Source organism: Oryctolagus cuniculus, chromosome 5 (assembly GCF_051225735.1).
Source record: "Oryctolagus cuniculus isolate XC-2025 breed Fujian yellow rabbit chromosome 5, ASM5122573v1, whole genome shotgun sequence".
NCBI classification, from domain to species: domain Eukaryota; kingdom Metazoa; phylum Chordata; class Mammalia; order Lagomorpha; family Leporidae; genus Oryctolagus; species Oryctolagus cuniculus.
The window spans coordinates 153,501,576-153,562,523 of record NC_142871.1 but is presented as its reverse complement, the minus strand read 5'-3'; the positions used below and the strand labels follow the sequence as shown (position 1 = coordinate 153,562,523).

The following is a 60,948-nucleotide window of genomic DNA, read 5'->3' as shown; positions in this document are numbered from 1 at the left end:
GAGGGTAAAAGCTACAATTGGAGTTCAATAGTCTGCGCTGTTGCCGAGTGCACACGAAGTACCCGCGACCAGCTTTCCAGAGGCCCTAGTGAGGTCTGAGGTCGCCCTTGCAGCGCCCACGGAGCTGAGCCCGGAGCTCCGAGCGAAGCCGGGAGCAGCCCGCTGCGGGCCCGCCCGCGGACCCGGGGGCGGGGCAAGAGCGGAGCTGGGGGCGTGGTTGGGGACGGTGACGCCCCCCCGGCGCGGGCCTACCCTGGAGAACACTGGGTAATTTATGGGAACCCTGAGCACACAGCTATTTACACTCCCAAGTTATCCAACTCCCCACGGCCAGTCCCAAAACTACAAGCGCTTCAAGAATCACTAGGTTTATAGCTGACGTTCCGTTTCCCCAGTCAGCCTTACAGGTAAAAGCGGAGTGTCACCCGTTCAACAACCCAGTTCCACCTCTATCCACAACGGTGTCAGCTCTTCCCTGAGAGGGTGGGGGCTCTGAAAAGAGCCTTTGGGTTTGGTAGGGTTTCCGGTAGCAGCCGCCTCGCCAATCACTTGCCCTTGGCCTTGTGGTGGCTCTCGGTCTTCTTGGGCAGCAGCACGGCCTGGATGTTGGGCAGCACGCCGCCCTGCGCGATGGTGACGCGGCCCAGCAGCTTGTTGAGCTCCTCGTCGTTGCGGATGGCCAGCTGCAGGTGGCGCGGGATGATGCGCGTCTTCTTGTTGTCGCGCGCCGCGTTGCCCGCCAGCTCCAGGATCTCGGCCGTCAGGTACTCGAGCACGGCCGCCAGGTACACCGGGGCGCCGGCGCCCACGCGCTCGGCGTAGTTGCCCTTGCGCAGCAGGCGGTGCACGCGGCCCACGGGGAACTGCAGGCCCGCGCGAGACGAGCGAGACTTCGCTTTAGCGCGTGCTTTTCCTCCTTGCTTCCCACGGCCAGACATGGCTAGAGAGTAAAACGAAACAACCACACACAAGCAAAACCAAACTCACGTGTAAGGCGAGTCTGGAAACAGGCAACAACATGGCTGCTTTTATAGCCATTTCCTGGGTAGTAAATCCGGCCTCCTGATTGGCTAGCAGCGAGACTAGCCCAGAAGCCAATAGAAGAGCAACATTTGCATTCTTCATTTGCATAGCTCTGCCCCCGGGTGACAGCCCTACCATTCGTCTTCCAATGAGCGTAGACGCACGCTACATCCCTTATTAGCATAAATGCCCTATAAGTAGACGCTCTGTGCGCTTTGGTCTTATTGTGCTGCTTCCTGTTAACGATTGGAAAATGCCTGAACCCGCGAAGTCTGCGCCGGCCCCGAAGAAGGGCTCCAAGAAGGCGGTGACCAAGGCGCAGAAGAAGGATGGCAAGAAGCGCAAGCGCAGCCGCAAGGAGAGCTACTCGGTCTACGTGTACAAGGTGCTCAAGCAGGTGCACCCCGACACCGGCATCTCGTCCAAGGCCATGGGCATCATGAACTCGTTCGTCAACGACATCTTTGAGCGCATCGCCGGCGAGGCCTCGCGCCTGGCGCACTACAACAAGCGCTCGACCATCACGTCGCGCGAGATCCAGACGGCTGTGCGCCTGCTACTGCCCGGCGAGCTGGCCAAGCACGCCGTGTCCGAGGGCACCAAGGCCGTCACCAAGTACACCAGCTCCAAGTGAGCGCCCGGGTCGGCGCCGCAGCCCCTCACCCCAAAGGCTCTTTTCAGAGCCACCCACGCTTTCACAAACAGAGCTGTGGCAAAGAGCTAGCGTTGATCGTGTTGGAAGCGCCAAAGGTGGGGGAACTGAAGCTGTAAAAATACAGGACTGGAGATTGTAAATGTAAGTGGGCAATAATATTGAAGAACTACGCAGTTCAAATTAAAAGCTTATTTTTTTTTTTTGCTACTTTATTCTCCGTGTTTAGTCCTAGGCGTAGGTGGGTGACCTGCGTAGAGGGTTCGTGGGCGTTTGTGTCCGGGTTTCCAGGGTTGTCGGTCAGCTCCAGGTCCCGAGCTGTGGGGCCACGAGGCACACCGGTGAGTATAGGGGGAGCTGTTGAAAACAGGCACCGACTCCCGCTGCAGGCTTGGCCGCGGAAGGCATGGTTACAGGCTGGCAAATGGACAGCTGCTCCTCACGCGCTTGCATTGTGAGTTTTTACCGATAAAAGGTTTTTGAAGTGGACAGGAACACATTCAAGTTTAGGACACGTTTGCAACTCGAGCTTGCATTATTAAGTCTTTGGGAAGTGAAAGAAGGCTTATGTAATAAAAAGGTTCTGCAATTGTAGATAAAATACTCTCTGACTTCGGTTGCAAAATAACGCAAGGATCCTGCGGTGTAAGTGTGCCATATCCAGGAGTAAACAAGGGCCCGTCTGGCGTGCACTCAAGACGCTGCAGTCGCTGCCCGAGTCACCTGAGTTTGACGAAATGGCGCAGCGTTCAGCTGATTAAAGTGGAAGTGCGGTTTCCGTACTCGCGACTGCTTTGAGATTTCTACAATCCTTCACTTTTTTTTTTTCCCCCCTGTCCTGGGGCTGGTTGCCCAGTGAGTGGTTTCCAATCCAGACTAACCTGGTCAGTTTAACCAGAAACTGCAAACAAGTCTCACTGTTACAGGGCGACTGCACCTTTTTTCCTGGCATTCATATGTATGAATTTTTCTTGTCTCTTCTGGATGTATAAAAAATAATTGTATTGCTTGTTCTCTTCAGTATAGGTAAACAGTAGGCTAGGCACTTACTCTGACCATCTAATTCTGGAGATTCCACCAAGGTGTTTACCTGAGTTCAACAACATGAATCCATAGAAATGTGCGATCTGAATATGACCTTTGTCCAGCCGAGCCCTCTGGGTTGCCTGTTCACAGGTCCCGGGCTTTTCATGCTAACGTTTTATCTTGACCAAGTTTGTCACTTGTTCTGGTTCTCAATCTGAATGCACGTGGCTGACCTGGGTATATATTGGTAGCACCGGGGGTGGACTTTGAGTTATGGCTTTATAGTCACATTATTAAGTGATTTGTTTGGTGGCAAAGACAGAGCTCAGTTCAATTATGAGTCTTGGTGGGGTTGTATGTTTGGGGATTTTAGTATTCTCTGCATTTGAGGCTACAGTCACCAAGTTTTGTTATTTTCCTGGCCTTTGCCAGAACTTGTGCTTGGTATTTTGTGTTTGAATGCATTTCCACTCTCTTCCAAAACTTTTTTTTTCTCATGTTTCCTCCAAATAGTTGACAATATATTCAGAAAAAATACTTTGTGTGAAGGAAAATACAAAGCTAAAATGGCTGCTTTTAGTCAGTTTTTACTTTAACAAAGTATCAGGCCTGATAAGAGGTAGGACAAGAAGGAAACTGACCTGTGTCTCTTTATTGGCTATGCTAAAGCCTCTCAAGTTTTAAGATTTAAAAATTGCAAATCATTGTCCCTTCACAAGTTCTGAGAGAAGAGAGAAGAAATTGATCATTGTAAATTGGACTGAGTGAGAAAACCAGAGTGCTTCTAATACCCGTATACAACAAAGGTTCATTATGTTCTAAACCTTAATGAGTTTACTGTAAGGGATATGGCACTAGAAATTAGTTTCCTGCCATCTTTAGAAGTGGATCAGAGAGCCTGTTCTCAGTAATGATGGACCTCTAATCTTAATTACCTGCCTTTGCTTCTTTAACTCATCAACATTTGTAAAAGATATTTGTGGCTCTTTATTGAACATAATTACCTTTTCTAACTTTCTCAGTCATTCGAATATTTTCTGGGCCAGCATTGTGGCCTAGCAAGTCGAGCCACGACCTGCAGTGACTACATCATATACGGTCCCAGCTGTTCCACTTCCAATCCAGCTCCCTGCTAATGCGCCTGGGAAAGCAGCAGAAGATGGCCCAAGTGGTTGGGACCCTGCACTTACATGGGAGACCCGGATGAAGCTCCTGGCTCCTGGCTTTGGCCTGGGCCCAGCCTGGGCCATTGCAGCTATTTGGGGCCTCTGCCTCTCCTTCTCTGTAGCATTGACTTTCAAATACATAAATAAATCTTTTTTAAAATATTCTGTTTTGTGGTTAAAAATAATTTTGAGTAAATTGTCTGCCTCAGCAGAAATTTAATAAATTATAATGTAAACAAATGTTAATTGGCTATTACAGACTTTTTAAAAATATATGTATAAATAGCAAAAACTCCAATTTTTCTAATTTTTTATGTTTATTTATTTACTTGAAAGTCAGAGTTACAGAGAGAGGGACTTTCCATCCACTGGGACACTCCCCATGAGGTTGCAATAGCTGGGGCAGGGCCAGGCCTAAACCAGGAGCCAGGAACTTCTTCCAGGTCTCCTACATGGGTAGCAGGGACTCAAACACTTGAGTCATCTTCCTCTGCTTTTCTCGGGTCATTAGTAAGGAGCTGGATCGGAAGTGGAGCAGTGTCCATATGGAATGCTGGAGTTGCAGTCAGTGGCTTTACCTGCTATGCCACAATGCAGGATGCCAAAACTCCCATTTTTTAAAAAATTCAAATTTCTCCATGCTTGAAAGGTGATACTTATGTATTGGGCCATCTTCTACTGCCTTTTCAGGCCATAGTGGAGAGCTGGATGGGAAAAGGAGCAGCTGGGACTCGAACCAGAACCAGATGAGATGCCTGTATCAAAGGCAGTAGCTTAACCTACTGTGCCACAACACTGGCCCGACTGCAACCTTTTTAATGTTATTTTATTCCTATGATTCATGTTTGTACCTTTTACCTGTTCTAAATTCAATACCCAAATTCAAAACAATAAAACTTCATATGTCTTTGAAACACAAAAAATTACCTCCAGGCTTTTCTTGATCGTCATTGGTCAACCAACAATTTATTCCCACACCTAAAGAAATGAGGGATGTTAAAATAAGTATGCATATTTGGTATTTTAAAATATTTCCTGCAAAGTCATTGCTCGATCTGCTTTTTAATATAACTGTTAAATGCTGTTCCAATCTAAATGAAGCTTCCAGAGCCCTTTCTCACAAAGGTAAACCTCATGATTTTTTTTTTAATTTGTTTATTTGAAAGGCAGAGAACACTGACGGTCCTCTCCCCAAATGCCCACAAGGACGAAGGCTGCCTGGCCAGGACAACCAGGAACCAGGAACTCAATCCAGACCTCCTATAAAGGGACTTGAGCCATCACTGTTGCCACCCCGGGTTTGCATTCGGAGAAAGCTGGAGTCAGGAGCCACAGGCAGAGATCCAGTCCAGGCACTGGGTGATGCTGCCTTAACCATCAGGCCAAATACCTGCCCCTTCATCACCAACAACCGTCATCACATTAAATTTTTTTCACTCTGCTTTGTCTGATGTTCAGCACTAATTAGAATCTTGACATAATGTTACTTGGCCATGATTATCTAAATATTCCATCACCAGTAACAGTATAGTTAACATCTCAGAGATAGAAAAGGCCCCGTGGCACAGCAGGTAAAGCCGCTGTTGGGGACACCTATGTCCACATCACAGTGGACGCCTGATTTGCGTCCCAGCATCGGTGCTTCTGCTGTGTACGCTGGGGGGCAGCAAACGGGGTCTCAAATACCATGGTTGCTGCCACCCACACTAGAGACCCTTATAGATTCTAGATGCCTGGCTTTGGCCAGACCCAGCCTGGGTGCATTATGGGCATTTGGGTACTGAACCAGGGGACAGAAGGCATATCTCTTTCTCTCTCTCTAGCTCTTTCAAATAAATAAAAATAAAAGGAATAAACTCAGATGGTGAGAATGTGCCTTTGTTCTAGACTTAAGAGTTGACAGATAACGAGTGGACTTTAAAAAGTTCATGAAAATATACATTTAGTGTAAAACCATTGAAATCCATGTATAGTTTTTTCATAATATACATTTTCTCTGACCTTGTTGAAGGCCCCTTGTATACTTATAGTTCATATGCTTGGCTGCTGTTTATTATTTTAACTTGTTTGAAAACAAAGGGGATTTTTCTAATTTGTTAAGGTAGCTCAATAAATATTGGGGGAGAAAAAGGAGAATGATTGATGAGAAACAAAGGAAATTTCAGTAGGTAAAATCAATGTTGAAGAAAATGCCTCAACTGATATGTTCTCTGTGCTGATGCTGTGACGTACACAGTTAAGCCTCCGCTGGCAATGCTGGCATCCCACATAGGCACCGGTCTGAGTCCTGGCTGCTCCACTTCTGATCCAGCTCCCTGCTAATGTGCCTGGGAAGGCAGCAGAGGACGGCTCAAGTCCTTGGGTATTTGGGGAGTGAAAGAGCAGATGGAGTATCTCTCTCTCTCTCTCATTCCTTCTCTCTCTGTATCTCTGCCTTTCAAACAAATGGATCTTTTTTTTTAAAAGATTAATGTTCTCATCATCATGAATTCTGTAATGACTGTTGTCTAGTCTGATTTCTAAATTAGAAAAAATAAATCAATATAACCATCTCTCTGAATAAAAATGGACTACCTCAAACCTCTCATACTCTCGGTGTCTCCCAATCACCTCCAGACTTGATAATCATGTAAAAGAAAAATTAGTCCAATGTCAGGGACAAACTAGTTCAAGTTTTACAAAAATGATGATTAGCTCAAAGACTGACAAGTGATGAAATCTTCCCTTATTTAGAATTATTATAAAGTGAAAAACTTTAACGAAGGGGCAGTGGTTCACTCCAGGCCCTGATAACAATATTAACAGATCAATTTCATATAATAATTAGTTTCAAGATATATGAGTTTTGGGGCTGGCACTGTGGCACAGGAAGTAAAGAAAGCTGCCACCTCCGGTGCCAGCATCCCATATGGGTGCTGATTGAGTCCCGGCTGCTCCACTTCCAATTCACTCTCTGCTATGGCCTGGGAAAGCAGTGGAAGAGGACCCAAGGACCTGCACCCACCATTTAAAATTGCACTAGAAGACCTATTTCACAGCTTGTCTATTCTTTTGATCTGTTTTACTTGTGCACACATATTATCAATAGTTAACGTTAGCCCTTGCTTCTCTGGGAGGAGAGTGTTAGAGAGGATCATAGATAAGACGGGAGACTTTGGACGAGGGCTGGTTCTGAGATAAGGTTGGATTTCCTGGGAGGGAGGGGGAGGTACAGTGAGGCGAGACAGAGAAAGCCGAGGCCGTGAATGTAGAAGAAATGGTTTTTGGCTTTTTAGGGAGAGCTTTGGAAGAGAACTTGATCCAGAGACCGCCAGTGGATTTAGAAGGCTTAGTCATAGGAAATCTTCCATTGATCCGAACACTCACAGAGTGGTAGCCATCCCAATAATGTTGGTTAAACGTGTCATTAAACAGCCATTTGGACTGAGTTGTCAAAGTAGAAGACAACTCAGAGGAGGATCAGACAGAACTCGGGAAGAAGCTCCCATGGTGACCCATAGAGTCGGATTGGTGGATATTGGGCGTCCCTGAGGTCACGAGAGTCCACGGGAGGATATGGGAACAGAGGGCAAGGGTTGTCACCCATACGCCCACTGCAGTCCAGGGCTTAGCCTGTAGAAGGGAAACTGAGTTGTCATCCACACCCACTGTGGTCTGGACAGAGTCCATAGAGGCAGGAGGCCGCAGGATTTGTGGTGCCTGGTACCACAACTTCTGGATGAAGTAGAAACAAAAGCCATGGAGAGCTGCACTGAGAGGATCCACTGCCCACCTCGTCTTATCTCAGGAATTTGAGAGGCTGGAGTGTGGATGGAGATCACAGAGCATCCGGTGCCATGGGAGGAGGTCCAGGAGTGTGCTTTGTGACTGGTAGAAATCGAGGATCCAAACACAGCTCAGGTCCCCGGAGGGGGAGAACAAGGTAGAAGGGAGAGCCTGGATCTGGGTCACAACACCAATGTAAGGCCATCACAAAACACACTAAAAACCAGAGTTAAGGGAAAGGTTTATTGTCAGGTGGGGGAAGCCCAACAGGCCAGGGGAAAGGGCGAGAGCATGAGAGAGAGGAGGAACCAGGAGAGAGAGAGTTCAGGAACAGGTCCTGTTAAACCTTTGCATGGCGGGGGTGGGCAGGGAAGTAGGAGCAGCAAATCCTACTGGGGTGGGGGTGGAGCTGACACGTGTGGTTGGGCCATGGGGTCACCTGGCTTCCAGCAATGGCTGCCTAGGATGTTGTCCAGGGCGTAGATCATGGCACAGATAAGACTGTACCATTTACTAACAGCCCCACAACAATGGCTCAAGTAGTTGGGTCCCTGCCACCTACGTCGAGGACCTGCATGGGACTCCAGGTCCCTGTGTTCAGATTGTCCCAGCCCTGGTTGTTGTAGGTATTCGGTGAGTGAATCAGTGGATGGAAGATTTTGTTCTCTTTCAAGTAAAATTAAAACAAATACATGAATAAAGACTTGAGTAGTCGTTTCATTCAGTGAGCCATTTGTAGAATAATTAACAGAAGAAAGATCTGGTTTCATATTGTAATGGTTGTTCCTGCCCTGGTATGACATCCCCTGCTGCTGGGTTAAACTTTGACTTCATTACTAATAAACTGAGACTTGTCCTCTGACCACGTCAGATTGTTCAACAGAATCGGAATTAAAAACACTAAAAATAAATGTTTGCTCCCTTTTCTTTTTTCCCTCTTTCTCTTGTTCTCCCTTTTTTTCTTTTCCTCATTTTTTTTCACTTTTTTCTCTTTATTGACAAGCTCAGTCATGGAATAAGACATTCAAATATTAAAAATCAGGGAGTGAAGCCTGGGTTCAGATCCCCTGTTCTATCAGGGCAGGCTCAGTTCTCACTTTTCTTGCACAGTCCTCTCTGCCCCTCATTCTGTCCCCCCTAAATAAACTTAAAAAATATTAAAAATGAAAATATGCTCCTTTTTGGTTGGATTTGCTTAAACTATTGGTATAATGGACCTTGGGTGTTTGAGTATTTTTAAAGATTTATTTTATTTATTTGAAAGGCAGCGTTACACACAAAGAGAGAGGGAGAGAGATATCTTCAATCTGCTGGCTAACTCCCTAAATGTCACAATGGCCAGGACTGGGCCAGGTTGAAAAATGGAGCCAGGAGCTTCTTCGGCATTTCCCACATGACTTCAGGGTCCCAAGGACTTGGGCTATCCTCCACTGCTTTCCCTGGCACATTAGCAAGGAGCTGGATCAGAAGTGGAGCAGCCAAGGGGCTGGCACTGTGGCGTAGTGGATAAAGCTGCCACCTGCAACACCAGTGTTACTGGTGAATATCAGGGTTCTTGTCTTCATGCAAGAAAGAATTCAGGCGTGAGACAGAGAGCAGGGGAAAAGTAAAATAGCAAGGTTTATTAGGGAAAGGACATCCTTAAGAATGGATGGGCACCTCTCCAGACAGAACCTGAGAGAGAGTGCCCAGTCACTCAGGCTGGGGGAGAGCGGGGTCACATAAAGAGCACACCTGGCCAGGCCAGGTGGGGGACTCAGCATAAAGGCAGTAGATTGAGCTCGCAGTCTGGTTGAGGCCAGGGGTTTTTAAGGGGATGGGTCTTGCCTTCCCACCTCTGCTCCTCTTAGAACAAAGGACTTCTTGGATGTAAATAGAAAAATTCCTATCTGAGTCCCCCCTCTCCAAAGTTATCAGACAGGGGGAAACTGGCTGGAGCTGCCCTGGGTTAGAGGAAGGTTGAGCAAAACCCCCTGGAGGATCAGGATGATATCTGAAATGCAGATATCAGGCAGAAGGGGCAGGGACCCCGACCTGACAGGTTATTGGGAAGAAAGGGGCAGGGCAGGATGCAAATACTAGGCTGCCCCTGAAACGTTATTGGGATGACTTTGAGATGCATATGCTGGGCCTAAATGTCTCCTTAGGCCTTTGTCACACACACATAAGCTCATATCTGATTTCCTACCTCACAGACTGGCTGGAAACAGCTTTATCTTGTCTTAGGACACTCCAAACACCTGAGACGTGGCTTCACAAGGCTATCTTCGGCTCTTCTCTCTGTCAGACAGTATTCTGTCGCCAGATTTGCACATTTGGGCTTTTCTTGGTTTTCTGCTTTCTCCATATGCTGGAATTCCTTCTTTGAGTCCCCCGCTCCTTTTCTGGAGAATTGCAGACATCTAGTGGGTTATCATCTTCCCTGGGAGTATCTCAGACAAACCCTCTCAACTACTCTGTAATCATGATACAGTTTCCATTTAATTGTCATCATTCATCTTCTTGTCACCTTCGGAAGGTTCTGAGCTGATTTGTTCACCACAGTATCTTTAGGGCCTATTAGTGAGCTCAGTGTGCAGTAGGTATCCAAAAATGATGGCATTGATTGATTCGTTCAAGAAATTTTTTAAATGGCTACTGAGTATCAACTATGAGTCTACCTACGTACATGTATTTGAGCAAAATAACAAAACCCTAGCCTTCAGAGAGCTACAATTCGAGAAGACTAAGAGAGAAAAACATAATAAGCAAAGCAGTCGATCTACTACAGGGAGTCACAGAGGAAAAACCACAATACTGCAAGGATAGGGAGGTGAGAACTACTTAGGAGTAGGGATTGCAATGAGCCAATGAATGAAGTCCTGAGGTGAGACTCTGAGGGTCTCACTGGAGCCAGCTGATGTGCCAAAGGTGTAGAGGTTTGCTGGGAGATAATACTTGTTACTCCTAGCATCCAGGATAGCCAATGTGGAATTAAGGCCTGGCCCTCATGGGTTGGTAGAGGTTCTGTGTGTCCACAGACAGCAATTTTTGAGTTTAAATCTGCTTCAATACGCAAACCTTAGATGAAGACATGGCAAGTAATGCTTGCTGTTGTATTGTCCAGACCTTTAAAAGTCAGTGGTTAAACAGAGTGAAGTTTCACTACTCCATTATACAGTGTCCCATGAGTCCCTTGGGCATCTTAGATCTCACGCATGTCTGCTGGGGCTTCCACACAGGGCCAGCAGACAGAAGGAGCAAAGAAAAGGCCTCTGTGATGGAGGTTTCCGTGAGCCAGCCTGGAAGTGGCACACAGCACTTTTCATCTTCTTTGGGCCAGAGTTCAGCCTGTGCCCCACCTGCCTGCCAGGGAAATGGGAATGCAGACTGGCCGTGGGCCCGGGCAGGAAAACAAGCTTTGCTGGGTGAAGAGTGAGTGGCTGCCGTCAGTCATTTTGTCCAGGCCTCTCCTTTTTCCCTCTTGCACTCCCCTTCCGCAGCAGCTCCGCACTGACCAGGGACACCGTCAGCACAGAGGAAGCAAGGACAGAGTCCTAGGTTGCTCTAGGAAGGGGCGGCTTCTCTCTCCCTGTCCTCTAGGCCAGCAGTTGGCTCTTCCTCTGGCTGCTCAGGAGCCATCTTCAGTGTCTATCTCCTTGGACAAGGTCACCCTCATGCAGCTTCTATCCCAGCTGGAGAAGATGGATCTCAATCATTTTTCTAAGCAGTTAGAATGGGAGAAAGGACGGAAAGGGAAAAAAAGAGAAGAAAAGGGGGAGCAGGTGTTGTAGCAGACATGATATTCATATTAACATTACTTCAAGTGTTTAATATCTCAATAGTAGCTAACACGAATGTGGCACTTAGTGTGGGCGTCACCTACTGTTGCAAGTGCTTGACTGTATCAACTCAAACAATACAATGCTGGCTGGAAAGCTCAGAGGAGGCCCTTGAGGGATGAACCAGCAACGCATCAGAGGAGAAAGCAAAACCCTTTTGGTTCTACATTTGACGTATTCTGAGTACCTCTCCCCCCTGCTCCAGTACCACTGTCACTGCTGCCGTCACGGGTGTGAGCTTGTGAGGGTAGAGGCAAGGTGAGCGTGAGCACACAGAGGGAGGGCTGTGGTTCCCCGAGCAGCCCTTACATTTGGTGCCTTTTAAATGGTGTTTAAAGGAGCAGGTGGTACTTGCAAAAATTAATGTTACAGAGTGAACAAGCCTTGGCTCCTCAACACCATGCAGATGCTTAAACCTCAAAGGCCTATGCGAACAGTTAATATATTTGTACTAACGGTTATTGGCTCAGGGCAGAGACCTAATCTAATTACGGCAGCAGGGAGGTGGGGCCAGAAGGAGGTCTTTTATTATTATTATTATTTTTTAATTTAAATAGTTTTTAACAGGTTCAATATGGTTTGTAGATATGATTCTGAAAACAATGATATTCCCTTCCTCCCTGCCTCCCAGAGGGGGGTCTTTAGGGGCTTGTACTTTGAAGTAGTTCTCATGAAAGAGCTGGCAACTTCAGCTAAGTCCAGCCTGGCTTCTCTCCCTGCTTCCTGGCTCACCCTGTAACTCCTACTCACTCTGTCACCACCAGATGCCAGACTGATCAATGGAGCACCCTGATTTTTATCTCTGAACCTTCAACTGTAAGAAGATTCTCTCAGGTATTTCATTTAAAATAATGAAAAGCTGAAGAACCCAAGCAACAATGAAGGAAAGAGGAGAGATAACCGGTTCTACCTTGGACCTATTTCTAGTACCTCTCCCTCCCTTTCCAGTGCCATTGTCACCGTCACTGTGGGTGTGAGCTTGTGGGTTAGGTATAAGGTGGGTGGGAGCACACACAGAGAGAGAACTGCAATCCCTCCAGCACAGCCCTTCAATCTGCTGTCTTTTTAAAGGTGTTCAAGGGAACATTTGGCACATGAAATTGTTAAGGCTGTGCTACAAGCACTAGCGAGTATATTAAACTCACCATTGGAATATCAGCAGTCACACCATGAGTTAGCAAGTTGATCAAAAGTTTGTGAGGGAGGCCAGCGCCATGGCTCAATAGGCTAATTCTCCACCTAGCGGTGCCGGCACACAGGGTTCTAGTCCCAGTCGGGGCGCCAGATTCTGTCCCGGTTGCCCCTCTTCCAGGCCAGCTCTCTGCTCTGGCCCGGGAGTGCAGTGGAGGATGGCCCAAGTGCTTGGGCCCTGCACCCCATGGGAGGCCAGGAGAAGCACCTGGCTCCTGCCTTCGGATCAGCGCAGTGCGCCTGCTGCAGCGCACCAGCTGTGGCGGCCACTGGAGGGAGAACAAATGGCAAAGGGAAGACCTTTCTCTCTGTCTCTCTCTCTCACTATCCACTCTGCCTGTCAAAAAAAAAAAAAAAAAAAAAAAAAAAGCTTGTGAGGGAGATGTGCCTCTTACCCAGCTCTGCTTCCAGACAGATCTTTCTGCAAATCTTTGTGACAAAGGTTTGTGACTTTGACAACTTTTATAAGTATATGCAGCATATGGAGTAAAAGTCTCCGTCCATGTGCAATGATGGCCTGGGTGTGGGGGAAACCGACTCAGTTAGGCTCCTCACTGTCATGGCACCTGGCAGGACCGAAACTGATGTTCAGCAGGCAGGCTCGAACGCTGATGCAGTTCCGCTATGCATCTGCTTGGCTGCCTGCCACGGTTGTCAGTAAAGTTTATAAAAGAGAGGGCGGATCCAGGAATGGAGCTCGCCGGGCCTCGAGCAAGGCTCTGTTTCCTTCCTGCCACGGTGAGAATAAAGAGGTAGGAGTCCCCAAAAGGCTCTGAGGCTGTTCTTTGGCCTGTTCCAGTCTGAACCTGAACCTGTTCTTCCTGAAGCTGAGCTCCTGCAAAACAATGTGTCAAGCATGGGTGGCAACTGCAAGTCTTCAAATTAGCCAAATGAACCCCTGTCACAGAAGTCCTTCTATCCCTGGCCAAATGAAGGCAGGCCCAGAACCTAAAGGAGACTGCTAGTAAGCTAACAGTACACGCATTTCCCTGCACTCGATCTGGACCCAGCAATCAACGAAGCCTGTCTTTGTTGTCAAGAGATGGAGAAAAAGGCCATTTATAGCACCGCAATGAACATCCCAGGCATTGATTTGGGAGCTTTCCCAGTAGATACATTTCGTTTACACTTATTGCCACGGCAGAAGGAAGTGGGAGGCATGGGGGTGACGTCTACCAGCACCTGGGAAGGGTGAGTACTTGAGAGAAAACTGTTACAGGTGCACTATGAGGGGATCACAGGAACTCAGACCTTCCACATCCCTCACAGGCAAGTCTGCACAGCTCACAGCCAAGCCCCACTGGCTGGCATGTGGGGCTACATCCCCTTTATGAAAATCCCTAACTCCTCCTCCTCACCTGACACATTCTTACCCTTTGAGGCTTAGATGGAACTTCAGGACACTAAGTTCCTGCTTATGGTTTGAATATGGATTGTCCACACAAAATCCATGCTGAAGCTTGGTGTCTCGTGCCTCCGTGCTGAGAGGTGTTGGAACTTTCCGGAAGGATTAATGCTTTTCTCAAAAGCCTCAGCTCTCACTCTCTTAAAGCTGCATTGGGTCCCCTGAGAGTGGGCTGTTGTTAAGCGGTCTCTCCCCCAACGCTGGACTCTCACTGAGGGAAGAGCCTGCACCTGCTTTCCCCTTTTCAATCATGCATTGAAGCACCAGGAGGCTTTCAGCAGAATTCCGGCAGGTGCTGGCTCCATACCCTTAGGCCTCCAGAACTGTAAGGAAATAATTTTTCTCTTTTATAATGTACCCAGTTTTGGTATTTTCTTGTATCAACAGAAAAACAGCCTAAGAGTCCCAGCCATTCTTTATTTAAAAGCATACACAGGGGACCGGTGCTGTGGTGTAGTGGGTAAAGCAGCCTCCTGCAGTGCAGGCATCCCATATGGACATTAGTCCCGGCTGCTCCACTTCCGATCCAGCTCTCTGCTATAGCCTGGGAAAGCAGTAGAAGATGGGCCAAGTCCTTGGACCCTGCACCTGTGTGGGAGACCCGGAAGAAGCTCCTAGCTCCGGATCAGCGCAGCTCAGGCCATTGCGGCCATCTGGGGAGTGAACCAGCGGATGGAAGTCCTCTCTCTCTCTCTCTCTCTCTCTCTCTCTCTCTCTCTCCCCCTCTTCTTCTCCCTCTCCCTCTCTCTCTCTGTAACTGACTCAGGAACAGAGGGTGTGGGTTTCCCGTGGAGGCTCATCACCCAACAATTCTCATTTCCTTATTTATAAAGGAAGGTGAAGGACAGCAGGTACAGCATAAGGTTGGTACAGTAACTAAATGTAATTGGTATTGCTAAAACAAAATCACAACAAATCTAGCTTTACAGGTATTAATTGGCTTTACATGGTTTCTAAAATCAGGCAGCAATAGGGCTCACAAAGAGATTAGACTTACCACTAACCACTTACCACCCAGCCCTGGAGCAGGCTATATTTATAGTGAGAAAGAGAAATTAAAAAAAAAAAAAAAAAAAAAAAAAAAAAACTACAGAAACCGGAAGTGAGGGACGGAGACAGGCAATTGGTTACAGCTCACGTCAGTCTTCTCTGAAAAGGGTTTGAACAGTTAGCTGTTCGTGATTGGCTGAAGCTTAGCTACTTGCTATGGATTAGGTTGCAGTGTGTTTGCCCGTCAAGTTAGGTTGCGGTTCACTATGTACAGGGAAACCTTTCGGTCAAAGGAATGGGATTAATGGTGTGGGAAAGCTTAGCCCGCTGTTTCCCGACTGTCCCGAGTGTTGACTGCCGCTGTTCTCAGAGTGGGGCGACGTCCGGTGTCTGCTGAACTCCAGACGCGGCTCGGTCTCTGCACCGGAGGAGCAGAGATGCCCTCGCCCCGCCGCTTACCGCTCGCCTGGCACGAGCCCAGCAAGTGAGGGATCCTGAAGTGGGGCCTTCTTAAGTCAAGAAAGAACCAGTAAGCGTCTTTATAAACAGTAGCTTGTTTTCTTCTTGTTCTCACTGTGAAAATGTTAAATGTTTATTGAAAAAGTTTTTGAAAAGAGAAACATATAAAGAAACAATGCCTAGTATCTCCTTTTTACATGTATGTGAGACATATGTATGGATAGTCTGAATATACGTAAAGTAAATATATCACGTAAAATAGATGTAGGTATACCCATGTAATTTTTTGGTAGAAACAGTTTTTATGGGTGTATCATTTTATTTATGGATGCAATATTTACTTATGTAATTAGCTCTATTATTGACTACTTCTATTGAGTCCCATTTTTATTCATTACAGATTATACAGATCACACATCTTTGTACATAAATCTTTGGTAAAATATTATTTCCCTAGTATAGGTTTGTAGAAGTATAAATACTAAAACAAAAGGGAGGAATTTTTTTAAGGTCTTTAATATACATTGCTGAATGGCCATCCAGGACAGCCATGCCAAATTTGTAATCCCAATGTAACTTGGAAATTCCTGTTTTACAGCACTCCCGTTGGCAATGAAAAATTTTATAAAACAATGTCATCCTGACAGACCCACTCCTCCAAAAAATATTGAAATTGCAACTCTTCCTTTATTGGTAGGGGCAATTATCCCCTGTATCATTATTAACACAATCACATTAAAAACTACAGCACAATGGTAACATGGTTTCAATAAGTCCATGAGACGGCACTATATGAAGAATAATAATAAAATAACAAAAATAAAATAAAAATTATCTGGTGCCATGCAGGACCAGCTGGAATAAACTGCATTTGGCTGAGTGTAACGAATCTACTTTTACTTACATTATCTATGTATAACTATTTATAACTACTCTTTGAGAAAGGATCTGCTATGTATCCCACTCATGCCTCACTGCCCCCTGTTCATATATTGAAGCCCTAAATCCCAATTGGAGATACGAGTACTTGAAAAAGTTTGTAGAAAAACAGACTTGAAACTACTTTATGTTGGTGCAAAATCCGACATCCATACATATTTCCTTCACAATGCGCATTTTCCGTGACCTTTTTGAAGTACCTCCTTAGAACTTTTTAGGAGGTAATTAATTTTGAATGAGATCATAAGGATAAGGTCCTAATTAGTTAGGATTGGTAGCCTTATAAGGAGAGGACGAGAGAGGGAGAGAGATCTTGCACACACACTAAGGAGAGGCCCTGTGAGCACACAAGGAGCAGGCCCCTAGCCAGGAAGAGAGCTCCTCCTCCCTGAACCTGACCATTCTCTACCCTCATCTAAGACTTTCAGTCTTCAGAGTGAGAAAATATATTTCTGGTGCTTGAACCACCCAATCTGTAGTATTTTGTTATGGAAATCCAAAATGAGACTAAGTGTCATTAGTGTAACCTACAGACGAGGAAACTGAGTTTAGAAGAGATAGGGTTAATTTGTCCAGTGTCACAAAAGCTAGAAACAGAGGAGGTGGGAAGTTAACACAGATCTCTTTGTTCCAAGGTTAGGGCTCCTCCATTCCACATGCAAGCAGCAGCCTCGGAGAACTGAGAGCCAAATCCCCGGGAGCCAACACTAGATTAAGACTTTTCACAAGGAGACAAATGCCCAGTCCTCAATAAATAGGCTCCTGGGTTGGTGGTGGTTATAGCAGTAAGGCCGCTAGTTGGGGCCCCGACATCCTGTATCAGAGTACCTGGGTTCGAGTCCCAGCTCTGCTCCTAAATTCAGCTTCCTGACAATGTGCACCCTGTGAGGCAGCAGGTGTTGGCTCAAGTAGTTGGTACCTGTGAGCCATGTGGAGGATGTGAGTTGAGTTCCAGCTCTCAGCTTCAGCCATTGCAGGCATCTGTGAAGTGAACCAGTGGGTGGGAGATCTATGCTCTTGTCTCTTTCTCTCTCTGCCTTTCAATAAATGAAATTTTTAAAGAACAATTAATACGTTCTGACAACTCATCCATGGAACACATTGAACCTCATGGAAACCTAAAATGCAAATAGGTGCACTACTATTTTTAATCTATCCAATTGATAATATAAAACCTAGTGATATCTTTATAATCCTCTTTTTTAAAAATATATTTATTTATTTGAAAGGCAGAGTTACAGAGAAAAGGGGAGGGACAGGAGAGAGCGAGTTTCCAACTGCTGCTTCACTCCCAAATGGCTGCAGGATTTTATGCTTTTTTCTGACACTGTATATTTTGGATTAAAGTATAACAGAAAATGCACCCATATTCTAACATATTCTAATGCTGTGCCTTGCAAAGACGGACTCTTTAACATCCATATAGGTTGGAAAATGGTTTTAGTTACCCAGCAATGAGCTGTTCATAGAAAGGTTCTGGACATTAGTCTTAGTTGCTAGCATTGCTTATTTATAGTTACTTAGTCACAAATTAAGAATCAGAATGATGTGGGTATGTCTCTGTAGTTCCGTGTAAATAGACAATAAGGGTAGAAATGTCAGTAAGAGCAGAAATAAGACTGCCTGCATAGCTCCTCCAGGGGTGTTTTGTAATGATGCAAAAAGCCTTTTTTTGTTTTGTTTTCTTAAGGTTAGGTACTTCCAGTGCTTCCTAGATGATGGCCCTGAGCTTCCTAGAGGATGGCCCTGAGCTTAGTTCCTGTCTCCTCTCAGAAGTTTTCCCAAGATCCCTGCACATAGGAATCTGTGTGCTTACAATGGAGCTGTAGAAGAAACCTGCTGAAAATCACTCAGTTCATCTGATTCAATAGAAGACCAACCTCCCTGATACCCTTTCTCAAAGGGTTTCTCTGCCTTGAAATCCTGATAGATTAAAATCTTAGACAGCGATTTGGGCACCTAATAATTGCTGTCATTGCTTATGTTTAGATAGTATCTAAACAGATGGTCTTGGTAGTTTGGAGACGATGCACAACTTTTTTTTTCAATTAAAATAATTTTTAATACATCTTGCCGCCGTGGAGTAGCGTCATTCTAGCACTTGATGTTCAATAACTGCTGGATGACTTTTGGAGACATTTAGTAACAACTTTTGCAAAACATGGAGTTATTCACATATCCTTTCTGTGAGCTAAGCGACAACTTAACAGTTGAACAAGAAAACAGTCAAAATACAACAATGAAAAATGAAGAGACCAGTTGAATAGAGAGTTAAGGTTAATTTGTCAAATAATGTCTAAAGATGATTGCAAACCAAATATAACATTCAAAAATAACTCTTTAGAAAGGAAGAAACATGAAAGAGGGGTACATGTTCTTTTTATTATTATTATTTTTTTTAGATTTTTTAGATTTTTTCATTTATTTTTTAGATTTTTTCAAACTGGCATACATTTTTTAAAATTTCTCCACCTCCAGATTGTGTGGGGTTTTTTTGTTGTTGTTGTTGTTTTTTGCTTTCTTTTTTAAAGATTAATTTATTTTTTTGAAATTCAGAGTTGCAGAGAAGCAGAAGGAGAGAGAGAGAGAGATTGAGAGGGAGGTCCTCCATTGGCTGGTTCACTCTCCAGATGGCCTCAACGGCTGGAGCTGCACTGATCCAAAGCCAGGATCCAGGAGCTTCTTCCAGGTCTCTCATGTGGGTGCAGGGGCCCAAGGACTTGGACCATCTTCTACTGCTTTCCCAGACCACAGCAGAGAGCTGGATGGAAAGTAGAACAGCCCAGACCCCATCCAGAGCCCATCCGGGATGCCGGCACTGCATGTGGCATCTTTACCTGCTATGCCACAGCGCAGGCCCTGGGAGTATCTAAATCTTGGATGTCAGAAAAATTAAGAAGTGAATGGGGAGAGCATTGAAGCATAGCATGTTAAACCACTGCTTGAGATTTCCACAAGCAATATTGGAGAGCCTGGGGTTGAATCCTGCTCTGCTTCTGATCTAGCTTCCTGTTAACATGTTTGGGAGGAAGCAGAGGGTAGCTCAAGTACCTGAGTTCCTGCCACCCACTCGGGAGAACTGATGGAGTGCCTGGCTTCTGGCTTCAGCCTCGGCTGTTGTGGGCATTTGGGGAGTGAACCAGTGGATAGATTATTTCTCTGTCTCAGTCTTTCTCCCTGTTTCTCTCCTACTCTGCTTTTCAAATAAATAAAAAAAAAATACACACAAAAAAGAAACTTAAGAATTTTTATGAAAAAAAGATGTGAGTAAAGTGAGAGTGCTGGCAAGTGAAACTCTGCTAATGTCCTCACCAAACAGAGCAAACGTAGCTTTATTTTATTCACATGTATAGTAATAGAAATATATATTAAACAGTTTAAAAATAACAATCGGGTGTGTAAAATTAATATTGGTAGGCCATATACTTTTCATATTACCAGATATGAATTTATTTTTAAAATAAAATAATCATTTTATTTTCTGTATGACTGTGTTCCTTGCTTTTTTAATGAGAGCTAAGAAGACTGAGCTTCTCACAATAGAGAACTTAAAAAACTAAAACTACAGTATTGCTCCAAACATACGCAAAAGAAGTTATTGAAAATGTGATCCCATGAGCATCAGATATTAGGTGAAGACAAGGAAAAGGGAAGGAAGTGACTCAGCACAGTGGTGCCTGCAGCTCCCTGAGAGTGAAGCAGGGAAGGTCAGAGCGTTCTGAAGCCAGACTTCCTGGGCTTGAACTCTAGTGCAGTGGCTCCCCAGCTCTACGAACCTGGGCAAGTCATGTGACATTCTGCGCCTCAATTTCTTCACCTATAAAATGAATCCCCCCACCTTTTTTTTTTTAAGTGAGAAAAAACTTTGGACAATGGCACAGGATAATATATATATCATATGTTTATATAATTATATTATAATTTGTCTTTAATACATTTTAGCTACCTGCCACACAAAAATATGAATCATGGTTTTCTTTCGGGATCTCAAATTATGGAATCTGTGAATTTCCTAAATTCTCCAGTTCTGTTACTTTAAAAATGACAGAATTAGCATTCTGTCAGCCTGTACTCACAACCTAAGCCACTGATTTTAATGACATAATCCTGAGAGATCACCAAGCTTTGAGAAATGGAACAAGATTGACACAGAAGGCACAGCCAGCTGACCAGGTGGTTAAGAAGTCCTTTCTCGGGAGTGCCTACATCCAAGTCCTGTCTCTGCTCCCCATCCCTGGTTCCTGCTAATGTGGACCTGGGAGGCAACAGGTAGTGGCTCAGCTAGTTGGGTCCCTGCCACCAAAATGAGACCTGAATTGAGTTCCTGCCTCCCGTTGTGGGATCTGGGGAGAACTAACCGATGGGCGCTCTCTCCAAAACAAAACATAATCACAAGATACTTAAAATTTCCCTAAGGAGAAATATTCCCCAAGGAAAATAGAATATGGCAGAGTACACGTGCTTAAAGTAGAATTGTCTGAATTTGTGTTCCAAGTGTGTGCATCTGTGTGCACCTGTGTAAGATAGAGATGGAGGCTTTTTGTTAACTTCACTTTGCGGTTGAAAAGTGTGAAGTCTCATCCTTTGGCTTTTGTTTTTGAAATATTTCAAATGTAGGCTCCTGTTTCCCACACTGCCCCCTTAGGCCAACATTTGTCATTCTTCTGAGACAATTACAGTAGACTCCCACCGTCTTACACTGAACTCTTCTCAATAATGATGGTTTATTCAGGAAATCTCAAGAAAAGACAAATATAACAATAACAGCACACCACACTCTTTCCTTGAAATCTCCAGTGACTCCCTAGCCTGGAAAGTTGCCAAAATTTTCACAAAGCTGTTTGGGAGAATCTATGCTAAATTAGGTCCTTATGGGTTCTTCCTTTCCTGAGACCCTGACTCTAGCCATACTACATTGCTCTCTCAGAATCTTCCAGAAAGTCCTGACCACCTCCCACAAAGGCCCAAGGCAATAGAAGCTCAGGGGAGCGTGGGCCATTTTCCCAACCCCTTTCCCACATCGGTCAGTGCATTCTCGTTAGAGGTGCTGGTCTGTGGCTTCCACCTGCCAGGGTTGTTGCTTCACGTTTTATAGTACATTGGGTACAGAGACTGTATGTGTGAATTTGTGGAGGGGAGGTGGACTGAGCTACAAAAACGAGAAGCAAATCTCAGCTGTGGTCAGAGACATGAGGATAACCGAATAGGAATCATGTTCCGCATTATGACTGCATCTCGAGGATGTTCGGGAACTGGAGAGTAGCTCTCGTTACGGGTACCCGAAGTTTGTGGTTTCACGTGGTTTATTTACTAGAGTTTTCCTAAATCACATCATATTCTGCAGGTCTTCAACAATTCTCTAAGTACCTTCTAACTCCACAGGAGACAGCTAAGAGTCTGTGTTACTTCCCTCACATATACAAATAATTTTCCATAAAAATCAAGGTGCGAATCATCTATTTTCTTCACCAGTTAGAAGCCATCCATTTGGAAGACCACCCCGAAGAGAAGAGATCAGTCTCCTGCTAAAAACTAATTTTGCTTTTAGGAGGAAAAGAGGAAGTTTTATTCTTTTCTCTTGAATTTGCCTAAAAATCAAGGGCTTTCTCCAATAGTTTCGACATGCAGGATCATTTTTCGTGAAAATGCAAAAGCTCACGTGAAATCTGATTCTCCAGGAACCATTCGGCAGCGGAACCCGGGAGATTCTGCGCAGAGGAGTATTGTGGGGTTCAAGTTTTGGGGTGGAAACAAACACAAACGCTCCTCCTCTGAGGGGAGGGGGCGGCGCCTGGCGACGCACCAATCACAGCGCACCCGGCTCTATATAAGGTCCGGAGCCCGACGGCGAGCTTCCTACCGGTATTGCCTGGAGTGGCTCTCCACTGCGATGTCTGAGACGGCTCCCGCAGCCCCAGTCGAGCCTGTGGTCGTCCCTATGGGGAAACCGTCGACCAAGAGGCGAGGAAAGAAGCCGGGTGGGTTGACAAATGCAAGACGCAAGACTCCGAGTCCTTCCTTGTCCCAGCTTATCACCGAGGCCCTTTCGGTGTGCCAGGATCGGGCGGGCATGTCTGTGGCCGCGCTCAAGAAGGCGCTGGCGGCCGCCGGCTACGACGTGGAGAAGAACAACAGCCGCATCAAGCTGGGCCTCAAGAGCCTGGTGAGCAAGGGCACCCTGGTGCAGACCAAGGGCACCGGCGCCTCGGGCTCCTTCAGGCTCAGCAAGAAGGCCACTCCTGAACCCACCAAAGGCAACGTCAAGAAGTCCCGTCCTACCAAGACCAAGAAGGTGGGCCTGTCCCGTGACTCCAAGTCCCCGAAGACCATCAAGACCAACAAGAGAGCCAAGAAGCAAAGGAATACAGCCAAGAAGGCGGTCCGCGGCGGGCGGCAGGCCAAGGGAGCCCAAGGCAAGAAGCCCAGGAAGAGTCCGGCCAAGGCCAGAGGCGCGAAGCCCAAGCCTTCGAAAAGCAAACTGCCCCAGCAGAAGGCAAGCCAGCGGAAGCTCTCCTCCAAGAAGTGAGGCGCCGCCGCCGGCCGAGTTTCAGAGAACCCAAAGGCTCTTTTAAGAGCCACCCCCGTGGTCGGCAAAGGGTGCGACACTGGGAAGAACCTGAAACCAAAGTGGATGCTCTGAGACTTGTGGATGCAGCAGAGCCACATGGATCTTAGAATCCCTGTAGAGTAGGCCTTGTCAAAGTATAAAGTTGAGGACTTCCTGCATATGACTCAGTCTACAGTTGGAGTTCTGTAAGATCGTTTATACCCATGCCAGATATTTTATGAGGTGTTGAGGTTTAGTGCTGTTGGTGTCGTTTGATTATAATTTTTATAAAACTATAGGCTTCGTAAAACAGCACAATTCAAAAATGTGATAGACCCACAAGTTTTATATAAATAGATAGAGCTGCACTGCTGAGGAAATTCTCAGGGTCCAAACTGAAGAAATAACTTTTTAAGGAAAATTGGGGCCAAGTGCTGTGGCATAGCAGGTGAAGTCGCAGCCTGCAGTGTCTGCATCCCTTATGGGTGTTGGTTCAAGTCCCGGCTGCTCCTCTTCCGATCCAGCTCTCTGCTATGGTCTAAGAAAGCAGTAGAAGATGGCCCAAGGTCTTGGGCCCCTGCACCCGCGTGGGAGACCTGGAAGAAGTTCCTAGTTTCTGTCTGGATCGTCGTAGCTCCAGCCTTTGCGACCATCTGGGGAGTGAACCAGCGAATGGATGGAAGACCTTTCTCTCTCTCTCTGCCTCTCCTTCCTCTGTGTAACTCTTTCAAATAAATAAATCTTAAAAAAAAAAAAAATGGAGACGGAGCTGTGGCATAGGGGGTAAAGCCACCGCTCCGCTTTCGATCCAGCTCTCTGCTATGGCCTGGGAACGCAATAAGATGGCCCAAATCCTTGGGCCCGGGCACCTGTGTGGGAGACCCAGAAGAACCTCCTGGCTCCTGGCTTTGGATTGGCACAGCTGTGACCCTTGCATCTGGAGAGTGAACCAGCGGATGGAAGACCTCTCTGTCTCGTGTAACACTTTTAAGCAAATAAATCTAAAAATAAAATTATTTTGGGATGAGAGGGGAGTAGGAGTTGGGACAGAAGTGGGGGTGGGAACAACCAGTATATCCCTATAGCTGTACCTATGAGTGAAATTCGTGTTCATTAAATAAAAGCTTTCTTAATAAAAACGAATTATTTTCCCTTTATTTTTAGTGAACATTAAATCCATACTATTGATAGACCCATGCTAACCTTACTGACCTAATGGTAGCTTTAAACAAAGCCAAGTGTAAAACTGCAGTGTAGTGACATACAAGCCAGTGTTTATCAGTAGGCCCTCAACTTCCTGGTTCATTTGTGTAACCAAACCTCTTTAATTTGGCCCACTTCTACCTCACTGTACAGAATTTAGTGCTCTGCCAATGCCGCCAACGGCAATCCTCTGAAAACGTAACTACACACCATCTATACAGCCAGTAAATCGCATGGGCGCTTGCACTCGGCTCCGAAGTACCGGCACCATTATGATCAACACAGCTCGGGCACATAAAGCTCTTATGCTGCGCCTAACACAGACCAAAGCTGCTTATCCCGTATTGAAACAGCGTTTTAAACACGCTACCCTGGACGTACTTCAGCTCTTCCCATGACTTCGTGGGTGGCCCTGAAAAGGGCCTTTGGGTAAGGGATCTGGGGCCGCGAAGGCAGGCAGCTCAGCCGCCGAAGCCGTAGAGCGTGCGTCCCTGGCGCTTGAGCGCGTAGACCACGTCCATAGCCGTGACCGTCTTGCGCTTGGCGTGCTCCGTGTAGGTGACGGCGTCGCGGATGACGTTCTCAAGGAAGACCTTGAGCACGCCGCGGGTCTCCTCGTAGATGAGCCCCGAGATGCGCTTGACGCCGCCGCGCCGGGCCAGGCGGCGGATGGCGGGCTTGGTGATGCCCTGGATGTTGTCGCGCAGCACCTTGCGGTGGCGCTTGGCGCCGCCCTTGCCCAGGCCCTTTCCACCCTTGCCACGTCCAGACATGGCTGCCACTCCTGTGAGAAGTAGGGGTTGGCGCAGGCCTTTAAATACTATACTTGCGGACCTGATTGAAAACGACAGGGCGGGCGGAGGTTGTTTTTTTCTCTCGGCTTGTCACCAAGGGGGCGGTGCCAGGAGGATGTTTTTGATTGGCTGCTGAGACCTGGCTCGTCATTGGCTGGACTGGAAGGCGGGGTCGAGATTTTATTGGGCGGAAAAGGCCTCTTTAGCGTTATTGCCTTGTTTTGTCCGCGCGCCTGGCAAACTGTAGGCGCCATCAGAGGCTGAAAACCGAGAGCGTCCTTCCCCTTGTCCCCCTGAGCCGTTGATCCTCCGGGGAGGTACGAACGACGCCTAACAGAGTAATTTGTAGGTCAAGAGACTTTCGCTCCCTCGCGACTCTTCCTGTCCTCACGGGCTGGACAAAGTCTGCGCCTGGCGTGGAGCAGCTCTTGCCCCCTCAGGTGCCCGCGTCCGGCCAGAAAGATGCAGCCTACTGCAAACCCGAGTGGAGCGGCCGGTACTGCAGCCGCTCTCTCCCTCCCTCTCTCTGGCCCACCGGCTAAGTGGCTCTGTTTTTGCGCAGGTCTGGGAGGGAAGCGGGAACTGCGGGGCTGGATCTAAGCCGTGGGCCGACCCCAGGCCCCCGGCCCGGCTCGCTGCTCCCGTGTCACCTGCCTGCAGCTCCAGTCACAGCTCGCTCGCCTCCTTTTTAATCCCCTTCCACCTGCTGTAGTTTGAGAGACAGGACATTCCGTTTTGTAGAGTCGGGGATTAATTGCGGTGTGCGGCTAATACTTGATTAAGGTCGTAGCAAAGCCTCGAGTCCTCCCCTTGGAGGGAGGCCTTTGTGAAGATCACTGGTTCCAAAACAAGGGTAATCCGATTTTTAGGAAATGGCAGGATCGCACGACTGGGCCTGTGTGGCTTGAAGAGACCTCTCAAATCAGTTTTCTCCTCAGCCTCCTGCCGAGGCTTTGTGAAAATTTCCACAGCAAGAGAAGCTCTTAAAGAAAACACCTCTCCACCCCCGTCGTAGTAAATAAACAAATGCCTGGTGTGCGCTCTCAGGAAGAGACATGGACCACAGTGAGACAATTCATAACCTCCGACTGCTCACTTGAAGAGAAGCGGGAACAAGACAAAAAGATGTAGGGCAGGGCCCGAAAGTTCTAAATATGTGGACCATAAATTGATGGTTTGGGGGCCAGTGCTGTGGCATAGTGGGTAAAGCTGCAGCCTGCAGTGCCGGCATCCCATATGGGCACCAGTTCGAGTCCCGGCTGTTCCACTTCTGATCCAGCTCTCTGCTGTGGCCTGAGAGAGCAGTAGAAGATGGCATAAGTCTTTGGGCCCCTGCACCCACATGGGAGACCTGGAAGCAGCTCCTGGCTTCCAACGGGCTCAGCTCCCGCCTTTGAGGCCATTTGGGGGAGTGAACCAGCCAATGGAAGACCTCCCCTCACCCCCGTAGCTCTGCCTTCAAATAATAAATAAATAAATCTTAAAGACAACTATTTAAAAAAATAAATAAATTGAGGGTTTTTAGGATCCTGACTCCCCACCATCTTATAATAGGATTTAAGGAAGAAAGACTGCTAAACATTACAGAGAACAATGTCAGAACTGAATTCATACATGACTCTTCAAATCTCAGTGTGTTTGAATTCTTGAATATAAAATTAAAATGTAGTGTAGAACATATAACTTCATGTAAAAATACATGGTGTGAACTACCCTAAACACATCACTGCAGAAGCTATCTCTACATAAACTGTATAAATTGCTCTTCCTCATCTCATTACCTGCTGTATCACTAATAAAACTTCACTTCTGCTTTGACAAGTTATTTGAAAGTAAAAGAGCAGGAGTGAGCCAAAGAGGGAGCTGTCCCATGTGTTTCACTCCGCAAATGCCTGCCTCAACTAGGTAGGGTTGGGCCAAAGGAAGCCAGGAGCCAGAAACTCAATCTGGGTGTCCCGTGTGGGTGGCAGGGACTCAACCACTTGAGTCATCACCGGCTGCCTCCCAGGGTGCACATTAGCAGGAAGCTGAGACTCCAGCCCCAGCAATCTGATACAGGTTGTGGGCATCCTAAACAGCATCTTTGTTTTTAAAAAGATGTATTCGTTTATTTGAAAAGTAGAATAACAGAGAGGGAGAGACAGAGAGAGGAGAATCTTCTAGACTCTGATTCACTCCTCCAAATGACTGCAACAGCCAAGACTGACTGAGCCACACTGAAGCCAAAGCCAGAAAATCCATTCAAGTTCCCACGTGGGTTGTAGGGGCCCAAGCATGTGGGTCATCATCCATTGCCTTACCAGGTGCATCAGCAGGAAGCGAGGTTGGAAGTAGACGACTCAAACCTGGGATCACGATGGGATGCTAGTGTCCCAAGAGGTGACAGCAGCCCCCTCATAAGGCATCTTAACTCCTGTGCCAAAAGCACAGAACTTGATTTAAAAAAAAAAAAAGAACAGTAAAAATAGGGGAGAGCGTTGTGGTGCGGCGGGGTGTTTGCAATGCTTGCATTCTATATAAGAATGCCTGGTTCAAGGGGCTCCTCCACTTCCAATCCAGCTTCCTGCTAATACACATGGGAAGGCGGTGGATAATGACCCAAGAACCTGGGTCCCTGCTACCCATGTGGGAGACCCAGATGGTGTTTGTGGCTCCTGGCTTCAGCCTGGCCTAGCCTTGGCTATTGCAGGCTTTGGGGGAATGAAGCAATGGATTCAAGATCTGTCTCTATCTCTCTCTCTCTCTCTCTTTTTCTCTGTCACTCTGCCTTTCAAATAAATACACAAATCTTTAAAACAAAATAAGAACAATACTTTCTGCCCAAGTGTGAGTACATCAAGGTTATCCATCCCCAAATTTCTCCCAGAATAAGAGAATAAACAGAAATGTGAAATCATTAAATAAAATTTTGTGTATCAACATGGAAAAAGATCCTTTAAGAAATGTGCCTAAAAAAATGTTTCAAATTACTAAAAATGCATACGAATAGATACGGCAAATTCTGAAATGTTAACCCAGATTCCCCCCTCATTGTAGAAAAGATCAAGGGTGTTGCTGCCAGGGAGCTGAACAAATACTCTGGTATACAGAGAAGATGGTAACAATGCCACATCATTGCTTTCTTGATTTAGGGATAAACGTGCTATAGAGGGCATGAGCTCTGAGACAGAGGGCTAGATTAAATTCCAGCACAGCCATTCTTTCACTGTGGAACCTTTGACAACTTACCTAAACTCTCTGTGCCTTGGTTTCCATAAGAACAAAAAAGAAAAAGAAGAAGAGGAAGAGGAAGAAGAAGAAGAATAGGAGGAGGAGGAGGAGAGGAGGAGGAGGAGGAGGAGGAGGAGGAAGAAGAAGAAGAAGAAGAAGAAGAAGAAGAAGAAGAAGAAGAAGAGTGGAATAACTATAGTTCCAACCTCACAGGATTTTTGGGGAAAATTACATTAAGATTCAGAACAAAGCTGAGCATCTAGCAGTTACTGCATAATAATTAGCAGAATAAATTAGTTTTACAGAACACTTCTACCATGAAAACCTTTATTGAGAATGTAAAATCACTCAGTCAAGAAACAAGAGAAAGAAGCATTCATTCCTATTTCTTACATAATTACCACTGGTGAGAAGTGGGACGGACACCCAATGCCTAAGATGCCAGAGTGCAAGCCGAGCCGGTAACATGCAAATGTGCACACGATGTCCAGGCTGCCCAAGGCTCCTACCAAAACTGTCACGCAAATACGTTCACATTTTATTAATATTTTATGTTAACGGACAGGAACTAATAACTGGTGCAAAAAAGGAACACAAATTATAACCTAGAGTCTGCAAGAGAATCAAACTCACAGATGCCAGCTCACACATGTTGAAATGAAATTTGGGTGCTTGTCTGTGTGCTCAGAAAAATAAAAGGCATTTTAAGAGCATTAGCTTATGAGAAATGCTGGTGTTTTTGAGGCAGTACCTTGTTTTTCAATGTGCGTGCCCACGAGGAAGGTTTGATAATGCCCAAAGCACACACAGTGCCTGCAGAGGGCGCTATGACAACAGTCGTGGCAGCGCCTCCCTGAAGCCCTCCACCACCTGCTGTACCAGACTCACAGGTCACCAGGGTTGCTCCCTCTGTTCTCCTCCCAGTTCACGCAGTGTAGCAGTAGTCTCTGATCCCAGCGATTCCAGCGGCAGGTTAGCTGTTTCCAGCTTATTTTCTGATTTTTAGGGTCTTTTCTCTACCAGTGATGTCCAGGCCACCAATCCACCCTGCCCTTTACCCTCACCAAACTCCCATTCCCGGGGCTCTGCGATTTTGTGACAAGCCTGATGCACTGGACTTGGCCACCAGGTGGCATTGTTCTCCCTGCTACTATGCCAAATCTGTGCAGTTTTACCCCAAGCGAAATAAGAGAATTTACAAGGTAGGTTTTCAATTAGTTGGCCTTAAGAACTAATGAACAAAGCCAGACAAAGTAAGCTAAGAAACACTGAAAGAAAATAGAGGTTAATCATTCCTGATAGCTGCTGATGAATAGTGTTACGTTTCTCTGAAATGTAACCAATATAAAATAATCCATTACTTAACTGTAATTTACCTCTCTGCTTTTGAGCAGAGAGAACTTGGCGACCTGCTTTTAGCATGGTTTGTAGATAAAATAACTAGCATCTTACAACTTGTACAATCATGTTCCTAGAGTGAAGAAAACCATTAACTACCACCATTGAATGAAAATATTCCATAAGACAACATGTTGAAAACAAGACAGCAATGTCAATGTCCCACATATTACAAAATGATTAAGCATATCCGCAAGGACAAGAATAGCAAAATTTCATAGTATACAATGCCATGGAACATTAATTAAAATAGGTATTTGTTAATTTCATATATTTCAAGATATCAATAATACTATCAGGTAAATAATACTAGTATCAATAATACTAAATGTATGAATACATGTATTTCAATGTATTAGTAATACAGATGTTAAAAGAATTTATCACTGACTAATGAAATAACTAATTTTATTCATTTTTCAAATTTTCTATGATTGCAAATGACTTAAATTACTTTTACTTTCCTTCACATCAGTTTCATAATATGAGCAAAAGATAAAGCTTTTAAAATGCTGTGATCTCTTTGGTCAAATTCAGTGCCTACCAAATGAACTTCAAAGCCATATCAGGTTTCTGAAACACCTGCCTTCCAAGACAGAGGCTTGTGCCAGAGTTAGGCAGGATATGCACGCTGTGACAAAGTAAACACATGCCATCTGGGGCTAGATGTTAAGATTCTTTTGAACAAGGTCAGATGAGTCAGTTTCCCAAAATCTAGTAATTCCTGACTGGCCTGGCTTGGTTAATTTGTTTTTAATTGCACAACCACAACTGGAGAGGAGAACCAGACTCTACAACGCAGGAGGCAGCCTGGGCTTCCGCTTTTTAAACTCACTGGCTTCCGACAAGAGAGAGGCCACGTCAGTGGCTGGAGGCAAGTGCTGCCGCCAGGTTCCGACTGTGGGGAGGCGCTGTGTCCCAAACTCACAGCCCTGGCTGAGGGGCCACAGGGGCCACAGAGAGCGACCGCAGAGTAAGGGAGGCACATCCCAGGTCCTTCCCACGGGGACTCTGAAACAAGGCGGCTGAGCAGCAGGCTGTGGTCTGCGGTTTCATTTGCAGGAGGCTCGCTGAGAAGCACAGACAAGAGTAGAGACCGCTCTGCCCAGGCCCCAGGCGGGCACCTTCCGTTTCATCCCAGCCTGGATGCTGGAAGCCTGTCTGTATCCCAGGCAGGCTGGGCAGTCATCTAGACCTCGCTTACTTCCTCTTTAAAAAGGTGTGTGGGGGGGAGAGGGGGGGTAGTACCTGCTTTTCTCAGCGACTAAATGAATGCTGGTCCCCACATTGAATGAGCTTTTCCCAGAGGTAGGAGGTCACATGGCACAGGCGTAGGGGATAGAGGCAGGGGACGAAATCAAGAAAACCTCTGGAAGCAGCCCGAGATCCCTGAGAGCAAGTTCTGGGGGTCACCGGGGGGGCCCTGGCATGCAGGGCCCCAAAGACCTAGTTGGGAAGCTTTGTCGGGAAGTGACCAAGGCAGGCCAAGAACAGTTTGTCTGTCAAGTGCGACTCCGTCCTGAAACACGAGGAGCTCCACAAGCCAGGGCCCTCCTAGAGTCTCCCGCGGCGTCTCCTGCCCGCGATGAGTCCATGGGCTGCTTCACTGGCACTCGGCTAGGACGTAGTCCCCCAGGGCTCCTCCTGTGCAGACCAGATAGGGGGAGGCTGTCACAGACCAGGCGGGATCCAGCCTCTTCCTGTCTGTCACCTTCCTCATTCACTTCTCAAGTCTGACCCCTTTGTTTCAGGGCACCAGCACCTCTAACCCAGAATAGCTCCTTAAGCCTTCTAACTGGTCCGTACCTAGCAACACAGCCCTACCCAGGGAGAAGGCATCCATTCTGCCTTATATCACCCTACTGGCTCATGACTTCACACCTAGGACTGCATGCGCTGGCCTCTGTTGCCTTGTTTTCCCTACACCATAGGTGCTCAGGGAGTGGAAATGCAGACTTGGTGCCAAGTAGGGGCAGAGTGCAGTAGTCCTCCCCCCCACCCCCGGCCATGCCTCAGCAACCCCTGTGGGTGAGGCCGCTTGGTCAGTGCAGCTTCTCCTCAGCCTCAATCTCCCCTAAAGCAATCGCCTCTCTCCAGCAAGCTCCAGAAGCCCTTCTTGACCCCTGATGAATGGGACCTGCACGCTTTCCTTCTGGGAAGCCCACCCCCACCTGAGCCATTTGATTCACACCCCCACTTGGACACTGGGGCATCCCTATCTGTTTTCATTGTTGTTCAGTGTTGTTCCAAGTACATTTGAGTTCTAAGAAGCCACAGTGCCTTAAGCCTCAAAGCCCTTATTCTCCTTTAAACCCTTGCAAAACAGCAGATCAAAAGATACCTATAGAATTCTGGGGAAAGCCAGTAATTCCTTTCCTGCCCCCAGACAGGTGCTGGCGCCCTCCACCATCCACCCTCCACCATCCAAGAAAATAAGAGGCGAGTTGGGTTTCCCATGGCTTCAAAGTCCCCTCTGCCTAATTTCCCACAGGAGGAGTATCACACTTCTTCCTTGTTCCTACTCACTTGAAGCCTGTCTCTTCTTGAATATTTGGTACAAAATTCCAAAAAAGATGGTAAGGACACAAACAGTGATCCCACTGGCAATTCCGATGACCAGGCTGCTGGACAGTGAGGGCTCTAAGAAAGCAACAGCATGTTAGAGCTCGCAACTGTGCAACTGGCCCCAACCCAGAGTACGTTGATCACCCTGGTTCCCCACACAGGAGACGCCCTCAGCTCTTGGATTTCGTCCTTACCCCAGGTGGCAGCGATGGGCTGGTCCAGGCCTGGGTGCTCCACCCAGCAGGTGAATCTCTGCTCTTCCCCATAGGGCACAGTCAAGGCCACCCGGGCCTGGTAGGTCCCATCCCCGTTGGGCAGCATGGTCCTCAGCTCCACGTCCTTGGCTTCCAGTGGCTGCCTGTCCTTCAGCCACTGCATGGTGATGTTTGGGGGGTAGAAGTGCAGAGCCCGACACCGCAGAGTGGTGGTGGCAGAGGACATGTGGCGTGTTACTGTTACCGAAGGAGCCACTTGAAAGAGGAAAGATAAGGAGAGGGGATCTTTTTACCCATGCCAGGGAGATTGGAACATTCATTTCCTCGACAGATTGGAGGAAGGAGACACCCTTTCCAGGAAGATGAACTACAGGAGAGGCTCCATTCTGGACCTGAAACCCAAGATTGGGCTCTGATGCCACGTCCCTTGGAGGACGCTCCCAGATGTGTCAGCCCGTTCTGTAGGTGAATTCGCAATCTGCTACCTACCTTCTCTGTTCTGGGTATAAAAATATCCTTTTTGTGAATCAAAAAATGATTGAATACACATTGTAGATTTCATTTGGTTCAACCCAGTGAGTTCCCATCTAAGATGAGCCTTGGGGGCCAGCGCTGTGGCATAACAGATAAGCTGCTGTCTGTAGTGCTGGCATCCCATATGGATACCGGTTTGAGTCCTGGCTGCTCCACTTCCAATCTCTGAACCCATGTGGGAGACTCGGAGGAAGTTCCTGGCTCCTGGCTTCAGATTGGCCCAACTCCAGCCATTGCTGCCATTTAGGGAGTGAACCAGTAGGTGGAAGATTCTCTCTTTCTCTCTCTCTCTTTCTCTCTTTCTCTCTCTCTCTCTCTCTGTCTCGCTCTCACTCTCACTCTGCTTCTCTGTAACTCTGCTTTTCAAATAAATAAATAAATCTTTTTTTAAAAAAGAGCCTTTTAAGATTGGCAGGCTTCAGCAAAAATGAATGTGACCTTTAACTTCCAAAGTTTCTGCTACACTCATGGGTTACCTCACTTGGTATTTACATGCCTGGGGATTCAGCATCTCCCACGTGGGAACAGGACCATAAACAGGATCCAAAAGAGAGCCATAGACACTTCCTCTTAGCCATAGGCATGGAGGAATCTCCAGCTGGGATTTGGGTGTGGCATACAGCTCATTTTAAGGTGCAGCTCCTAGGACTGGGAGTCAGAGGATGAACTCCCAAGCCAAGGAGCCTGTGCTGGGCCGGCCCCTCCCACTCTGCACTGGAGATCTGGGGAGGCGGGGCTTGTACCTACCTTGTTGGTCCAGAGTCCCTCTCCCCACTTCCAACAACTGCTGCAGCTGTTCCGGGCAGTCCCTTTCCAGATAGACCTTGTTCTGCTTGGCTCGAATCTTGTGCACTTCCCACTCCAGCTTGGTGGCCTGGGCCCCAGGCTCTGCTGCTTTCCAATCCAGCGTCTCGGGGCAGAATTCCAGGTGGTCCTGCCCATCGTACCCATACTTCCAGAAGCCCCTGGTACTGTTGTCCTCTCGCACCTCACAACCCAGGATCACCTGCAGGGTGTGGGACCCTGGGAACACACCCAGGCTTTTTACTGAAACAGAAGGAACAAGTGCCTGTGTCCACCACCCACAGAGATGGAATGACCTCAGGATGCAAACGCCAGGTCTCTTCCCTACCCTCCCTCCCAGCTCTCTCCCTCAAGATGCACCCTCGGGGAGAGGCAACGCTGCCACCTCTTCACGTACCCTGGCTGTGGTTGTGGTTGTCCATGATTGTCCAGAAGTCAACAGTGAACATATGATCCCATCCCTTCAGGCTCTGGCTTAGCTGCAGCCACAGCTGGCTCGAGGTCCCACCTTGGAGCCACGGGGCCCGGGGCTCCGCTCGGCGACTCTCGTGATCATAGGACACAAACAGCTGGTCGTCCAGGTAACCTAAAGCCTCAAACAAGGGCAGCCCGAGGTCAGGCTGGGAGGCGCCCATGAAGAGGTAGAGCAGAGAGTGGGAACCTGGAAAGACAGCAGCAGACCCTGCGCATGAGCCACAGAGGCACCAGGAGGCAGAGGACCCACACACTGCACACTGCACCAACCCACACCCTGCAGCAATGCACACACGCTGCTACTGCCTTCTGTGAACTGACACGAAGTCCCCTTGGCTACTCCCTCCCGGGCACATCCCTCTGCTACAACCCCACTCCCCCAGACCTTGTCCCAACACACTCTGGAAAAATTCTGAGGTGCTCTCTCAGAGGGAATTAGACCCAAGTCCTTAGGAGTCTGCCATTGTGTTTTCCCCACTTCCGTCTCTGAGTTCTTTCTTGTGCAAGCATCTGCTGTGAGGCTCTGCCACCAAATAGCCCAGGGCAACTCCAGCACCCTAAAGCTCTAAAGCAAACAGAGGCAGCCCCAGGAAGCCCCAGGAAGCCCCAGGACGAGAACGCTAGGCGAGTTTGTTTCCCTCCACCTCCCCAGATTATAGGAGGAGGCAGTTCTGGAAGGTCCTTGGGCCCCTGACTGCACCTGCCTGGCTGCAGTGGGTGCTTCAGCAATTCTTGTTGGAGGAGGAAGTGGTGACTTGGGGATTTCCCTCTCTGGCTCTGAAGAATAGAGCCACATTTGACTCTGTCTCACTAAACAGAGACTCTTCCGCAACTGCCTTTCAAATTTATCCAAAATACAACCATTTGTCACCCTTATCCCTGCTCCCTACTTCCTGCCTGGCCTCTTTTTTTTTTAAATCATTGTTTTAAAATTTATTTTATTTATTTGAAAAAAATTACAGAGCAAAGTAGAGAGAGAGAGAGAGAGAGAGAGGTCTTCCATCCGCTGGTTTACTTCCCAAAAGCCACAATGGCCAGAGCTGAGCTGATCCAAAGCCAGGAGCCCCGAGCTTCCTCCTGGTCTCCCACATGGGTGCAGGGGCCCAAGGACTTGAGCAATCCTCGGCTGCTTTCCCAGGCACATTAGCAGGGAGCAGGATCGGAAGTGGAGCAGCCGGGACTCAAACTGGCACCCATAAGGGATGTCGGCGCTGACCCTGACCCCGTTCCCCTGCAGTCTGCTTTCTGCATCTTAATTCACTGCTACCTCCTCCACTACCATGCAAAATCTTAAAGGGTAAGGAGATGGTTCCTAGCTCTCTCTCTTCTGGTCCTGGAACAGTACAATACATGGATGGGATTTTCAATGCAACTGGATTTGATATGCAAATAGACTTCCAGAGATCCATGAAAAAAAAGTCATTAAAAGATAAGTTTATTAGCCGGCGCCGCGGCTCAATAGGCTAATTCTCCACCTAGCGGCGCCAGCACACCGGGTTCTAGTCCCGGTCGGGGTGCCGGATTCTGACCCGGTTGCCCCTCTTCCTGGCCAGCTCTCTGCTGTGGCCCGGGAAGGCAGTGGAGGATGGCCCAAGTGCTTGGGCCCTGCACCCCATGGGAGACCAGGAGAAGCACCTGGCTCCTGCCTTCGGATCAGCGCGATGCGCCTGCTGCAGCGGCCATTGGGGAATAAACCAACGGCAAAAGGAAGACCTTTCTCTCTGTCTCTCTCTCTCACTATCCACTCTGCTTGTCAAAAAAAAAAAAAAAAAAAAAAAGATAAGTTTATCTTGGTGCAAAAACATTTAAACCCATGTGCCTTTTATGCATGACACGCAATTTCCATTAATTTTGGGGAAGCAGAGGGTGCACTGGGTATGCCGGCAGGGAGAAGCTGACCCCACAGTCCCCCAGCATCGACGAGGACACTGGGGAGCAGTTCACAGCTGTCAGCATCGACAGGGGGGAGCCCGGGGAAGGGCTGGGCACCCCTCTGCTGGGGCCCTCTTCCATCCCTCAACCCTCATCTTGCTGTTCAAGCCTCTCCAGTTTGCCCACTTGTCCACATGATGGGGAAGCACACAGTCCACAAGGCCAAGGGCAACACGGTGGCCCCCTGGGGCGGAGGGAGGGGCTGCTCAACCCCTACCCTACAGCCTGAGGGCTTCACATTTCTTGGTTCAAACTGTTCATCGTGATGTTGAACAATTGTGGGTATACGCAGCAGAGACATGAGCTGTGCCACCCAGGCCTACTGAAACACTGAACAAAAAACCCAGCAAGCAGGCCATTACCTCTGTGACCTCATAAAATGTGGGTACACACAGCACCTATCACCACCCACTTCTCCTGAGCCTGGAGTGCTAATTATGCATATAAAGTACGGAGTGCAGGCTACACAATAGCCAAAAATCTCCATCAGCTAAGATTACAAGCCCTGAAAGTGCTTGCTGTAACCTCAGAAAACCAGATTGCTTACATTTTTTGTAGCCTGGAGTCAGTTATTTATCGTGAGGACCGACTCACCCCACTAGCTCCTACCGCCCAATGCATTAGTGAGAGGGCACCGTGACTATGATGGCAACTAATGAGCGCTTAAAGGCTAATTAATATTACATTGGTATCCTTTCAGGCGAAGCCTGTGAATTACACAGCTCATTGCAAACCAACAAAGGCTGAATGAAAAAGAAAACTACTACATCCAGTTCAAACGTTCAAAAATAGACTCGTGTTCCCCAGCAAAAGAGCGATCGCTAAGAGTCGGGCAAAGACCGAGCGCAGGCTTGTCTCAGGAGCCCGTCTCGCCAAAAAGGGGTGGGATGGGTGCAGAATCCTGTGTCCTCCCGAGCCGCGCACCACGCCGAGTCTGCCCGGGTCCCGAGTGGGCCCGCTCGCACGGAGTTCCAGGGGCGCCCAGGCCACGGTCGCCCTTAGCAAAGGCGACTAGGGCGAAGTGGCACAGTACACGCAAGAAACCACAAACCCGAAAGCCGAGGCCAAGGACCTCACGCGAGAATCTAGGAGGCTCGGGGTGGTTCCAGGGCCGCTCCTAAGCGCGGAGGCTCGGGGGCCGGGGAGGGGCGCGGTCCGCAGGCCAGAGACCTAGTCTGAGCTCTGCCAGCAGCGCCCCTCTTGGGGTCTGGACTCGGGACTTGCAGAAACGGACCGCAGGGTCCGCCCGATCCCGGCAGTTACCCGGAAGTCAGCAGACTCCGGGCGTCCGTTTTCCTCCCCGCCGCTCCCCTCCGCTCGCCACCACCCGAGACTCACGCGGGGGTCGCGCCTGCGGGACCACGGCGCGCACGAACAGCAGCAGGAGCAGCGCGGGCTGCGCGCGCGGGCGCATCTCCCTGCCTCGGCGCGGGGCGGGGAGGTGCGGACGGCCCAAGACGTCCACTCGGGACGGGGCCGAGGCTCCGAAACTTCCTGGCGACTGAGATCCCTTTCCGGGCCATGGGCGAGCAGAGACGGGTCTGGCGCCCGCTGGTGAACCCCGCAGCGACCCCGCCGTGCGCCCGCTCTTTAAATCTGTAGGGGTCCGGCTGAGCCGACGAGAGCAGACAAAAGGGTTTTTCTGATCCAGATATGAATGTTTAAATAGTAAACAAATACTGAATTACACATCTTCCAAACTTTTAGCTCCAGCGTACTCCAACTTGTTCATCTTGTTTGATTTGGAAACAATTTTTCTCCAGTAAAAACTTCATTTTTCTTTATTAAAATGGGACCATTAGGTTAACAGATTAGGCTCTGCCGAAATATCTTTCACGGCTTACATCATGCAATCGCCTGGCACGTGTTTGCCAAGTTTAGGGTACCGCGGAACCACATGGAGAATCATTAAACAGCTCGAGGTCCCGCCCCCCAGCCCAGGCTTCCCGGGGCATTGCGCTTTTAAAAGCTCTCCTCCCCCTCCAACAAGGTTTGAGAATTCTGCTGTAGATATTTCAAACCATATCGACAAATGTAATGCATCTGTCTGATTAACCTCAAACCTTTAAATATCTAGCAAGCTCAACTAGCAAGAACTTTCAAAGCCAACAGGCACATTTTGTCACTTCAAGGGAACAAAAAAATCAAACTTCAAAATTGGGATTTCTTAGCTGTAGGCAGATGGATGAAATAAGATAGGAAAAATATTGAACAGTGGTGATGGACACATTGTGTGATTTGTTGTACTAATATTTGGGGGGGTGTTACAGCTTTATTGACGTATAATTCATAAACTGCACAATTCACCTGCTTCAGAAATCCTGTATCCTTTAGTCACCACCTCCCCAAGCCCTCCACCTTCCTGCCTGCCTCAGCCACAAATCTTTGTTTCTATACTGGACATTCCATACACACGGAATCATACACTATGTTATTTTTTGTAAGTGACTTCTTTCATTTAGCATAATGTTTGCATGTGTGCAAATATTGAACTAATATTATTCCATTGTAAGCATATGTCATATGACATTTCATTTCCGCTTTCATCAATTGATGGATTTTTGGGTTGTTTCTCCTTTTTCACCATTGGGAATCACACTGCTATGAACATTCATGTGCAAGTTTCCGAGTGGACTTACATTTTCATTTGTCTTGGGTGAATAGGAGTAGACATGCTAGGTCATATGGTAACTCTTACTTTTTGAGGTTAACTACTTCACTGTTTTCCAAAGTGCACCATTTTACCCTCCCATCAGCACATGTGAGAGTTGTGATTGTTTACATGTGCCAGCATCTCTTACTGTTCAGTTGTAATCATAGCCATTCTTGTGTGAAGTGATATTATTGCATTTTGATTCGCTTTTCCCTAATGACATTATGTTGAGCCTCTTTTTAATGACTTACTGGTCATTTGTAAATCTTCTTGGAAGAAATATTATTTTAGGTCATTTACTCATTTTTAATTTTTTTCTAAAGACTAATTTATTTGAAGAACATAGAGAGAGAGATCTTCCATCTTCTGGTTCACTCGCCAAATGGTCACAATAGCCAGGGCTGAGTCAGGTCAAAACCAGGAGCCAGGAATTCCATTGGTCTCCTATGTGGGTGGCCCAAGTATTTGAGCCAACATCTGCTGCCTCCCCGGTGCATTAACAGAAATGGAGTAGCCAGAACAGGCACTCAGATATAGGATGCCGGCATCCCAAGCAGCGGCTTACCCAGCCATGCCACAACATGGACCTTTACTCATTTTTTAAACTTGGATCATTTGTTTTTTATCATTGAGTTGTATCTTTATATGGTGTAGCTATGTCTCAGTATTATATATTATATACAAATATTTCATCGATTCAGTGTGTCTTTGTACTTTCTTGATGCTGTCATCTGAAACACAGAAATTTTAAACTTTGTTGAGATCCAGTTTACCTATTTTTTTTCTTATGCTTTTGGTGTCAAATCTAAGAGGTCATTGTCAAATTCAAGATAACAAAGATTTCCACCTGTGTTTTCTTCTAATAATTTTATTGTTCTAGTGTTTACAATTAGATCTCTGATTCATTTGGACTTAATTTTTGTATATATTATAGTTAATTGTATGTGGTATAGTTAATTTTATATGCCAACTTGACTGGGCTAAGAGATGCCCTGATACCTGGTAAACTATCACTGCTAGCTGTGTCTCTGAGGGTGTTTCCAGGCAAAATTGTTACAAAATATCCCCAACACTGGTTGGAAGAATGGCTACAGACCCCCCTAAACTTGATCTGCTGCCTGCCAGGCTGCAAGCCACCCATTGACATCAGGGTAGCGGAAGACAGTTGGTATTTATTTGTTGCAAAGCACAGAGGAAAAGGCCAAGAAACTACTGTGCAATTCCTGGGCTCCTTCAAGGCTTACAGGTGAAACTTCTTATAGACTGAAGTTGGGGTGGAAAGACTCCTGTGCAAACCACTGGTTGGTCTGACATCCTCGTGGCTTTCCTTTTTGGTTGGCAATATGTTCCTTTGCAAACCTGGTGATGGAAAAGTGGGTTCCAGTCATTAACCCATGCATGAGGATGGCACCTACATGATCTACGCATCTCCCAGAGGCTGACACTCCTGACACTGCTGCATTGAGAAATTAAGCCTCCACATGAGTTTTAGTGGGATCAAACCACATTCGAACCACAGCAAAGACTTAGACCAACAGGTTTCCACACTTACATCTCAGGCCTTTGGACTTGGACTTAGACCACTGGCTTTCCTCCCTTGCCAGTTACTGGTCAGTACTCATACGTGGGTGAGGTCAGAGTCCAGCTCCATGCTTTTCCAGGGATATTCAGTTGGCACACGATCATTTCATGAGATGGCAATTATTTCTTCATTAAATTATTTTGGCACTCTTGCTAAAAACCAATTGACTTCGATGTGAGTGTTTATTTTTGTGCTCTCAATTCTACATAGGGATTTACAGCCCTATCTTTATGTCAGGACGATACTGTACTGATTACTATAGCTTTATATGTCAAAATTGAAGTCAAGAAGTGCAAGTCCTCCAAATTTGTTCTTCTTTTTCAAGATTGGTTTGCTTTCTCTGGGTCTGTTGAATTGCATATGAATTTTAGGATCAATACTCTATTTTTAGGCACTTTTTAAGATTTTCATTGAAATGCATTTTAGCTTTTTAAAAATTGTGATAAGAGAAAATAGCCAAAATCAGACAATAGACAGCGCCAACATGGAACAAGCAGGAGGAGGAATAAAAAGTTGACACACAAATGAACAGAGAATCATCAACCACATTCTAGAAACCATGGACTGCTTATTTGTGCTACAAATGCAACCTGAAAATTACTGGAAAAATAATATATGGGCATTAAAGATTTTAGCCACAGACAATTCATGGGAATCAGAACAGCAGGTAAGGAAGAAAGCTGGTAGGAAGCTGTTAGGCCAACCGTGAAGAGTGGGTGGAGCTCATGAGAAAAAAACCCTTGCCCCAGTCCCCAGCCATTCTATACCGGCCTCACTTTGTGCTGCGAGCACACGGAAATGCTGGACTTGAGCACTCAAACGCTGCATGGTGCGCTGGAAATGACACCAAATGACTCCTGGGGCTGCCTCGCTGGTCAAGTATGAGCTGACAAGGGTCGCCCAATCTGTGAAACAGAAGTAACAAAATTTATCCACATCTCAGATACTTGGCCACAGAGCTCTTTTTTCCCTACAAATCTAACACTGAACTGGGTGACAAATGTCACTTGGGGAAAGGCATAGAGTAGGTGTATGCGGATTAAAATAGCACGTCCACACAGAACAGTTATTAATCATCTTTCCCATCCTTTAACGGGATGGGCTGAGTCTCCCAAAAGGATGTGTTGTTCTAACTCTCAATAGCTGTGACCAATTTTGGACTGGGGTGACTGAGCATATAACTGGTTAGGCTAAGGTCATAATGGAGCAGTATGACTCTTGTCCTTATTCCACAAAAAGGAGCAGACACAGACAGAGGGGAGATGTGAGCTGAAGGTGGAGGCAGACTGGAGCAATGTCGCCCCAGAACCTGAAGAGACAAGGGAGAATTCGTCCCAAGGGCTGCGAGGGAGGCTGGCTCCAGCTACCTTGATTTCAGTCTTCCGTGGTATCTGTCAGAGAATAACTGTCTTCACTTTTAAGCCACTCCGTTCCTAGCACTGTGTTACAGCAGCCCTAGGAGCCTGAGTATGCACCCCTTTTATTTCTGTAGACGTTTTGAGCCTTTAAGGCAGGTCTGCTCCCCACCCCCCACTGCCCAGTGTTAACTCCTAGATGTCCAGTCCTGCGACTTGGAAAGCGAAGCTTCTTTGAGCTGCTGGTAAAATACTCTCAGTGTGATGGGATAAAATGTTTCTTCCTCCCCTCAAACTCCAAAAAAGCAGGACAGTCTCTGCAACATTTTTAAAATGTTTTTGAGAGGCAGGGATAATCAGACAGAGATGGAGAGATTTGGAGAGAGAGAGAGAAAGAGAGGAGGGGGAACCCATCTATTGGTTTATTCCCTGATTGCCTGCTACTTCCAGGCCAGAGTGGGGAGGTAGGAGCTCAATCTAGATCACCCACGTGGGTAGCAGGGACTCAACCACTTGAGCCGCCATCCACTCTCTCCCAGGGTGCACTCACAGGTGGGATTTGAGCGTCCTCAGTAGCATGTTAGCCACTAGGCCAAATGCCCACCCATGCCAACATGATCTTGCAAGGTGGTGAGACTTCAGTAATTGTCACTATGACCTGTAAAAATTGCTTTCCAAAAGGACTAAATTCATCTTCCCTAATCACTTGTCTCTCTAGCGATACTATCATTGATATTGTCTTGTTGTTATAAATATTTGTAAATTTGGTTGTTGTTAAGCTCCTATATCACCTTTGGCTCATCATCTTCTCCCCACTGTGAGGTAAAATAAAGGTCATAATTAACACTCAGTTAATCAAAACATTTAAAATCACACTTCAAGGGGCCAGCCCTGTGGCATTTTGGACTAAGCCTCCACCTGCAGCTCCAGTATCCAGTATGGGTGCTGGTTTGTGTCCCGGTTGCTTGTCTTCCGATCCAGCTCTCTGCTAATGCATCTGTGAAAGCAGCAGAAGATGGCCCAAGTGCTTGGGCCCCTGCACTCACATAGGAGACCCAGAAGAAGCTCCAGGCTCCTGACTTCAGATTGGCACAGCTCTGGCTGTTGCAGCTATTTGGGGAGTGAACCAGCGGATGGAAGGCCTCTCTCTCTCTCTGCCTCTCCCTCTCTCTCTCTCTAACTCTGCCTCTCAAATACATTTTATAAAGACATGCTGCAAGTTAAATAACAAATGTTAATAAAGTTACCAAAAAGTAAACAATAAACAATATTGTGGGAGGCATATCCTATAGGAAAATGTGTTAAAATTCTGAGAAAAAAAAAAAAAAAACACCAGAAACCTTGATGCACATAGCGACTAAAACAATAAGAGGACAGCCTCCTGCTCCTCACCCATCCTGTACCTGCACTGGTACACAGCTGGATGCGCAGAGCCGTGAGCTCCTCCCCAGTCACCTCCACGTGGCCTTCCCTCCCCAGCACACACACACAGAGCCCTCGCATACGGACAGTCTATCTGCTCTCCCACGCACCTGAGCTTCCTTGCTGTATGCACAGACACCTAATGCTCTTACTCCGGCCCCCCCTGTACACACACATAGCCGACCTCCAGAGAGGGTTGTCTGAAAGTGTGGATTGGGAGTGGGAGATGGGGACAGGTGGGAATACATAAGAATATCAAACACACACACACACACACACAGTTTTGTGGCTATTTCTCCTGGCAAGTGGGTTTAGAGGGTCCAAGGCCTTCCACACTCTAGCTATGGACATAGTAAATGGCCAGGCTGGGCTCTCACTGCAGAAGGGGGATTGGCGCTAGGGGACTGAGGACTGTTTTCTGGTCTCCGACTCCAGCATTCAGATCTGAGAAAGGGAGGAAGTCCTGCCACCCATCCTCCCATCTTTCCTACCTGATAGGAACAGGGTTCTTTTGTTGCTGTTGTTTGTTTGTTTTTTTCCCCCCACAGAACTTCAATTCCAGCAATGGTAAAAAAAAAAAAAAAAAAAAAAATGCCTGCTGAAGTGAGCATCCAAGTCGTGGTGTTGGTGGGGTCCAGTCAAGAATCTGGAATGAGCCGTGATGTCTGGGTTCATCAGGAATGGATTTCTCACTCGTTTCCACACCACACTGGTGCCCTGGACCCCACATCTGTCCTCCCAACTCCCTGCTCAGCTGAACATGCCAGGCCCACTCTGGGCTACCAACTTTGTCAGCCTTGATTCTTATCCCATGTGATAGCCTGGGTGCCAGTCAGGCCTCTGTGTCAGTGTGCCAGTAGTTTCTGCCTTCTTTTCCTCCAAAGGGATACCCACGCTCTCCCAGCACAGACAAGAACCATTGCGGCCGGCGCCCCGGCTCCCTAGGCTAATCCTCCGCCTTGCAGCGCCGGCACACCGGGTTCTAGTCCCGGTCGGGGCGCTGGATTCTGTCCCGGTTGCCCCTCTTCCAGTCCAGCTCTCTGCTGTGGCCCGGGAGTGCAGTGGAGGATGGCCCAGGTGCTTGGGCCCTGCACCCCATGGAAGACCAGGAGAAGCACCTGGTTCCTGCCATCGGATCAGCGCGGTGCGCCGGCCATTGGAGGGTGAACCAACGGCAAAAGGAAGACCTTTCTCTCCGTCTCTCTCTCTCACTGTCCACTCTGCTTGTCAAAAAAAAAAAAAAAAAATTGCCACTGCGCCAGCACCTGCTGTGAGCTGAGTGCCTTCCAGCAAGGTAGCAGAATGCAGAAAGTGCAAGGCTTGGCTTGCACTTGGCAAATTCCCCTATGCAACTTGGCAACTCTCCCTATCAGAGGCCCGGCGGCCTCTCACTCGCACTGAAGAAGGTTCTCAGAGAAATGGCCAGGGCGAAGAAGGAATCCTGGGCTGTCTCCCCAGGCCTGCCAAAGCCCCTGCTGAGCTGTGAGCTTGCTCAGCTGTGCTTCAGCCTCAGCCCTTCCCATCTGTGGACACTCACAGACAGGTTACCAGTTGAAGTATGGCTCCCAAACCAGTGGTTGAAGTCGTGATCCCAAGGACGTGCGAATGTGACCTTATTTGGGAATGGGGTCTTTGCAGTAGATCAAGTACAGATGGGCTACTTAGGAGGTGGCTGCTAGTAGAGCAGGACTGATGTCCTTAACACAAAGGGGAACTTCCGACGTAGAGAATGACAAGCAGAGGGAAAATGTGGGGAGCAGGCGCAGGGCGAATCCTCATTAGAAGCAACAAACGCCCAGGTTGCGGCAGCGGCAGAGGGGCCTGAGCAGACTCTCCCTCGCTGACCTCAGGAGGCACAAATCACCACACCTTGATCTGGGACTGCCAGCCTCCACGACTGTAAGACCAGGAGTGTCTGTTGCTGAAGGGGATGCCTCGTGAAAGTTACCAGATTCATCCGATTCTGACTCTGCAGCTCAGCCACAGGAAGTGAAAGTAATTTGATGTTTCCTGTTGAATTTCTGATCAGGAAGCAGCTGGCTCATCCAAGCTGAAACATGGAATGCAGTCCGCTGCTCAGTTAGCATCCAGACTAGACACATGGCATTAAGGGTCCCAACCTAGTTTCTTGTGATTTGCGTCAGGAGTTTCTAGCCCTTTCCTCACCCACCTCCCCTGTCTCCAGGCAAATGACCAAAGCATGGAGGCAGGGTCATGCAGGTCCCCAGGCTGAAGCTAGTCTTAAATATTCCATCGTACGGGGCGGTTACCTAGTTACACCACAGGCTTCTTCCCAAGTCTTGGGTACTTCTGAAGATAGTGTTTACAGTCACTATTGAAAAAGGCCCTTGGGGGTGGCGCTATGGCATAGCAGGTAAGGCCGCCGCCTGCAGTGCTGTTATCCCATATGGGCACTGGTTCTAGTCCTGGCTGCTCCACTTCCAATCCAGCTATGGCCTGGGAAAGCAGTGGAAGATGGCTCAAGTCCTTGGGCTCCTGCACCCACGTGGGAGACCTGAAAGAAGCTCCTGGCTCTTTGTAGCCACTTGAGGAGTAAACCAGCAGATGGAAGACCTCTCTCTCTCTCTCTCTCTCTCTCAATCTCTCTGCCTTCACCTCTCTGTAACTCTGCCTTTCAAATAAAAAACTAAATCTTTAAAGAAAAGAAAAGCAACACACCCACTGGTACTGTGCCAAGTCTTCATCTTTCAACCTCTGCACTATGTGTGGGTCCCAGGGATGTCAGCACCGTAGCCAAGTGGCTCTGACAAACATGAGGAGCCCTGACCCTCAGAACCATATTTCCAGAAGCTCGCATAGCCGCCATCCTCCTAGAGCTCACAGCATAGCACCATCTGCAAAATGTAAGACTGGTGTCCTCAGACCCCAAAAGGAGCATTCTTTCAAGTCAGAACAATAAAAGCTTCCTTTTCACTTCCCCAACATAGCATCTGGGTGGAGGGGACAGGCTACTTCTCCATCACTGAAACCCTGAAGGGAGGAAGGGCTGACTCCCGGCAGGGTTTCCAGGATTTTGATATGTTCATGTGTCTCCACGGGTCCTCACCCCCTGCTCACTGTAGGGTGCTTTTCCTGGCTCATCAGGCTTCGGCTTGTTTTGCCTCCTGAGGTCCTGACCTCCACAGGTCCCACAGTTTCTTCCCGATCTATGGAGCCACCTCCATCACAGCTTCCCATTGATGCAGGCTTCAAAAGCTCTGGCCCCTAATGCTGTGTGTAAAAGCAGCTGAATTGGTCAGGCATTTGCCTGGAGGTTAGCATGCAGATTAAGGCCGGGTCGCATCTTTTAGCACCCTACTCCGTCTCATGGAACTGTCCACCTCTGCCTCGATTACTCATGCTTCCACAGAGCTGTTTCCCAACATCTGCCTCCATCCACCATCTAACATCTTCCTTTCTCCCATGGCCAAGTTCTCTTCCACACTCTAACTGCTAACTGTCTGCAGGTAATCTTCTAACCCAGAGTCTTTCAAACTCAGCCCCCTGGATACCTGAGGCCAGGTCATCCTTGCTGTAGGGGTTGTCCTGACTAGGTAAGCACTCCTCTCTGGCAGTGAATAAAAGGCCTGGAGCACGGTGCCTCTCTCCCCCACCCTGCTGTCCCAGGCCTCCAGGTTTGCTGCCTGCTCTCTGCCTTCCTACACCTGCTACGTTGTCACCTGTGGCTGCTCCTAACTGCACGTCTGCTCCTTGTGGCTCCCCGCCTGCTCTCTGCCTGGTATGGACACAACTTAGTTTCTAGATTTCTTTCTCCCCTAAATAAAACCCTCACTCTCCTGTATATTTCTCTCACTGAATAAATGCAAAAAGAAACTTCAAAATAAAGGGGGATGGGGGACAGGGATCTAGAGTCCCATGTGAAACTTTCCACTTAGCATTTAATTCTAAATTAAGATGTTACTTTTACCATCTAGCTCAAGGGGATTTGGGAGCCCATGGTGAGATTTCAAACTGTACCCTTAGAAATCCATAGGAATGCATGCAGAACTATACAGCTTTACAGTTTCTTTGTAGAACCTGAGAAAATAAAAACAGGCACAGCTCTTTGCGAGCTTAATTATCCTTAAGTATTTGACATGGACACGTTGCATTAGTTATAATTCTTTAGAGTCTCTTGTACACCAACTGGGCAGGCATATCCATAGAGTGGGTCCAGGAGGGGCTTCTGACCTTCTGACATGGAAGCGCCAGGTCTCCATGGCCCCACCACATGTCTCTCTGCATGGCCCCTGTGTCCATGGTGGGCTTCAGTTTGCAGCCCCTTAGCTAACCCAGCTCTCACACCCTTGCTCTCCTTCCAAAGTGTAGCTCTGAGCAGAGGAACCCTCCAGCTCAAACCAGTCTGGTGTTCAGCAGTCTTCAGCAGCCGCGTGGTGTCTACTGACTTGGCTAATCTGTTGGTACGAGTTGGCCTGGGGTCTGAGATCTGTAATCTGTAACCACCATCTGTAAATGTAGGGCTTGCAGCTTCAAGATATTATCTTTGCCTTTCCCTCAACTGCAGTCTCAAATATGCAAATTGTGCTGTTTAGTTAAGCGGAAGGACCAGAAACGAAATAAAATTTGCGAAAGCACAGCTTGTATGAGGTTCATGTTGGGCAAATGTACACACGAGAAGGTATTATCTCTTGAAGAATGTATTACCGGTAGCCCTTTGCAAGTGGGGGGACTTGTCCACGATCCAGAGATGAATGGCTGCGGGCTCATAAACATCAGTGGCTTTTTGTCCTAATGATTTCAGTGCCATCCTCAGAGAGGAGTCAGCCCAGGTCAGCAAAAGTAGCCTTAGGCTGCATTTCACCTCTGTTTGTCTTCCTTGGGAGAAAGAGGTGAACTCCTAAGAAACGAGATTGTTAGCAAGGAAAACTTTTTTCTTCTCTTTTCATATATTCATGCACAACAACAACAACAAAAAACCGTGCACTTTTAGGCATCTCTCTGATCCCTACCCCTGGCCCAGGCCCCTCCCGCCAGCTAATTCTCCAACCCTGTCCTTAGGCCCTCAACTCTGCTTTGGCGGGGCCCCTCCCTTTCTCATTTCCCTTCCCGGTGGAGTCCAACCTTGACCCAGCTCAGCTGCCTCCCAGCTGGCTTGTTTCAGAGCTTGCGTTCAGCTTATTCACGGAAGAGAAGGGGCGCGGTACTGCTACTGCGGTTTTATTTACAGTATATTTCCAGCGGAACGTGCGCTGTGCCGGGCCCTGGACCCGGGAAGGGGGAGCGCCAGGGGTCCTCCCGCCGCTCGCTCCCGCAGCCTTGCTCAAGCAACCGGAGACCGAAGAACCGGAGGTCGAAGAGGAGCCCGCGCCAAGTCTCAGAACAAATTATATTTTCCCCGATTAAGGGCTGCCCGGGGCTCAGCGGAGAGACCTCGCAGGTGCTGCAGATTCAACCAGACAGCGGCAACCTGTGCACCTGCGCTTGCTGGAGACCGGAGCGCACCTGCTGCTCATCTGCGCAGGCCTGGGAGCCCAGAGACCCTGCAGGGTTCCGGGACATTGAATCAGTAAAGTAAGTCGTGCAGATTCCCAGGCCTGATCCCTGCTGAGTTGAAACTGCAGGAGGGGAACCTCTCAGACCGCGTTTGAAGAAGTTGTGCGGCTGAGCTGATCGCTGTTTTGTTTAGCTTGAACACTACTGCTTTTTAGGTCTGTGGTTTTTCCCACCGAGTATCATGGGCTGGCTAGGCCCAGCAAGGCTAGAATACAATTATTCAGTTCCTCATTCTCTTCCCTGCGTTTCATTTCCAAGGCCCCTCAGGAGTTCTTACCCTTGTGGCTCCGACATCTCAGACATCTCAGTGAAACTTCCACTAGACTGAAAAAATAATACATACATATATACATATGTATATTTTCTGTTTGCCAAAACATTTTGTGCATACCGCTCATTATAGCCATTGGTTCACAAACCCTGTCCCTGTCTACGCGAGAAATTGAAATGAGTTTTTAAAAAAATGGAAATAAAAGACACAGCATTCTTGCCTTGCAGATTAAAGCCCAGTAACGTATCTGCAAGGTGTTTGACCAGATAGAGCTGCCTATCTCTTTTGCATGCTAGTCCCTAGGCTGGAAGGACTCTTTCTCTTCTCTTTCCTTTAACCTCATAGACAGTGAGCACGAGGACCTGGCCCCGTCTCATTTAGCACTTCTACCTGGCATCAGTAATTAGTAAATATGTGTACATTGTATGAATCAGCAAATGTATGTTCAGTGCTGGATTGAATGCTTGATGCAGCTGAATGCCACCCATTTAGGAAGATTTGCCGGCTTCTATCCTGTATTTCCAGAGCACATGTCACACAGCAATGTTAGAGAATAAGCTGATTTACAAATATTCACTAACGTATTAACTTCCCCACTAGATTCCTCAGAGGCGGAGGCCAATCCTTTTCTTCTTGATAATCCTAACGTTTTGCAAAGTAACCAGCACGGAGCTACAGTTGCCTCTGCCATGACAAGTACATTCCTGAACCTGAAACGGCACACATTTTTTAGTTGCTGAAAGAAAAGAACTACATTCGGTATGCTCTAGGTAAAATTTCTCCAGGAATGAAGGGTAAACAAAGACACTCCCAGGTGAAGGAAAACTAAAATAATGTTTGGCCAGCAGATCTACCTTGTAAAAACTGATTAAAGGAAGGTCTTGAAACAAAATAAATGATGAAAGAAAGAATATTATAGCATAAGTAAGGAAGAGTGAGCAATAAGAAGCCAGAAATATGGATGAGTAGGCTAGTCCTTCTCTTCCCAGGAGTTTTCTAAATCATAATTGTGGATTAAAACAAAAACTATAGCACAATCTGATATCAAGAAAATGACATTTTAAAATGGGGAGGGTAAAGAGATATAAATAAAAATGAGTTGCCCATAACTTAGTCCAAATGATGCAATATTGACCTATTATAAGTCATATCTAGGGGCCTGCACTGTGGTGCAGCAGGTTAACACCCTGGCCTGAAGTGCCGGCATCCCATATGGGCGCCAGTTTGAGTCCAGGCTGCTCCACTTCCGATCCAGCTCTCTGCTATGGTCTGGGAAAGCTGTGCCAGCCTGCAGCACAATGAACCGGGTTTCCTGAAACAGAGAGTGGGAATGCAGGGACAAGGACGCAAAGAATGGAGCCAAAACAAGTCCTGATCAAGGCTAGTTTATTCAACAAATCCAGTAGTATTTAAACATGACCAGTTGTTTACAAGAAGGAGCACAAAAGATTTACATATCAAAAAGGCTTTTAAGGTTACAAAGAGTTCCTGATTACAAGGGTACACTTAGGTGATAAATGCAGGTTTCAGGTGTGACTGATTTTCTATATCATCTCTTGTGAGAGGTTTAGCAGTGAGATAAGGTTCTTTCTACCTCTTCTCGGAATCTCCTTAGTCTAATTGTCTCCATCCATATGTTTAAGTGTAAACAAAGGGAGTGACTACCTGTGGCTGCCCACAGAAAGCAATAGAAGATGGCCCAAGTCCTTAGGCCCCTGCACCTGTGTGGGAGACCGGGAAGAAGCTCCTGGCTCCAGGTTTCAGATTGGCGCAGCTCCAGCCATTGCGACCATTTGGGAAGTAAACCAGCAGATGGAAGATCTTTCTCCCTCCCTCTCTCTCTCTCTGAAACTCTGCCTTTAAAACAAACAAAACCAAATCAGCTAACATCTTGGTTTTGAAGTGGAGACAATAAGTATGGGTTGTTTAAGCTTCCCTGTTTGTGACACTGTTAGAACAGCTCTAGGAAACTAACACATTTACAGTCCCTGGCTCAGTGCCTTAGGCACAGTAGACATTTCATTAACAAGTGTTGGAATGAAAGATAATGAGAGATAAAAACCTAAGTGCTAGTGTTCTAGGAACCAAATCGGGGAAAGAGCAGGGAATACTGAATTTTCATAGTACAAATATCACCGAACCATGAGTCTAAGGGCCTGGATTTTGCTCCTAGCCCTTGACTGCACTGTGAAGCTATTCTGGCTTCTCTGAATCTCCATCTGCTCATCTGTGAAGTGGGGCAATAATCCCCAATAACCACGGGTTACTTTATTTGGATAACCTCTTACAACTGTTAGCAGATACAAACACTGAAAGGTGAGTTATTACAGACTGGGTGGATTCAGAGTCTCTTGGCTATGACACATTGTGGATTAGTATGCCACCTTTCTCCTAGTAGAGCCCATGATATACCCTAGAGTGAGTGTTGGTCCAGAGTCCACGGCCAGTGCACCACTACTTTTGTTATTGTTACCCTTCAACTCTTTCATGGGTCAGAAACTTTAAGGGGAGGGTGGGCATGTGGCTCAGGGAGTAAAAAGCTGCCTGGAACTCCCGCATCCCACACTGCAGTGCCTGGGGTGTCTGGGGCCGAGTCCTGGCCCTGCTCCTGATACCAGCTTCCTGCTAACGCAGAACGTATAAACATGAGAGCTGCTATAACAAAGTGTCACAAACAGGGAAGGCAGCAGGTGACTGGTCAGTCAAGCAGCTGGGTCCCTGTCACCCATATGGAAGACCCAGATGGAGTTCCTGGCTTCTGCTTTCAGCTTGGCACAGCCCTGTCTGTTGTGTGCATCTTAGGCATGAACCAGCAGAGGGAGAATCTCAGTCTGTCTGTTTTTCATAGTACATCAATAAAAAATAAGCAAAGAAAAAAAACTTTTAAGAATGATGTCCTCTATCTCTGTCTCTATATGATTTTTAAAAATAATTATTTATTTCCAAGGCAGAGCTTTATAGAGAAAGAGAGAGAGAGAGAGAGAGAGAGAGAGAGAGAGAAATTTTCCATCCACTGTTTCATGCCCCAAATGGCAACAATGGCCCAGGCTGGGTCAGGAGAAAGCCAGAAGCTGGAAGCTTCCTCCAGGTCTCCCACGTGTGCAGGGGTCCAAGCATTTGAGCCTGTTGGGAGCCACTGTGCTGGTTTCCCTGTATAGGCCTTTGTTTAGACTAACCTTCAGCTGTGTTCCTGTAAGGAGGATTCACTAGAAAATTCCATTTGTACAACTCACTGATATGATTAGCCTTTGGCCTTCTGGCTTCAGTGCTCTCTTTCTTGTACCTCGATAAGCACGTCTGGCAGCTGTAAGACCTCGCTGTAACTCCCTTTGTCAAATTGATACTGGTTCCTGTGAAATTATTCCTTTGATCTATGTTGTGAGATGACTTCTGCTTACCCTCAACTGTACAATTCTTGCCTTATACTATATAAGCCACCTCCTTCTCCAATAAAGTTGAGACCTTGATCAGAGTACTGTCTTGGTCTCCCTTCTCGTGTCTGATTTGTCTCTCCATTCAGGTCTGCCCTCCTCATGTCCTAGTTGATTACCCCGCGGGCCGGGGCATGAGCCACCTTCTATTGCTTTCCCAGGCACGTTAGTAGGCAGCTGGGATTCATACTGCCACATACATGGAATGCTGGCATTGCAGGCAGCAGCTTAACCGGCTGTGCCACAGCACCGGCCCTATTATTCATTATCGACAAGAAAAACGACAGTGTCTTCTCTTGTTCACTTACACATGACCGGAGTTTCATTTCTGATGGGTGCGTGCATACCTTTTAAAGGCACATGAATTACATAATTAGCGGGCAAGGCGGTCAAAGCCATGCTATAAGGCCACATCTTACCAGTGACACTGTGTAAGTGAGGATATCGCTCTCTAAAATAATTTAAAACCCAAAAAAAACATATTCAGTCTCTGCAGGTCTCTGGGGTTCTTAGGTTTGATTTGTTACTCTCATTTAAGACCCAGCTGAAATGGCTTCTCATTGAGACTGCTCTCGGTATTGGTCAAGTTGGCCATTTCCTCCTTGGGCCTCTGCTCCGCTGACGTACAAATATCGCTGCCCCTTCTTTACCCACACTTCCCTTTTAGTGCAACTGCAGGCAGTAAGGGGAAAGTCATCCTTTCCCTGGTTAATAATTGTTTGGGGGAAGTGAACAGATCGACCCATGCGAGTTTTCCATCCTTTCGACAATCAAATAAAAGATGAAAATAAATAAGTGCAAATGCAATCTGTTTCTCTCCTGGAATAGCACTGCTTCCAAAGTTCCTGGGAGCCAGTCTCCGTACCTGACTTATTCCACGGTTTCCCAGTACTGACATCATCAACCATGGATAATAATCATTTCTGCCCAGCAAAAGACTGTGAATGAGTTTTGAAGTCAGCTGGGTACAGTGAAGTTAATCATTAGGCTATGTAGCCAGGCTGCCTGCGTGACAGCCGTCCGCCCACCGCAATTTTAATTTGGAGCGCCATCTAGTCACAAAAAACATGCTAGATTGTAAATACTTTGGGCAGGAAAGGGTTGATGCCAAAGAAAATCTATTTTTATTGTTATTCTTCAGCAATTCTATTTATTGGGAAATTCAATTTCTTGGGAAATATACCTTCAATTTTCAACCTATACTAAAATTATTAGTTGCCAACGGATGTTTTCTATTGTTTAATTTATGTTTTATAGATGAAAAATAATACTGAGGGTGCCTTTTCTGCTTCATTTATATTCAACCTGCAGTTTAGTGCAATCTCCATTTTTGGGTTCTGTCTGGGACATGTACGCCTAAGGGAATGTCGATTACAATCAAGGCGATGTGTTGATCTTGGGCATATTGTAGGCACAAACTCCTTCACTCCTCTTCCTGACACATAATGATGAAATAAATTTAACATTAATATCATTAGTAGTAAGCTCACTTTACTGATACTCTTTAAAGATTTATTTATTGTGGTATAGCAGATAAAGCTGCCACCTGCAGCGCCGGCATCCCACATGGGCACCGGTTCGAGTCCTGGCTGCTCCACTTCTGATGCAGCTCTCTGCTATGGCCTGGAAAAGCAGTAGAAGATGGCCCAAGTCCTTGGGGCCCTGCACCTGCATGGGAGACCCGGAGAGAGTTCCTGGCTCCTGCCTTTGGATTGGCCCAACTGTTTAATCATGCATGTTGTGAATGCTCCCTTGCAGTTAGGAGCCAGTCTGACGTTGGCATCCGTGTGCAGCACCCACACACAGCAGTGTTTTCCTCTGCCATCTTCCTCACCATGGACACGTTGCTTCAAAAATGAAAAGAACTAATTTGATATTGTCGGGGTTTCCCTCTAAGGCATGCTCCACCCCCAGGGAAAATCAACAATCCCCTCCTTTTCCGACCTCCTTTTCACAATCACTATTCCCTATCTTCTCCTAGGCCTTCATTCTCACGGCCCCACAATCAGGGCCTATCTTGTGTCATTTCTTGTCCCTGAAGCCAGCACACTGCTGGACTTACTCAAGCTGCCGATGGATTCTTTGCAGAGTGAAAGAATTAGCAGCGTGATTTTTATAGAATACTACTTAGGCAAGAGTTCAAGGCATAAACTTTGCTTCTCCTGTGTTCTTGCCTGCAAACGGAATTCCTGTAGCCTCATGGATTCTCAGTGCCTCAGAATAATCATGTGTCAGGTGGTGATAACAATTTCCAGCCACCAAAAGAGATGAAAAACTAAGTGTATAGCGAGAGGTTGACAATTGCGTAGAGCGGGGAGAAGTAGGACTATGTAAGCTTCCAAAATAAAGCTCCTTGTGTAGAGTGCCATCTAGTGTCCAAAATAACAAAAGCAAGATCGTGTGAATGCCTGCGATTCTGAGGGGTAGGGGTGAGGAGGATGGAGATCTAAAACTTACTAGAGTTGTTATTTAGTAAGTAGTTAATAATTGACAGTGTTTTAAATGTATGCACTACACACACACACACACACACACACAAGCCTCATCTTGTTTGGCTTTCTTTCAATGGGTATTTTAATTCATCGTGCCTGTGTGTTTGCTTGTGTGTTTAGGGTAGAATCACAATGAACCTGCAGCACTCGAAGAATCGTGAAGTCTGAAGCTCTTGGGAAGTGTTCAGTTACCCAGCACCATTAATATTATCAATGATACCCTTAAGCAGCTGCACATTGTGTCACTGTTTTGTGCGTAATAATGTATGTGCAATATTTTAAATTAATACTTACTAATTCAATATGTATGCACTTAAAATATACCAGACACTGTTCTAAGAACTACATAAATATTAACTCCTTAGTCCTCATAACATTTACAAAACAGGTGGCATTATTATTGCCACTTTATAGATGAGAAAACCGAGTCATTGAGAGGTTAATTAACTCGTTCAAGGTTTCTCAGCCAGAAAATGGGAAAACTGAATTTGAACTCAGATGTGCTAGTGTCTGAGCCAGTAATAGTTGGTCTTTTGACAAATAAAGTGTGCTGCATCTGTATTTTAACTATGCAAAATATAAGCAATTTACTGAATCAGCTATAAATCCTTAAGAAGATTCAGAATAAGAATTTGGTCCCTATCAGTTTTGTTTGACTTAAGCAGGTGGAGTGGAGCTCAGGGGTAAACAGTGCAGCGTGGCAGAGTGGCAGGTGCCGGAGGCGGGATAACTACCCATCATCCTAACCGTCATGAGCCGTGAGTGTAGAGCACAGCCAAGTTTGACTTGCTCACTTGTCACTCCCCAGGGCACACGCACAGTTACACGCTTGCCATACACACACAGGAACACAAACATCCACTGCTCTCCTCTTTGGTGGTCCAGCTTCACCTCTTCTCGTCAGGCTTCTTGGCCTAGGGCCTGCGACCTTTTGGACTCCACTAAGGGAATCACCCAGAACTGGAAAGAATGAGCCAGCTGTTGGACTTGCTCTACTCTTACCCACCCTTCCAAGTTCATGACCACCCTGAACTTTCTCAAGACCACCCCTGAAACAGGAAGGTCTCACGGGTCAGGGAGAGACTGTGTGCTCAACCTGATTCCAGGAACTGTCACCATGTCCTCTCATGGAATCTTCTCTATATTCCTAGTGGGAAGGTGTAATCCCTGGGTTACAGGGACAGAAATCAAAGTTGGGAGAGGCTATGGACCTGGACAGTTCGCTCAGCTTCTGAGTGAAGGATTTGGGATTAAAACAACCTGCTTGCGCCAAAGCTGGCTCTCCACTCCTCCACATGGCCCGCCAGCTGTGCTGAGCCCGCAGGGGTCTTGCAAGTTCCAGACAGTCTGTGATGGCTTGCCTTTCCTTTGTTTTTAAGTTTTTAAAATTTATTTGAAAAGTAGAGCAACCAAAAGAAAGGGGGGGGTGGAATTTCTTCCATCTACTGGTTCATTCCCCAAAATACCCATAACAGCCAGACCTGGGCCAGGCCCGAGCCAGGAGCCAGGAACTCCTGTGGCTGTCCCCCATGGAAGGCAGGGCTCCCAGTGCTTGAGCCCTCACCTGCTGCCTCCTGGAATGCACGTTAGCAAGGATGCGGGATTGGAAGCAGAGCGGAGACTTGATCCCAGGCGCTCTGATGGGGCCTTCCCAGGCAGAGGCTTAACCCACTGTGCTACAAAATCAGTATAAAAATATATGATTGTAGATAAATATTATTAGTTTATAATGTTTAAATGATTGCTACATAAATAATATAAATTATTAAATTATTAACAATCCGCAGCTTCAAAGTAGCATATATCCATAAACATAACCCACGTTAACAAAAGGTTTTTGGAGGCCCGGCTGATTTTTAAGAGTGAAAGCGGTTGTGAAATCCAAGACTTTGAGAAACACTGTTCTAGGCGGTTCTCTTGTATCTTCCCTACTGGACTGGTAAGCACTTGAAGGCAAAGGTTTAATCAGCACATTCACAGTTTTATTTCCTATTCTTCTATTGTTTTAGTGACTTGGGTCTTTCCTATCAAATTCCTCATGCTGAATGATATAAGCCATAAATCCTTTAAAGAAGGTATTTTGTTTGACCGATTTCTTTTTAAATCTTGCCTGATGTCTTGTGCTTAACAAGAGTTCAGGAATGCACAATATAGTGATGGGCTAGGACTGAAAAAAATTTCTTAAAAAGTCTAGCAAAGTAAGTACTTCCATGTTTCCTCCAAAATAGTTGTGGTGTATGAATATAAACTTATTCTAGGGGCTGGCGCTGTGGAGTAGCGGGTAAACCTGCCGCCTGCAGTGCCAGCATCCCATATGGGCACTGGTTTGAGTCCTCGCTGCTCCACTTCCGATCCAGCTCTCTGCTATGGCCTGGGAAAGCGGTAGAAGATGGCCCAAGTCCTTGGGCCCCTGCACCCATGTAGGAGACCCAGAAGAAGCTCCTGACTCCTGGCTTCAGATCAGCTCAGCTCCAACTGTTGCCACCATTTAGGGAGTGAACCAGCAGATACAAGATCTCTCTATCCCTGTCTCTCCCTTTCTGTAACTCTGACTTTCAAATAAATAAATAAATATTTATATTAAAAAGAAAATATACTTATTCTGACTAAGGCTACTGTCTGATAAGTTTGCGCATTATAATTGCCTTCCAGCCTGGGAAGGTGTAAAAGTGTGTATGTTCTCATGATTGAAAAACTATTATCTTTTGAGGGTAGGTTTGACTTTCTGAAGGAGCGTGAAGTCATTTGAAATAAAATTGAAGAAAGCTGATTATAAATGACCTGGTTTCCTCTTTCACCGACTCAATTCCAGTGGCAATTCCAAAGTGTTATCTAAGTATTTTTGTGCAATGCATTGTTCCTTTGTGATGCCATCTATGTGTTTATGAAGCTCCTGCTATATGCTTTACTGTTATATATAAGTTTCCTCAATGCATTTTGTGGATGTGTCAGGGTGAAAGGACATAGAAACTTTGGTCTCAGTCTTTGTGATGCTCAAAGCATGGTGCAGCAAACATTTTGGCTAAGGTTTAAACTCCTCTAATTGTGGGCCATTTGCCTCCAAAGATTAAAAAAAAAAGAGTAGAAAAGTTGTCCTGTGTTATTTAATAGCTTCATCATCTGATGAATCAGGACATATGAAGTGTTAATAACTGCAACTGGGGCCCACAACAGTGCCTATTAATAATAGGTTAGCTGCCTTCAAAAGCTTACAGCATTCTACTTACTTTGGCATGTTGACCAAGAATCTCTCTCATGCTGAGTGTGTCTTGACATTCTGCTTTGTCTGTTTAAATTTGCCCTCCAGGGTTTCCAGACATTGAAGAGTATGGCATGAAACAAACTTAGCCAGCCTATAAAGTCATGATGTTTGCAAAAACAAGAATACACGGTGTGTTGCTTTGCAATATTTTAACTGTGTCTTCTGTTTATTGGTGGCTATCTTAAAGCCACGAATTTTGAATGGGAAGACCACTTCCTTAATCTGAATTTTCCCCTGGAGCTCAGCGTAGTAGGCTTTTTGTTGCTCCCAATCTTCTTGAATCTTGTTTCTGAGATTCCACAGGACACCTACCAGATCTCAGTTTGCTCTAAAGCTGGTGACGCAAAGTTTTGGATTCTCCAATTTCCAGAATGGCATCTAGAGGTTCTAACCGAGAGCCCTTAGGACAAACTAATCAACCAAGTGTCAGCAAGTAGTACTCAAAAAGTTAAAAAGGACTTGCATACACACAATATATAGCAAACTCACGCATAGGTCAAAAAATAATTTGACTGATGAATGAAGGAACGAGCAGGATGACAAAGTTAGGCCAAAAGAGGATACTGGAAAATAAAATATGTGTTTACCAGGAAGGGAAAGTATGGTGGAAGAAGGCTGAAAAATCAGACACAGAATGGTTAATGTCGTATTAGGCAGCATTAACATATTCTTTTAGGGTTATCTTTTCCACTGGAAACATTCATTTGCATCGTTACTGGACAAAACTCTTATTATTTATTAATCTGCAAGTGGATATCTTATTCACATCATCTGGGCCCACTCAAAGGAAGCAATTAATTAGTTAACTACCTAAAGCTGTACTGTCCAGTATGGCAGCTACATGTGACCACTGGGCACCTGGAATGTGCTGGTCTGAATGGAGATGTTCAATAAGCATGAAATACACACCAGATTTTGAAGCTTCTCTTTAAAGAAGAATACAACACATCAACATAAAATGCTGATAATATTTTGAAGTGATAATATTTTGGGTATATTGTTCTAGTTAAATGAAAACTATTAAAATTATGTTCTTTTCTTGCAATGTTCTCACAGAAAATTAAAAAGTGATGTATGTGATTCACATAGTATTCATTGTCTAGTGGTGCCTCAGAGTATCACATGATCCAAAAGTTAACTTTTTAGGTAATTCTCTAATACAGCCTGGAAGAACATAAAGAAATCCTTTTTTCCTTGTTTTAAAATTTTGCTCCATTTTTCTCAGTACAAATTATAAGGAATCAGGAGAAGGGTTAGTAGTTCTTCTGTCTTCTGCCCGTGACCATGTGGCTAGCACACTGCAGGCAAGATTCTGGTTTGCTGGCTATTCTACGTGGCTTGAAGTCTGGACTTCAGAACTGCATGTAAAGAGACATGGTTTGATTTAATTGATTCAGTCCGAACAATCATATTAGAGAGCTGCATCATAGCAATCAGATTTTTTCGCTCATTATCCAGGACAGCAATTTATAGTGAAGGGAGGATCAGTGACCTGGTACCCAGGACTTCACGCAGCAGTTTTCCTGGTGTATGTGAACTCTTAGCTGAGTTTCAGATGAAACGGGGCTCATTGCATATAGTTTTGGAGCACAGGAACATGTTCTTATTTCCCTTACTAAGACATATTAGTAGGATGAAAGCACTTCAGTCATTTGTACTCTTGAACAATGTCTTAGAACTCCTACAAGTCACACAGGAGGACAGCCAGTGTGAAGTGGTTTCTATGGCTGCTAATTCATCCATCACTAATCTCTTAGGCTGTTAATTCCCAGAGGACATGAGTGGTAGTAGACCTTGTTTCTAAATGTCAAACAAGTGTTATTTCACGAAATCACGGGGCCACTCGGGGTTTAAAAGACGTGTCAGTTTTCATTCATCACTGAACTCAATTTCTATCACTATTTTTGACTTTACCACAATCTAGAGCTGATATCTTTAACATATATTTTCATGTAGACATATATTTGAATAGGAGGTTCTGCTGAGTTACAATGCCCTTGACCCTAAACATAAATATATAATTATACTAAATATGTGAGCAGAAAGTTACCTTGTGTTTTCTCTCGAGGGAAAAAACATTGCAACTACTTGGCATCAAAGGTTAAAACATGAAGTAGCAAGCCTGCAATTAGCAAAGCAAATTTTAGAATAGAACGGCCGATTTTAAAAGGGATGAGAAGTGGTGCTATCAAACTCATAGGCAACAGCAGGTATAACAATTTACATGTTCGGTTTACGTTTTTGCCATCTAATTTGTATGTGCGTGTTTCAAATCTATGGCTCATGAATCAAAAGTGTGTTTTGTTAAAGTCAGCCGATTTATTTCCATCTCTGAATTTCTAGTTGGACGGAGTTCTCTAAACCATGACATATGTAAGGTATTGTTACTGGAAATAACCTGGACATTTCTTGGTCTGCACTTGATCTTGTACTGCAGAATATAAAAATAAATAAATAAATACATCGGATGCTTGTTTCCTTTGAAAGCATGCCATCTCAATGTCCTAACTGCCAAGTTTAAGGGGGGCCTTTGGCAGGCTTCAGGCGTCTCCCTTCTTCCCTAATTATCCCTATTCTTGAGGGTCAGACCCCCTGCCTCGCACAACTCAGAGGGGGACCTGAAAGCTTTTTAAAAACAACCCAATGTCTCCTTTTGGAGCGGTGAAAAGGATGCCCCGCCCCCACCTATGAAAAGAGATTTGGTAGTTTCCAAGTCTTTAAATCAAAGATTCAAGTCTCTAACCCCTCACCACCCAGGACCCCCCCGAGGCCCAGGAACCCCCTCCCATCCCGGCCTAAGGGCTTCGGACGGGTCCCGGGACCCCCGTCCCAGCCCGCAGTTCCTGTGGGTCT

At 46.6% G+C, this 60,948-nt stretch overlaps 5 protein-coding genes and 1 long non-coding RNA gene across 8 annotated transcripts; 2 read left to right on the top strand and 4 right to left on the bottom strand.

The window, feature by feature from the left end:
• Positions 1 to 510: 510 nt before the first annotated feature.
• LOC100346975 (histone H2A type 1-C) lies at positions 511 to 1,012 on the bottom strand. Its single transcript, XM_051855031.3, has one exon. The coding sequence runs from the start codon at positions 936 to 938 to the stop codon at positions 546 to 548; it is 393 nt and encodes a 130-aa protein (XP_051710991.1). The 5' UTR covers positions 939 to 1,012; the 3' UTR covers positions 511 to 545.
• A 207-nt stretch (positions 1,013 to 1,219) lies between these two features.
• LOC100347239 (histone H2B type 1-C/E/F/G/I) lies at positions 1,220 to 1,886 on the top strand. The gene has a single exon (XM_002714209.6). It carries the CDS (start codon positions 1,277 to 1,279, stop codon positions 1,655 to 1,657), a length of 381 nt encoding a protein of 126 aa, XP_002714255.1. The 5' UTR covers positions 1,220 to 1,276; the 3' UTR covers positions 1,658 to 1,886.
• A 7,341-nt stretch (positions 1,887 to 9,227) lies between these two features.
• Positions 9,228 to 15,128, bottom strand: LOC103349696 (uncharacterized). Of its 2 annotated transcripts, XR_007923044.3 has the most exons (3): positions 15,047 to 15,101; positions 14,018 to 14,372; positions 9,228 to 11,334 (listed from the first exon to the last, which is right to left on the bottom strand). It is a non-coding gene; the product is annotated as an uncharacterized LOC103349696 (long non-coding RNA). The 2 variants fall into 2 exon arrangements; XR_007923045.3 differs by lacking the exon at positions 14,018 to 14,372 and having other exon boundaries at positions 15,047 to 15,128.
• A 109-nt stretch (positions 15,129 to 15,237) lies between these two features.
• H1-6 (H1.6 linker histone, cluster member) lies at positions 15,238 to 23,742 on the top strand. Its single transcript, XM_070074851.2, has 2 exons — positions 15,238 to 15,568; positions 18,128 to 23,742. Exon 2 carries the CDS (start codon positions 22,328 to 22,330, stop codon positions 22,961 to 22,963), a length of 636 nt encoding a protein of 211 aa, XP_069930952.2. The 5' UTR covers positions 15,238 to 15,568; positions 18,128 to 22,327; the 3' UTR covers positions 22,964 to 23,742.
• Positions 23,743 to 24,590: 848 nt separating this feature from the next.
• On the bottom strand, positions 24,591 to 24,978 carry LOC100347744 (histone H4). The gene has a single exon (XM_002714211.6). The coding sequence runs from the start codon at positions 24,958 to 24,960 to the stop codon at positions 24,649 to 24,651; it is 312 nt and encodes a 103-aa protein (XP_002714257.1). The 5' UTR covers positions 24,961 to 24,978; the 3' UTR covers positions 24,591 to 24,648.
• Positions 24,979 to 28,504: 3,526 nt separating this feature from the next.
• HFE (homeostatic iron regulator) lies at positions 28,505 to 37,964 on the bottom strand. 2 transcript variants are annotated; one of them, XM_002714212.6, is made up of 6 exons: positions 37,452 to 37,964; positions 34,105 to 34,368; positions 33,651 to 33,926; positions 32,349 to 32,624; positions 32,116 to 32,229; positions 28,505 to 31,233 (listed from the first exon to the last, which is right to left on the bottom strand). In XM_002714212.6, exons 1-6 carry the CDS (start codon positions 37,525 to 37,527, stop codon positions 31,193 to 31,195), a joined length of 1,047 nt encoding a protein of 348 aa, XP_002714258.3. In that variant the 5' UTR covers positions 37,528 to 37,964; the 3' UTR covers positions 28,505 to 31,192. The 2 variants fall into 2 exon arrangements, with proteins under 2 accessions (XP_002714258.3, XP_008260685.3); XM_008262463.5 differs by having other exon boundaries at positions 33,651 to 33,950; positions 37,452 to 37,725.
• Between the last annotated feature and the right edge of the window lie 22,984 nt (positions 37,965 to 60,948).

Excerpts from the sequence above, each read along its gene's own strand:
- H1-6 (XM_070074851.2), top strand. The coding sequence starts at position 22,328 with ATGTCTGAGACGGCTCCCGCAGCCCCAGTCGAGCCTGTGGTCGTCCCT.
- LOC100346975 (XM_051855031.3), bottom strand. The coding sequence starts at position 938 with ATGTCTGGCCGTGGGAAGCAAGGAGGAAAAGCACGCGCTAAAGCGAAG.
- LOC100347744 (XM_002714211.6), bottom strand. The coding sequence starts at position 24,960 with ATGTCTGGACGTGGCAAGGGTGGAAAGGGCCTGGGCAAGGGCGGCGCC.
- LOC100347239 (XM_002714209.6), top strand. The coding sequence starts at position 1,277 with ATGCCTGAACCCGCGAAGTCTGCGCCGGCCCCGAAGAAGGGCTCCAAG.
- HFE (XM_008262463.5), bottom strand. The coding sequence starts at position 37,527 with ATGCGCCCGCGCGCGCAGCCCGCGCTGCTCCTGCTGCTGTTCGTGCGC. Across the intron at positions 33,951-34,104 it reads CAACCACAACCACAGCCAGG|TAAAAAGCCTGGGTGTGTTC; the intron begins GTACGTGAAGAG and ends CTTCTGTTTCAG. Across the intron at positions 32,230-32,348 it reads GCCCATCGCTGCCACCTGGG|AGCCCTCACTGTCCAGCAGC; the intron begins GTAAGGACGAAA and ends TTGCTTTCTTAG.